A 70,679-nucleotide genomic window follows, 5' to 3' on the forward strand; every position below is an offset into this window, starting at 1 on the left:
CCCAACGCGATGGGGAGAAACGCTGGGCCCCGAGTTAGGATCTGGCGACGGGCGCCAAGGCTCAGACGCCGAGGTGTGGATGGGAGCGTTTCCCCCTGGTGGGCGGCCCTAGGGGCCGAGGAGGACCCAAGGGGAGGTGCCGGGCGGAAAGAACCAGAAACTGAGGCCGGATCCTCCGCCAGGGAGCGCGCACAGGCCTGCCCTCTGCGGGTCCGCGCGCGCAGGGCCTCGTCTCCTTGGGGAAAGCGGTTGGGTGGCATCTGCTAAACCCACGATGCCATGGAGCACTAGCCTTGAACCTCGCTTTAGGCGAGTCGTCTGGGAAGTAAGAGGAATTGTGACCAAAGGTATCCGGGTTACTATGCTAACGAGTGTCGGGGGGCGGACAGGTGTTGGAGCAGGTCTGGCTGCTACTGCCGTGTGTTCCCTGCGGGACCGTTCCCGTGGGTTAGGGAATGTGCCCGTGGTAGTGGCCAGATTGCGTCACGGCATAAGTAGTCTCTCTTTTGGTAAAAAATGGCTGTATGTATGCGTAGTCAGATTTTTATAAAAAAAAACTCATAAAGCCCTCAGATCCAACATGCCATAGCTTACCTCTATGTGTGCGGGGGGGATGGGCAGTGCAGAGTGGATGGACCAGGCATAGGGTGGCCCAGAAAATGGTTCATTCTTCTGTATGTATTTTTTGAAAGTGCGGGATTAGGGCAGTCTTTAAAATTTTGTGTTTTTCAAATATGTTTGTTTATTTTCAAGATCATAATAGTCAAAAGCAGATGGTGCTAGTCCTGCTCCGGTGGGCCCTGGGGCTCCTCTTTGTAGGAATGTCAGCAACGTCTGCCAAGCCCTTAGCTCAGGGTCACCCCCACTGCTCTGAGAGGACTTGGCATCCGTGGGCTGGGTGCTGGGGAAATCTAATGACCCCAATACACAGGATCGCTGGCCTGATGGAGCCCAGAGGAGTGAAACACGACACGATTATCTTGTACGTGTAAGACCGGGGCAAACAGAGAGGAGGAGACATGGGAGGACCAGGCTGGGACCCGTGGATGGGGCACAGACGAAAGGGTCCCAGGAATGAGATGAACCATTGCAGTGACAGCACCGGGCACACACATGAGGATTGGAAAGGGAAACTGTCGCAGGCACCAGTGCCCCTCTGCCTGTTCTCAGAGCGCTCCTGCCACCGTGTTACCAATGCCTGTGGCAAGAGGGGCCTTGCCCAGGTGTGGATGGGCATGTAGTCAGGCCGCAGGCAGTGCCGGCCACTGGCACGGCTGATGTCTTGATCGCAGAGGCCCGGAGCCCGACACAGGATGCAGAGTTTCCTGAGGCTGCTGAGGGAGAGCCGGGGCCCCGGGCCCCCCTTGGAGGGGCTGGTGACTCTTGCAGGCAGACTGTGCCGGGACCTCCAGGATGACCCAGCCCAGGTGCAGCCCTTGGTCACTGCCGTGTTGGACAGTCCCCTCCGCCTGCACCTCCTGGACAATGCGGATGTGGCCCTCGTGTGTGCCCGAGCGCTGGCCCAGCAGGACCAGCACCAGGCTGCTTGCCGCGTCCTGGAGGTAAGACCCATCTCGGGGCAGGGGTGGGGGGGGGGAGCCACAGCAGCCACCACCGTCCCCAACCCAATGGAAGCACCTACAGGTCGGCAAGAACCTGGGGAGACATTCTAGAAACCAAGCCAGGATGGTCCACTCTCTGTACAGAGTTCTGACTACCTTAGTAATTGGAGGCCAAACTGTCTGTCTGTGAGCTCCATTTTGAGCGGCGGTCCTGGCTTGGAGAGTTGGGATCCCAGTGGGTAAGACAGTCACACAGACCCGTGACCTCAGTCCCTTAGCTGCAGGCCCGTAGCTGGGCACGCAGACCGAAAGTACGGTCGTCACTCATCGGGTGACACTTGGGCGCACAACTCCTCTGACAGCGACGTGACGTGAAGCCGTTACGGTCTCTCGCCACTTAATGTGACCACAGGACGTTCTGCTACCTGAACACTGGTATGTCGGATTACAGCATGCTATCACATAGGACATGCCGGCATTATTTCCTAAACTCTGAGAAGTTCTGAATTCCAAAATACGGCTGGCTCAAAGGGTTTCAAAGAAGGGGTGCGAGGGCCTGTTTTTCCCTCTTTCACCCCATCATACAGCTGATGCGGAAGTCATGCTGAGTTTATTTTTAATTTTTTTTTTTGAGTTTATTTTTGAGATAGTTCTTTTTTTTTTAAATTTTTTTTATTTTTCTTTATTTTTCAAGATTTTATTTATTTATTTGAGAGGGAGCATGAGCAGGGGGAGGAGCAGAGGGAGAGGGAGAAGCAGACTCCCCGCTGAGCAGGGAGCCCCACGTGGGGCTCGATCCCAGGACGCCGGGGTCATGACCTGAGCCGAAGGCAGACTCTTCACGGATGGAGCCGCCCTGGCACCCCGAGATACTCTGTTCTTTCCAGTTCTTTCCGTTTCCACGCCCTCCGCCCCAGGCTGCATAGTGCCCTCGTGTCCCCTTGGTTTGTTCTTCACGTAGCCGCCGGAGGGCTTGCGGGCGCCGCTGAGCCACGGTGAGCCCCGAGCCCGCGTCTGCGCTTGCCCGCGGCCCGCTCTCCCCGCCGGCCGCTCCCCGAGCTTCCTCGGCAGTCGGCAGTCGTCACGGTGCTTCTGTGCTGTTGCGACAGTCCCGAGGCCTCAGGACCTCAGCACGTGCTGCTCCCTCTGCCGGCGGCTGGAGCCCGGCTGCCTGCGGGCTGCTGCCTTTCCCCCTCGCTGCTTTCTGCTGCAGACGTCTCCCCGGCTCGGCGGTGCCCCCTTTATCGAGCAGCGTAGAGCCTGGTTCCCCCTGCGGCTCCCTCCTCCGGTCTTTGTTCCGTCGGCCTCCCCGGCACTACGGCCCCTGAGGGAGGCCCCCCTCGGTTGTGCCCACGTAGCAGCGGGGAGTCAGCGGGGCTCCGTGTTTCACGTCCGTCAAAGCGAACGACCAGGGGAGACACGGGTTGTGGTGCCCCGTCGAGGCACTCGGTGGTGAAACGTGTGAATGACACCCGTGACGGAAACCCCCCGGAGAGGGGATGTAAACTCGGGCTGGACGGCCCTCAGCGTCTCTGAGGAGCTGACGTGTCGGGGAGACCTGAGAGAGCCGGCGGGGGCGGCGCACCAAGGAGGGGCACTTCCTGCCCAGGGCCACGTCCTGCAGGGGACACGTCTCCCTGACAGCTGTGCCCCAGGCTGATGGCTGCATCGTGGCAGCCGACTGGAAGTCACAGCCTCGCAAAATGGGCTTTTTCCGCTCTGTGGAGAGAAGGCTGAATGATTGTCGGCACCTCCCCTGCCGAGATGATGCTCCGAGAACATTGGAGTTAAAAGCGGCAACCACACGCCGGCCACAGGGCTGTGTCGAGGGGAGGCCAGCGCTGGGCACCCTTGGCCATCTCCCCAGTCTGGTCGTGTGAACGGGTCACGCTGGATTGGTGAGCTTGGTGGGGCGCAGACCAGAACCACTTCATTCCTCTCGGCTCAGGACGCGCTCCCCGAGCATTCGAGGGGCAGCCCCGCTGGGCGGGAGAGGAAGGTCTTTCGTGCAAGGTGGGGGTCAGCCCTCGGACCCTCAAGTCTGACCAGGTGCCTCTGACTGTGGCTCTGCCTCTCGTGTGTCGTGTGGCCCCGGGCCCATCGTTTGCCTTCCCCTCGCCTCGTGCTCCCCGTGTGGAAGGAGCGGCGGAGAGCTGCTTCGTGTGTGGGGGGGGCTGACGGGACCTCGCCCGGGCCCTCAGCCAGCAGCTCCTCCCGCAGGTCGGGTCGGGTCGGGGGGCAGTGCTCCGGGGGCAGCCGGGCCTCAGCAGGCTTTTCTTGGCAGGGGTGCCAGGTGCCTGGAGGCAGCCAGGAGCTGGTCCAGCTCTGGAACGACCTTCACTACCGTCTGGTCATGAAGCGGCTGGGCGTGGCCACGCTCACCCCAGTGCAGAAGTTCCGCTGCAGAAAGAGGTACGCCGCTGGCCTTTCTTTGTGCGGGCTCCCCAGGACTCCTGGGGGTGTTTCATCTAAAAGCACAGAGGGGCTGAGGTGAAGCAGAGACAGGGAGGTAAATGCAGGAAAAGTCACAAGAAGCGGTAACCGTCGAAAGGTAACAGGCTCTGGGACAGCCAGTGTGCCCAGCACTGAGCCACCCTCTCCAGCTGCTCAGCCGGCCGTGGAGCGCACCCCTCCTTACGCCTGCAGGGCGAGGAGGGCCACTGCCTTCCTGTGAGGGCTCTGAAGGCTCTGCAGGGAAGGAGGCAGCCGGTGGACATCCCGACCTCACTCTCTTCCTCTTGTCTTCTCCTCCCGTGGGAGATGCCCAGCACATGTGCCTTTGGTCATCTGATTCCCACAGACAGGCTCCGCAGGTGCCACGGGCCGGGGTCTTCAGCACCTCCCCTCAGGGCTGCGGGACCTTTCAAAGAGAGGTAAAGATGAGAGTGATGGACGCGTCGGGCAAGATGCATGGGGTGCTTAGGAGATTGCCCGGCACATGGGGGATGCTGGGTCCGTCTTAAGAGTAATTACCACCACGGCCGTTATCAGCACTAAGGAAACATTACAACTTCTAATTACTATTATTCCTTCATTACCACTTATGGATGAGGAAACTGAGGCACAGAAAGGTCAGAACTTGCCCAAGCCGTCACAGGAGAGACATGTAAAGCTGGGACTCCAGGCTAGACAATGAGACCGTAAAGCCTTTCTTCATCCTGGGTGTTGCCCCCTGACCAGGAAGGGCTGATGTCCTCTGAGTTCCCGGCAGCCCAAGTAATGGGATTTTTGCACCAGGGGCCTGGTAACCAGAAGCAGCAACGGATTCCTTCTGGATCAGAGAGAAATTTTTCCATGGTGTCTGTCAAAGAATGAGATATGTCCCCAAAGCCCAGTAGTTCATCAGCCTTATGGTTTTCGGGAATGGGATCCTTTCCCTCCATATAGTTGCCGATGGCCTGCCAGAGTACAGTTCAGTAAATGATTTGGGGATCAGTATGCGCTGTTTGTAAAGAGGCCCCTGATTGCTGGGTGCTGTCGGAGTTGCTGGGGATACAGCCTGAGCCCTACTCTCCCGGACCTGACACTCGGTGCAGACAAGGGACAGTAGAGAGGACACAAAGTAGATTCCATCGTTCAGAGCGGGAGTACTAGGCACAGAATGTGCTTAGTAGAGGACTGTACCACCTTCGTCCTTTGTTCTGGGGTGGAGGGTGCTGGACAGGCTCCTCTAAGCCTTGGCAGAGGAGGCCTGAATGTGGGGATGGCAGCCCTCGGAGGTGTAAGCACGGGGTGATAGTGGAGTTAGAGCGATGGTTGGTCCACCGGCTGAGGGTGGTGGTTTCTCCCGGAGGGGTGTCACCCACGGGTGGGTCGGCGTAGGAGCAGAGGCAGGAGGCCCTCGGGAGTCTCTGGGTGTGTCAGGACAGATTTTGGAGGATTTGCTGAGGAGCTGGAGGTGTTGGAGGTAAAGAGAGAATAAAGGCAGCCTGCGGGGCGCTTGGCCTGACTGGCTGGAACATGGTGGTTTCTCACTGAGATGCACAGAATTGGGGCCTGGGGGGAGATGGGGAGAGTGAAGGATCAAGCTCCATTTGGATGTGGCGTGTGTGGGACGCCATTTTTGACATCCACAGTGGTTTGCTTAGTTGGCGTTGGAGTATCTCGGGTGTTCCCCGCTGGTACCATTTGTTTCCTTTTGGAAAAATCCATGTGTCTACACAGGAGAGTGAGTCGCGTGACCGACCTCAGTCTCCTCGTCGTCCGCTCTCTAGAGCTCCGGGCCACTGGTCGGGGAGCGGTCCCGGAGAGCCCGGTGACGCCCGAGGGTGTGCAGGTGAACACGGGCGGATGCGGGGCCCTCGGTCCTTGCGAGGAGGGACTCGGCAGCACGAGCCTGGAGAGGAGCAGCCGCCGGCGAGAGGAGAGGACGCGTGGGGGGGGCGCGCAGTGTTTGCGAGCCCGCGAGGAAGCAGGAGCAGCGTCTGTGACCGCGTCCGCACTGTCCTTATCCAGGAACCCACCACCGCCCTCCCTCTGCCCCGACGGCCCGAAGAGCCGGAACTTTCCCAGAGAGGTTCGCCAGAAGCTGCACGACTTCGCCTCTGCCGTGAGCACCAACCCCAGCAAGGCCGAGAGGGTAAGAGCCGAGGAGGCGGCGGGGGCCGCCCTCCGCTTCGCTGCCCCCCGACCTCAGGTGACCCCCACCCTTGTGGCTCCCCCGCCCCCGGGCCTTCCGCGGGGCCCTCTGCTGGGGCGCCGGTGGCTTCTGGGCCTCTGAGCCTCCCTGGGCGACCGGAGCTCGCTGGCCGGCAGCTCCGGACCGTCCCGCCTGCGCACGTGGAGGGTCCGTGCCCTCCCGCCGCGCGGCCGGGCAGGGGTGCGGGGGTGAGGAGGCGGCGGTGGCGGAGCTTCCGGCGCCGGGCAGGCGGGTGTTCGCAGAGCTCCCCGCCCGTGGGGGCCGGCGGGCGCCCTCGGCAGCGCGGCCCCGGAAGCTGGAGGCACGGGCGAGCCGCCGCCCGAGCGAGTTAGTTTCCGGCTGCTTTGAAGTCGGGGCCAGTTCTCTTCCCCCGCTACTCTGCTCTGTCCAATCGGCGGGGGCGCCCCTGTGTTAGCTCCACCTACTGGTCGCCCTCATCCAATCGGCAGGGCGTTCCCGAGTGGGGGCTTGCCCAGTCAGCGGGGCGTTCCCCGTGCCTGCCCCGCCCGCCGCGTTCCCTGTCCAATCGGCAGGGCTCTCCCAGCGGTACCCGCGCCGGCGCCGCGGGCTGGCTTCCGGCGCTCGGCGACCTGCGGCGCGGGCGACGGCCTGCGGCGCGCGCCGGCTCCCTGCGTCGGTCCCGGGCCCCCGCTGCCTCCCGCCGGGCCGCGGCGCCGCTCGGGCGCTCCCCGTGTCTGGGCTCGCGTCCGGCTGCGGCTCCGCGAAGGAGCCAGGGCGGGGTGGAGGGCGTCCCGCCTCGGAGGCCGCGCGGGGCGGGAGGCGGGACCCGGCCCCTCGGGTCGCCCTGGGCCCGGGGGCGGCGCTGGAGGCTCTGCTGTTTGGGGGCAGGAGAACCTGGCCGTGGAGATGAGCCTGAGCGCAGAGCAGGTGTACAACTGGTTCGCCAACTACCGGCGGCGCAGAAGGGCCCTTCTCCAGCGTCGTCCGCCAGCCCCGGAGGACGCGGCGGTGGACCTCCGCGTGAGGGAGACGGCTCCGGAGCCCCCGCAGCCCCCGGGCCGGCCCCGCCTTGGCCCCGGAGGTGCGGCCCGGCCTCAGTGGCCAGGTGAGAGGCTCCCGCGCTCCACGCTCGGCCCGGCACGCTTTTCCAGGGCTAGGCCTAGTGAGCGCCACACTGCTAAGGGACGGGCCCCCCACGGCCAGTCGGCACGTTGAGGACGTCCTCTTGTGTGAGCGAGACCCCCGAAGCCGGGGGTCGGGGTGGGCTCGCAGTGGGCGTGAGTGAGGCTGCAGCAGCTGTTCTGCATGTAGAGGTTACTGTGTCCGGGCCGGGCGCCCGCGAGCAGACCTGGGAAGCGAGCCAGCCGGCATGGTGGCGGGTTCTCGGGGTTCTAGAGACGCGCTGGCTTCAGACAGGAGAGCTGTGAGCGGCGCACGAAGGATACTGTAATGTTGCGGTAGTAGCACCCTTTGCCCGCAGGCAGGGCTGCTCTTAACCCGCTGGGAAGGAGGCTGGGACGCAGAGCTCCAGCAAGCCTCCCCACCACCTGATTGACTTTCAGCAGGACCGGAGGAAGATGGGCCTGCACAGTCCAGGGAGACCACTCAAGGGCCGTGGGAGTCGCTGGCTCTGGCCCCAGACTTTTCTGGAGACGAGACTCTGCCGAAGCCATTGCCTCCCAGGTACTGCCATCCGCACAGCCCGTGGGACCATCTCCGTGTTTACTTTCCCCATCCTGAGTGGGTGACCGGGCCTGGAGCGCACATGTGGATGTTGGGGCTGACGGTGGGACCACGTCAGTGATTGCTGAGAGCAGAGAGACCTCTGTGATTCTGGGGTGGGGAAGCCGCTGGGAAGGAGGCCATGTCAGGGAACTCCCACTTGCTCTTTGGAGCCTGGCTCGTAGCCTGACTTCATGTATGTGCTGGAGAAGGGGGAAAACAGAGTGGGAAGGAACACATGCTGGCTTACTTCGCAAAGCCAAACCCTAGCTTTTGCTTCTTTCTTACTGTATTTTGTAGTGTTTGTATGTTGTTGAGTCCGTGACAGGTAATAGTTCTTGAATTCCTGATTATGCACCAGGCACTGTCCAAGCCTGGTCCCTCACCTGGGATGAGGCATGAACCTGGTGTAAGGGCAAGGAGAGTGCTGGCCATCGGCAGGACTAGGTCTGAGAGAGGGGCCAGGTTCCCCGTTGTGTAACCATCAAGCTGTGGACACTTTTTCCGCCTACCATCGTGCCATCGGCATCTCTCATGACACTCCCTGTCTGCCCTTCCCGTGAAGGCTGGCACTGCCTAGGTGTGTGAACTTAGGCAGGTTCCTGTGAGCTCTCAGTGCCGTGCGTGTCTCATCTGCGAGATGGGGAGGGGTATGATGCAGGTGGTTGCAGAGATGACAGGGCTAGGGGAGGGGATCGCAGAAGCCCAGGGGCACCATCTGAGACACACCGAGTGGGCAGTATCGAGTCTTTAAATTATTATCAACTGCTGCCTGGTGTTCCTGTAGGTCAGCCATCGTCACTCACTCCACTGCTAGGGTCTTGCTCATCGTTTCCTGCTGTCGGTATTGTGGAACAGTGCTTCGTTGAAGGTCCTTTTAAATCAGCAGCTGATGAGTCTTAGTATTTTTTTAACTGTTGTGGAGCCCTTGCTCCACAGGTAGAACAGCGAAAGCAGTGTGATTCGGGTCACGGTGGGCCAGAAAGCCGTCCGTGGCTGAGTTGAGTTGGGAGCCTGGATTCCCAAACGGGACTGGAGTTTCCTCCCGGTCCTCTCTTCCCTGGCCTGAGGGAGTCTCTGCCCTCCAAGGGACGGTGTTTGCTGTCTTTCCCAGGTCTCTGCAGGGCAGTGAGATGTACCAGGAGGGGCCTGGCCAAAGCCCTGCCACTCTCCCCCACATCTGCCCAGGCCCTGGCCTCTGCCCTCTGACTGCTGGCAGTGACATGCTGGACTCTTCTCTGGCTGCCCCTGAGTCATGGCTGATGTCCCTCGCACTGGCATCCTCCAAGGAAGTTTCCTTCCAGACTGGGCAGCTGGTCCATGGGCATGGGCTGGACCTCACGATGCGCCCTGCAGATGCCACTGTGGCTGTGTCCATCACTGCCCTCGGTGAGCCCAGCTCCACAGGTGGGTCCATGGCACAAGATGCCACAACTAGTCGGGTCTCATTTGAGGGGGTGTGGGAAGGGGAAGCACTCTCCTGCTTTTCTAGTTTGCAAAGTGAAATGTGCATATGACTAAAAGTAGGACGGTGAGGAAAGGGTTAAAATGAAATGAGACAGCTGCCACCCTGCACTCCCATTGCAGTCCACCTGACTTATCTGTCACCACGTGCTGCAACAGAGGACAGGTCACCGCATCTCATCATCTAAGTATCATTTCCTTAGTTTCATGTTAGTTATCGTTGTAGCTATAACTACCTGTAGAGAGTATGTATTTAGATACATGTTTGTCTACCAAATTGAAAAGCATCTTGTGACACTTCACCTTATATGGAGGCTGTTGGCACCGTCAGTTTACCCATCACCTAAATTTCTTAGTCTTCTGTGTTTATATCTTCACTTTCTTGGGGTTTCTAATTGTCTTCCTTTTTTTTAGATTACCTGTTTTTGTCACACCTGTAACTTCTCCCGTTTTTCCAAGTGTCTCCTCTGAAGACTAGTGGCTGGGAGGTCTCCTTTCTGTTTCCACCCAAGTGATGTTTCCCTAGACCTGGGGTGGAGTCACCACCCCAAGAACACTCCTTTCATTGCCTCCCGGGTTTGGGTCAGTGTTTTCTGAGTTGTAGGTCTTGTCCCGTCTTCACTGACTTTCTTGTTATGTTTGAGAACGTCTTCACTGAGCAAGAAAGGGGGCTTGTGAGATAAATTTTCTGATTCTTTACATGCTGTGAAATTATCCTTAACCTGCTCTCACATTTGATGAATAAATTAGCAGGGACAGAATTTTGATGTTAAATTAAATACTCTCCCGTAGATATCTGCAGATATATTTATATCATTGTTTGTAGCATCTGATGTTCATGTCATCTTGTTGGCTTTTTTGCAGATCACATATTGTTACTTTCTTGGAATTTTTGTTTGTTTGCTTGCTTTAAGTCTGGGTGTTCTGAAATTTCACGGTGATGGTTCGAGGTGTGAGTCTCTTTAATTCACTTTCCTATTAAGCCTTTTGATTTAAAGAACATGTAACAATGTATTCTCTAAGGTTTGGGTATTTTTTGGATAATATTCCTTGATAATTTTCCTCCTCCATGTTCTTCATTCTGTTTAGAACACAAATCTTGCCGGGGTTTTGGAAATCCTGGGCCTGTCTCCCCAAGTGCTTACCTTTTTCTTACGTTTCTTTTCTTTTTCATTGTATATGCTTGGGGGTGTTAGTGTCTGTCTTTCAAAACTCCTAATTTGATAGTTATACTTTAAGAGAATTCCAGGCTCTTTTTTTATTTGAACTTTCCTTTAGTCAGGGGTTGTGTTACTTTTTATAGGTGCGGTATCCTTTTTTCCCCTGAGTGTTCAAAATAAAAAGTTTCAAAATTAGGCTTTGTTGTGTGAAGGCGGGAATATTGGGGCTGTGGATTCTGGCCCTACCTTGAGTAGAGAAAGGTGAGGGGCCGGAAGGAGGAAGAGCCCTGGAGACTCATTGCTCTGGAGGCAGCTTTTCAGTTGGATCATATCGGTCCTTCATTTGCCCCCGTCTTCCCCTGTGAGAGACCTGCGTTTGCCCATCCCGTATTTACCGCCAAGGCTGGGGTGGGGTGGTCGCTGGCCGCATTCACATGGGGGCGAGGGGAGCTGGTGTTCACACCAGGTCCAGCACAGGTGAGAGGTGACGTTCTGTATGGATTGGTGAGCCTCCCTGCCCACTGACCGCCTGAGCACCAGGATGTTGCCCTGCTCTCCCTTTCCCTAACTTTCTTCACCCTCCCTCCCACTTTAAGATTCCCAGGACTTGATCTGTATCCCACCTTGCTTTCAGGCGCCCTACCAACAAAGGGTGGTACTTGCGTCCTGGGTCTGCAGAACGGGGGGGTCTCCCCCCACTTACTGCTCCTCTCCTTACGCTGCTTTTGTTCTGGGCTTTTGGCTTCTTGTCTTCCTTTTGGGGGAAGAAGATGTAATCTAGTGATCTTTTAAGTCTGAACCAGCAATGCTCAGATTAGCCCTTCAGTTGTATTTGACATACCTCAGAGTATTTCTAGAGTTCTGCAGAAGAGAGGAAACAGCAGAAAGTGGGGATAGAATCACGTAGTGAATGGTCGGGAAAGTTCCTTTGGTCTGAGATCGGGCTGCAGGCTGAACGTTCGGTGGTCACTCTGGCAGACAGTGGGGGGTGGAGGCGGGACAGTGCATGCCCAGCCCAGCTGGCCTGTTGTTTTGTCTGAGGTCAGGGAGTCTGACGCTAGGCTTACCACCTGGTAGACTCCTTACCTTCCCTCGCACTGAAGTGTCTGCTGGCCCAGAACTGATCCGATCTACCGTGGCTTATGTGTAAGAGTGAGAGACATACGGGGATGACCTCGGCAACATTTTCTATAGAAGGGGGAGCAGGGTAAGGTAGTGCCACGTCGCATCTCTGTGAAATCGTGGTGCGGCGTGAGATGGAAGGTGGCAGTGGATGTGGCCCAGTCTTTGAAGAGCCAGCACGAGGCAGACTGAGAAGTTCCACACGGCAGCAGTGGCCCTGGAGGCCCGCCTAAAGTCTGGGTGGATGAAGCAAAATTTGAAGTCTGCAAAACTGGACTTTGCTTTTGTTTCCGGAAGCCTAAAAAGGCTATTGAGATCAATAGCTGTGACTCTTCCTCAGTAAGGGAGGTTGAGGCTTGGGACCGGCCAGGCTGGACGCTGCTTCTCTGTGGAGGTCTCGGTCTTGGTGCTTGTGGGCCGTGTTCTGTCCTCCCAGCACTGGGGTGTGGAATTTGCTTCTGTGTAGGATTCGCTGACCCACCTGCTGGCAACCCCCTGAGCATGTACCTGGAGGAAGGTGCAGGCACCAGCGGCGGCCGGGCAGAACAGCAGGCGGGCGGCTTCCTGGTGACGCAGCCTCCCGAATTCCTCCCAGCCCAGAGGTGAGCCACACAGAGCCATGGGTGGGGTGTTCCGGGTTTATAGACTTGGCACCTCAGATGTGCAGATCGAGTCCTTTCCTTACGGGTTTCTGGAAAATACATCATCATCCCCACCCTGCCTCTACCAGAAGAGGGTGGTTTTTTCCTGAGACAGAAGAGCACCCAGAAATGTCAGAGGAGACCCAGGTGTTGGTGTTGTGGACTGTGCTCCCACTTTGCCTGGATCCCCAAGATCACCCTGGATCCCAGAAGCTGCTTTTTGGCATTTTGTTTTCACCAGGTGGAGGTTGAGTTTTTATCCTGATTTTATATTCCAAACTGTAGTTTGAAAGGTGCGTGAGAGAGCTGTGCGTAGCCTAGGTGCAGCAGGCTCTGGGTGTGGGGGCCAGGACGACAGGCCAGGAGAATCCGGGGGCTGGGAAGAGGGATTAGAGGAGCGTGAGAAGTCAGGGGTCCTCTGTCGGACAGGGAAGCTGCAGTAGGCGTTGCCGGGACTAGGTTCCCAACGTGCATAGTCTCCCCAGTCTGGGAGCTGAAGGCCAGGTGCCCAGCACAAGCAGAATTACAGGGCAGCGTGGGGGAGAGAAGGGGAGCGGTCGGTCAGGTCACAAGTTCTTGCTGAAACAGCCGGAGCGTGAGCAAATGCAGACTTTGCAGATGGACTCACTTTTCTATTCATGTCCAGGAACCTGGATGGAGAAAATGCCACTGTCAGGTCCCCTCGTGGCCGCTCACCCTTGCACTCTGGTGGCCCAGCCCATCCTTGCTCTGATGTGATGACCTTGAGTCATTCTCTAACAGTAGAGTCGTTGGTGTCGTTAGCCTTCAGTAAAGCACCGTGTTTAGACGATACAGATGCTAGTTTTCTGAGAGTGACTTCTGTATCTACCACGTGCTGAGCCGTGTAGATCAGCCCCTCCTGCTGCCACCTGCAGGACCATGGATCTGCTTTCTTTAGCTGCATTTTTAAAAATCTCACGTGAATGGAATACAGAAGTGTTAAATTTTGTGGAGGGGAGAGAGGGTCTAGCTTCTCTGACTCTGCTTGAGTGTTTGGGGATTTTACCCTGTCGCTCCGTGTATCAGTCCATTCGTCTCTGTGAGTTCTGTCCGTTGATGCGGACGGACCGTGGTGTTTGGATCCATCGCCTCTTGGTAGCCATCTCTGGGTTCCGAGTTTGGGGTCGCTGTGAGCGCTCCTGGGTGTGTGTGGGTCTGCCCGTGTGCCTTCATGTCTCTGGGGTGTGTACGTGCCTGGGGGGGAATGGCCATAGGTGCGTGTTTGTGTTTTGGGGGACTGCCAGGCTACTGCTGTCCTGAGTGGCTACACCTGGTACCTTCCCTGCTGTCCCGGCTGCTCGATTTGATTCTGATGGCTCCCCAGGGTTGCCCCTTGACCGCATCTTCCTTCAGGTTTCTCTTTGTTGGCCATCTCTGTGAGCCTCCTCAAGTGCTCTCTGCCTCACCCAAGCCACTTGCCTGGGGTGTCACACGGGTCCCTCTAGCACCGGAGGGCCCTGCGGGAGGACACTTCCTAAAGTGTGTCTTACCCCTGGAAGGGCTGCTTATATGCAGAGAGCTGTCAGGTCATGTTGCTCGCAGGGTGGACCATGACCTGGTGCCCCTCGATATGGAGCTTGTCCTGACGTCTCTTTTCCAGTCCGCTGGAGTTGGCACCGGGCCCTTCCTTCTCCAGCCCTGTTTCTGCTGTGCACCTGAGCCAACCCGTGCCCTCCAGCCAGGTGAGACCCTACCACCAGGGACTCTGGGTGTCCCTCTTAACTTTTGGATCCTCGGGTCATACCTTTGGAGTGAGTAAACCAGGCACGTGTCACAAGGGAAGGGATGCTTCAAGCCCGGACATCAGTGAATGGGGCCCGGGAGGTGGGTGCTGTGGGCTCGTGTTTCTTACTAAGTCCGGAGACGGGGTGTCCCGGAGTGGGGGTGGCAGGTGGGAAGGTGGAGCCGGGCAGAAGGTGTTTCCATGTGTAACGCTGTGTTGGCTTTCCAGGTGCAGCGGCCCGACGGCCCGGCCTCCAGCGATGCCTTCTGGGGGGCCAGAATGCTCCTTGAGCTGTCGGGGGGCAGCCTGGGCTGAGATGTCCCTTCGGGGTATCCAGCCAGTGCCCCCAGGGGAGCAGGTGTGGACATCGAGCCTTTCAACACATGTTACGTAGAGCTTTATTCCGACTGAAGAGAGGCCCCAGGGTTCCTTGGGGGGGGGCTGGTTTCCAGTGAGAAGCACTGAGGCTGCATAGCCCCTTGCCGTGTTTGCATAGTTTGGCCGCTCACTGTGTCAGAGGAAGCATTTGAGAAACGCTCTTAGCTCAGAAGTGCAAGGGGTCTGTTTCACTCAGGCAGTGGGAGAGTGTGGATTCGAGCTCCTGGGCATGTAGGTTATGGGCAGGGAAGGCCTTTCTGGAGATAGAGGAGAATGTTCCACTGCTGTCTGCGCTCCCTGCCCTATGACAAGGCCGAACTTCACCCGGTTAAGTTGGCGAGTGGGGCATGGGCAGTGTTGTGACACTTCTGTGTCTTGGGGGTGATGTGGTTGGGACGGCTCAGGCAGGGTGGGCCAGGGCGCCTTTTCCCTGCAGGTTGGAGTGCCCTGTGTTTGTAAAACAGATGTTCTGTTCAATTAAATTACAGTTCGATGTTCTGAACTCTCCCCTTTTACTGACCTGACCACATCTTGGACACCTGTCCCTGTCAGTCCTTGCCTTTCTGTCCCTGGCTGGCATTTTGTGGCCTGAGTGTTCATTGAGTGATGTACCAGTACCCTATTGATTTGATTGTTTCTAGTGTTTCTGGTTTATAAGCAGCACCACAGTGGGCATCTCTGCCCTGTGCCCTTCACCTGACTATTTTGTTGTGGGAAAAGGAATTGCCCTGGTGCTAGATGCCACCATGTCCAAGCGCGCAGGGCCCCAGGGGCTGAGTGTGATGTGACTCCTGATGCAGATGACTTTCTTTTTACAGGGGTGACTTTGACACTCAGGACTGTCACTGGCAGGAATAAGTCCTTGGTCCTTGCCTCACCCATTGTATCAGTTGAAAGTTGTATGCTGAGCAGTTCCTCTGATACATCAGGGAGCAAAGGCCATTTTGTGCTTGCAGGTGGCTCACAGGATGGACAGGAATAAACCGGCAGTCATGGGTGGTTGCTGAGAGGGTGGTGTGGAGCGAGGGATGGCTGAGAGCCCGGGATATGTGGTGCCTGAATGACAAGACACTGAGAGCTTCCTGAAGGAGGGGCAGCTGAGCTGAGACACCTGTGCTCCCCAACCACAGCCCCCCAGGCTCTCAGCTGTACTCCTCTCCCCTCACCTTTACTCTGTAGACCCTGGACCCATCACATCCCTTCCTCATCACCACATTGGTGCTGCCGAAGCACCAGCAGTAGTATGTACTTCCTTTCAGGGACACTCACTCTCATCCTGTTCCCTAGAATCAGGAATCTTTTAGTTGTCAAATATTTCTTTATTCTGAAACAGTCACAAACTTACAAAAAGTGAAAAATAGAGCACAAATTACTGAGCTGATGCCTGTACTCCATTTGTGTGTTTCCTTTAGATAAGGAATTCTGCATTGCTCTAGGAAGTCAGTGCTGGCCCTTCACTGCCTTCGTCCAGACCCCATGAAAGTCACTTGTCCCAGCAACACCCTAAGTGACAGATCACATCACATAGCCCATGCTGTGTGCTCTTGACTGTCTTACTGCCATTCAGGCCACAGCAGTGGACTTGAATGACCTTGACACTTTGGAAGAGTACAAGCCAGTTACTCTGTAGGATGTCCCCCAGAATGGCCATGTCGGGCATTTTCATGTTATTCGGGAAATTCCTTTTTGGATGGACTATCACGGAAGTGACACGAGGCACTTACCGTGTATTACAGATGGCACATGATTTTGGTTGTCCCATTATTATTGGTGCTCATTTGATCCCTTCATTAGGGTATTTCCTACCAACCTTCTCCACTATAGTTACTCTGCTTGTATATTTTGGGAGGTCGTGCTTTGCAGCTGTGCAAACATGCTGTTCTTCAAGCTTTCCGTTGACTCACGAATTTCTCTGGTGTGCTCCCATTTTCATAATCTGTGAACACATGACTAACCTAGTTCTGGCATCAGAATAGCACCAGCTTCCCTCATGTACCGTCACAAAGTCTACGCCTGTGAAGATTCGCTCTTCAGCCTTATGGGCCAGTCAGCCAGGTGGTGATTTGTTTTAATCACTGGGGTATGTAACTCATCGTGCATTACCTGTCACCATGGGAAGCACGGCTCAAATTCCTCCTGACCTCAGTCGTTCACAGTCTGCGTCAAATATCTGCACGGTTGATAAACCCTTTAGAGAGGGTTAGGGATTAACCCTGGGTTGCGAAGGCCCTTTGGCCTTCCATGGGAATGTGCGGAGCTCTGGGCCCGTCCCAGTCTTAGCCTTTCCTGAGCCACAGGGAGGAACCTATGTGTGAGGCAAGAGCCTCCTGAACAGGTTGTGCGAACACCTCCTGGGTAACTTCCTCCCCCTACCCTTTACAGACACCAGACTCGATCCTGAAAGTTCCAGAGCACAGACTCAGCCAGCTGGATTGTCTCCATTTTGTTGCAGATGGACTAAGGTCTCTGGAGCTGACTGTTAACTGGGACCCGAGCTCCTCTGGAGGGCCTCCTCTGCAGAGGTCAGATGTCCTGTGGGGCTGGAGGCCTCTCCCCCTCCCGCATGCCCAGCGCCTGTGGGAGTGGCCACTCCTCTCAGTGTCCTGCCACCCAGCTGCCACCCTGAGGTCCACCACTTCCATTTCTGCTGTCTTGACCCCAGGCCCCTTTGAGAGGAGGAATGTTGGCCCTACAGACTGTTCTGCCCTTACCCGCTTAGATCCTATGTCCACTAGCCAGCCTGGGTCTGGTGGGCGTAGGTGAGGTGCTGTGACCAGGTCGAGGGGCCTCTTTTTGTGCCTTGCTGAGGCACTTGCCCTCCTGAGATGACAAGGTTACGGTGGCTGTTTCAGATGGCTGACGGCTCTCAGAGGGGCCCAGAGGGGATGTCAGAGAGGCTTTCTGGGCTCTAGTAATGGCAGGGGGGATGTTCAGCGACCAGCTCCAGGGAGGCCAACTTCTCCGCCTCTCCTTGTCTACATAGTTGTGTGGGCCCCAGGAGGTTGAGAGCTGTGGCCAGACCTCCCTCACAATCAGGCCCAGAAATGATCACCCAGCAGTGGCCCCAGTGTATGAAGGGTCCTGCCTTCACCCCCACTGTCCATGTTGTGGAGACTGATGGAGAGGGCAGAGGGTGCCTGTATTGGTATCTTAGGTCAAGCTGTGTGGCTCAGAATAACAGATTTGGAGGTGTTGGGGCGCCTGGGTGGCTCAGTGGGTTAAAGCCTCTGCCTTCTGCTCGGGTCATGATCCCAGGGTCCAGGGATCGAGCCCTGGATGGGGCTCTCTGCTCGGCGGGGAGCCTGCTTCCCTCTCTCTCTCTGCCTACTTGTGATCTCTGTCTGTCAAATAAATAAATAAAAATCTTAAAAAAAAAAAAACAGATTTGGAGGTGTGATGTGCGTGATGTCATTGTCGTGAAGGCTCAAGGGAAGCTTTGTCCAGGTTCCGGTACTTCCTTGATTTGGGACTGCAGTGCTCCAGTCTTTTTTTTTTTTTTAAGATTTTATTTATTTATTTGCCAGACAGAGATCACAAGTAGGCAGAGATGCAGGCAGAGAGAGAGGAGGAAGCAGGCTCCTTGCTGAACAGAGAGCCCGATGCGGGGCTTGATCCCAGGACCAGGATCATGACCTGAGCCGAAGGCAGAGGCTTTGACCCACTGAGTCACCCAGGCGCCCCGAGCTCCAGTCTTCTTCTTCTTTTTTTCTTTTTCTTTTTCTTTTTTTTTAAAGATTCTGTTTAAAAAAGATTTTATGTATTCATTTGAAAGAGAGAGAGAGTGAGTGAGAGGGGAGAAGAAAGGGGGTCTCAGGGATGTTGGGGATTAGGATTTCTACATATGGGAGGGGTATAAAGATGGTGGAGGAGTAGGGGACCCTATTTCAACTGGTCCCCTGAATTGAGCTGGATATCTGCCAGACCATTCTGAACCCATGAAATCAACCTGAGATGTAAGAAAATATGTCTGGAGCTTTACAAACAGAATATCTCTGGCAGTTGGTCTTGAGGTATGAAGCGGGGAGCTGTGATTCTGCGGGCAAATAAGGAAGATAAACAGAAGGGGAAGGGATCCTCCGTGAACTTGTGCCAGGAAGTTGAGGTAACAAAAGTCTCCTGCCTGGGGACCGGGCACAGACTTGCAGACCAGTAGTGGCAGGGAAAGGACTTCGGGGCAGCCCCCCAAACAAACCTGGAGCGCTGGGTGCGCGCTTATGAACTGGGGGTGGTTTGCAGCTTTAGAAGCACAAAGGGCAGAGACATGCCTGGTCCTGGGAGTGACGGCTGGGGGAGCCGCTGTGGGGTGCACAACCCAGAACGCTGCGGTTTTTAGCAGCGGAGAAGTGAAGACAGTGTGGCCTGGAGAGCTCAGTGAAGAGCAGACTGTGATCTCTCTGCTTTGAGACAGAGGTTTGTATGTGGTCACTTGTCTGACACTCAGAAGGGATGTGGAAAGCTCTAGGGAAAGTCGCCAGAGAACAAAAGCCCCAGAAAACCTATGTTCACTGAGCCCACCTCCCCCCCCCCCCCCGCCCCCCGGGGGCAGGGCAACTCTGCCTAAGCCGTAGTTAACAGTGGGCCGAGTAACAGCACGGCAGGCCCCTCCCCCGGAAGACAGGCTGGAAGAACAAGACGCCGACAATCCCAAGGTCCCTATGAAACAGGTGTATCTTGCTTGGGTTGTGGTCAATACTTAGGACTCTGTACGTTCCTTCAACCACGCCTCAACAGAATGACTAAAAGGAGGAACCCCCAACAAAGAAAAGAATCAGAGACTGTGGCCTCTGCCACTGAACTAATGGATATGGATATAACCAGGATGTCATAAATTTACTTCAGAGTAACAATTATGAAGGTGATATCTAGACTTGAGAAAAATATTGACAGTATAGAATCTCTAAGGACAGAAATGAGGTCTAATCGGGCCAAACTTAAAAATGGTATGAATGAAATGCAGTCTAACCTGGATACTCTGACTCTCAGGGAAAATGAGGCAGAAGAATGAATTGGTGAGCTAGAAGATAAGATGATAGAAAAGAAGGAAACTGAGGTGGCATGGGAAAAAGAGTAAAGCCTGAGGGATCAAATGGAGAGATTAATGACTCAATGAAACATTCCAATATCAGAATTATTGGGATCTTTGGGGTGGAGAGAGAGAAAGAGAGAGAGATACATTTGAGCAAGTTGTATCTGAGGACTTCCCTAATTTGGGGAAGGAAACGAGTATTCATGTCCAAGAGGTAAAGACGACCCTTCCCAAGATCGATGAGAACAGACTGATGCCATGACATATAATAGTACAATTGGCAAATCTTAGATCCAAGGAAATGATCTTGAAAGTGTTGAGGGGGAAGAGATTTCTTATGTTAAGAGGGAGGAACATCAGAATAAGGTCATACCTGTCTACAGAGACCTGGCAAGCCAGAAAGGGTTGGTGAGACATATGCAGGATACTAAATGAGAAGAACGTGCAGCCAGGGTTACTTTATCCAGCAAGGTTGTCATTCAGAATGGATGGAGAGACAAGGATCTTGCAAGACTGGGGAAACTGAAAGAATATGTGACCACCAAGCCAACCCTGCAAGAAATATTAAGGGGGGTTCTATAAAGGAAAAAAGACCCCAAGATGATACAGAAGAGAAATTTACAGAGACAGTCTATAGAAACAAGGACTTCACAGGCCACATGACAAAATGATATCTTTCAATAGTCTCTCTTAATGTGAATGGCCTAAATGCTCCCATGAAATGGCACAGAGTTGCAGATTGGTTAAAAAGACCCATCCCTATGCTGTCTACAAGAGACTCATTTTGAACCAAAGATACATCCAGACCGAAAGTGAGGGGATAGAAAACCATTTTTAATGTCAATGGATCTTAAAAGAAAGCTGAGGTAGCAATTCTGCTATCAGACAAATTAGATTTTAAGCTAAAGACTGTAGTAAGAGATACAGAAGGACACTATATCATTCTTAAAAGGCCTATCCAACAAGAGCATCTAACAGTTGTATATATCTATGCCCCCCAAGTGGGAGCAGCCAACTACATAAACCAACAGTTAACCAAAATAAACATTGCTAATAATATGTTAATAGCAGGAGACCCCAAAACTCCACTCTCTGCCATAGATGGGTCATCTAGGCAGAAAATCAACAAAGAAACAAGAGCTTTGAGTGACACACTGGACCAGATGGACTTCGTATATACAGAACATTGCACCCTAAAACAGCGGACTACTCGTTCTTCTCAAACTCACATTGAGCTTTCTCCAAAATAGACTACATACTGGATCACAAATCAGGTCTCAATTGGTACCAAAAGATTGAGATTATTCCCTGCATATTCTCAGATCACAATGCTTTGAAATGAACTCAATCACAAGAACATTTTTGGAAGAAATTCAAACACTTGGAAGCTAAAGACCATCCTGCTTAAGAATGTTTGGGTCTGGGGCGCCTGGGTGGCTCAGTGGGTTAAAGCCTCTGCCTTTGGCTCAGGTCATGGTCTCAGGGTTTTGGGATCGAGCCCTGCATCGGGCTCTCTGCTCAGCAGGGAGCCTGCTTCCCCCTTTCTCTGTCTGCCTCTCTGCCTACTTGTGATCTCTCTCTCTGTCAAATAAATAAATAAAATTAAAAAAAATGTTTGGGTCAGGGGCGCCTGGGTGGCTCAGTGGATTAAGCCTCTGCCTTCAGCTCAGGTCATGATCTCAGGGTCCTGGGATCGAGCCCCACATTGGGCTCTCTGCTCAGCGGGGAGCCTGCTTCCTCCTCTCTCTCTGCCTGCCTCTCTGTGTACTTGTGATCTCTCTCTGTGTCAAATAATAAAATCTTAAAAAAAAAAACAAACCAGAAATATGGTAGAGCAGCTCAAGGAAACTAGAAGCTGGTTCTTTGAAAGAATAAGATCGATAAGCCATTGGCCAGATTTATCCAAAAGAAAAAAAGCAAGGACCCAAATTCATAAAATTATAAATGGAAGGGGAAAGATCACAACTAACACCAAGGGAATAGAAATTATTATCAACAACTATATGCCAATAAGTGAAGCAACCTGGAGGAAAAGGATGCCTTCCTGGAAACCTATAAACTACCAAGACTGAAACAGGAAGAAAGAGACAATCTTAAGAGATCAATAATCAGTTATGAAATTGAAGCAGTGATCAAAAACCTCCCAGAGGAGCGCCTGGGTGGCTCAGTTGGTTAGGCGAATGCCTTCAGCTCAAGTCATGATCCTGGAATCCCTAGATTGAATCCCACATCGGGCTCCCTGCCCGGCAGGGAGTCTGCTTCTTCCGCTGACCTCTCTCCTCTCATGCTCTCTCTGCCTCTAATAAATAAATTAAACAAACAAACAAACAAACAAACAAACCTCCCAGAAAACAAGAGTCTAGGACCTAATGGATTCCCAGAGGAATTCTGCCAAACATTTAAAAAATAACACCAATTCTCCTGAAGGTGTTTGAAAAAAAAGATAGAAGGAAAATTCCTAAACTCATTCTATGAGGCCAGCATTACCTAGATCCCAAAACCAGATAAAGACCCCATCAAAAAGGATAATTGCAATATCCCTGATGAATGAATATGGATGCCAAAATTCTCAACAAGATCCTAGCTAATAGGATCCAACAGTACATTAGAAGGATTATCCGGGCACCTGGGTGGCTCAGTAATTAAGGGTCTGCCTTTGGCTCAGGTTGTATCCCAGAGTCCTGGGGTCAAGCACCATATCGAGCTCCCTTCTCCACAGGGAGTCTGCTTCTCCTGCCTGTCCGCCTGCTTGTGTTCCCTCTCACTCTCTCTCTCTTTCAAATAAAATACCCCCCCGCCAAAAGGATTACCCATCACAACCAGGTGGAATTTATTCCTGGGATACAAGGTGGTTCAACATTCATAAATCAATGTGATAGAACACATTAATAAGAAAAGAGACAAGAACTATATGATCCTCTCAATGCAGAAAAAGCATTTGACAAAATACAGCCTTTCTGGATTAAAACTCCTCAGAGTGTAGGGATAGAGGGAACATTCCTCGATTTCATAAAAACCATCTATGAAAAGCTCACAGCGAATATCATTCTCAATGGGAAAAAGCTGAGAGCTTTTTCCTTATCAGTAATAAGACAAGGATGTCTACTCTCACCACTGTTGTTCAACATAATACTAGAAGTCCTAGCATCAGCAGTCAGACAAAAAAAAAAAAAGGTATTCAAATTGGTAAAAAAGTCAAACACTCTTCACAGATGACATACTTTATGTGGAAAACCTAAAAGACCTCACCCCCAAATTACTAGAACTCATACAGCAATTCAGTAATGTGGCAGAATAAAAATAATGCACAGAAATCATTTGCTTTCTTATACACTAACAATGTAACTGTAGAAAGAGAAATTAAGGAATTGATTCCATTTACAATAGCACTAAAACCCATAAGCTACCTTGGAATAAATCTAACCAAAGAGGTAAAGGATCTATACTCTAGATAGTGCAGAACACTTACCAAAGAAATTGAAGAAGACACAAAAAGATGGAAAACAATTCCATGCTCATGGATTGGAAACATAAACATTGTTTAAAATGTCTGTGCCATTCAGAGTAATCTATATTGTCAACGCCTTCCTGATCAAAATACCAATGGTATTTTTCAAAGCACTGGAACAAAACCAATCCTAAAATTTGTATGGAACCAAAAAAGACCCTGAATCACCAGGGAATTGATGAAAAACTAGGGGCGTCACGTTGCCTGATTTCAACTTGTAGTACAAAGCTGTGATCACCAAGACAGCATGGTACTGGCACAAAAACAGACACATAGATCAGTGGAACAGAACAGAGAGCCCAAAAATGGACCCTCAACTCTGTGGTCAACTAATCTTTGACAAAGCAGGAAAAAATGCCCAATGGAAAAAAGACAGTCTCTTCGATAAGTGTTGCTAGGAAAATTGGGCAGCTATATACAAAAGAATGAAACTCAACCATTCTCTTAAACCACACACAAAGATAAACTCTAAATGGATGAAAGACCTCCATGTGAGACAGGAATCTATCAAAATCCTAGAGGAGAGGAGAACATAGGCAGTAACCTCTTCAACATCGGCTACGGCAACTTCTTTCAAGACATGTCTCCAAAGGCAAGGGTAACAAAAGAACAAACAAAAGAACAAACAAAAGAACAAAAGAACTTTTGGGACTTCATCAGGATAAAAAGCTTCTGGACAGCAAAGGAAACAGTCAACAAAACAGAGGTAACCCACAGAATGGGAGAAGATACTTGCAAATCATGTTAAAGATATAAGGCTGCTATCCAAGATCTATAAAGAACTTCTCAAACTCAACACCCCCAAAAATACAATAAGTCAAAAAATGGAAAAAAAAATGGGCAGAAGACATGAACAGACACCTCTCCAAAGAAGACATATGAATGGCTAACAGACACATGAAAAAATGTTCAACATCATTAGCCATCAGGGAAATGAAAATCAAAACCATATTAAGATACCACCTTACACCAGTTAGAATGGCAAAAATTGACAAGGCAGGAAACAACAAATGTTAATGAGGATGTGGAGAAAGGGGAACGCTCTTATACTGTTGGTGGGAATGGAAGTTTGTACTGCCACTTTGGAAAACAGCATGGAAGTTCCTCAAAAAGTTAAATATAGAGCTACCCTATGACCCAGCAATTGCACTACTCGAAATTTACCCCAAAGGTACAGATGTAGTGAAAAGAAGGGGTACATGCACCCCAATATTGCATTGTCCACAGTAGCCAAACTGTGGAAGGACCCGAGATGACCTGAAACAGATGAATGGATAAAAAGGATGTGGTCCATATATACAGTGGAATATTACTCAGCCATCAGAAGGGGTGAATACCCTTCATTTACATCGACATGGGTGGAACTGGAGGGGATGAGTGAATGCTGAGTGAAATAAGTCAATCAGAGAAAGACAGTTATCATATGGTTTGACTTATATGTGGAACATAAGGAATAGCATGGAGGACATTAGGAGAAGGAATGGAAAGATGAAAGGGGGAAACCAGAGGGGGAGACAAACCATGAGAGACTCTGGACTACGGGAAACCACCTGAGGGTTTCAGAGGGGAGAGGGTTGGGGGGACGGGGTAGCTCGCTGATGGGTATTAAGGAAGGCATGTATTGCATGGAGCACTGGGTGTTAGACTCAAACAATGAATCATGGAACCCTACATCAAAAACTAGTGATGTACTCTATGGTGACCAACATAACATAAAAGAAAAACAAAAACACCTAACATACAACTGTTAAAAAAAAAAAAGGGACTTCGACATACGAAATTTTGTAGAACACAGTTCAACCTGTAACGGTTTCCATGCCTCTTGCCAGTGATCACCTCCCAAGGAGCCCAAGGCACTGTGGTGTCTCCAGTGTACCCCCCGGTGCGTGCCTTGGGCAGAAGACTATATCCTGCCTAGCCACTGGCTGCTGGGGCTGGGGTGGTACTGGATCGCCCACCCAGTGAGGGCTGGGATGAAATTGTTCTGACTTGGAGGTGCTGAAGTTTTGAAGGTAGGATGAAATGGAGGCCTCTCTCTGGGTGCTAAACCAGAGGGGACACCTCTTGGGGTGTGGTTATAGTGCCCACTGTGACCTGGGCAGACAAAGCACTCATAGCTCCAAGTTCCCAGATACAAAAGCCTCTTTGGCTCAGATATCCTCCCTTCCACTTGCCTGTGGAGCCTCAAGGTTTTGTGGGGAGCCAGATGCTGGTCAGCAAGACAGGCAGAACCCAGAAGCTATCTTTAGCATCGAGAGCAGGAGCCATGTGGACAGAAGTGCGATGGAGGCGCCCCCTGCTGCCACGAAGTCTGAAAAAAGAGAAGTCTCAATACCCCACGTGAGTGTAGGTCCTGGAGTCCCACCACGGGGACCCCCAGGTGGTGTGGAGCAGCCTCTGTGTGTAACAGCACGTGCTGCTTTGTTTTTCAAGGAGGTGAAATTCACATAAACTGAGCCTTTTTAAAGCATAGTACATGTATAATACTGTGCAACCATCATCTTTTTTTCCAAAGCCTGTTCATCACTCCAAAAGGAAATCCCATATCCCACAAATCACTGGCTCCCCCCCTTCCCTTTGACCTCTGGCAACCAGTAGTTTCTGTGTCTGTACCTTTACCTATTCTGGATGTTTTATATAAATGAATCACATAAGCTGTGACTTTTTGTGTTCAACTTTTTTCTTTTAGTGAAATATGTGTAAGGTTCGTACACATTGTACCTCACTCATTCCTATGGCTGACTCTTACTCTGCTATGTGGATTTGTCCATTAGCTGTTGGACATTTGTTTTGTTTTTACCTTTTCATCATTGTGAATACTGCTTCTATGAACATCCATGTGCAAGTTTTGGTTTGAATACCTGTGTTCATTTGTTTGTGTGCATATTCCTAGGAGTGGTATTGCTAAATCATATGCTAATTCTGTGTTTAGCTTTTTGAGATACTGCTAAACTGTTTTCCACATTGACTGTAATGTTTTATGTTATCATCATTAGTGTACTAGGGTTCTTTGTTTTCTGGTTTGGGATTGGATTTTATTAAATAAAAAATCAAAGAACGAGAAGGAAGCCTCCCTCTACCCCACCCCTGTGTAGTAGAGTTCTAATTTCTCCATATGCTCATCAACTCATGTCAATGTCTTTTTTTTTTTTTTTTTTAACAAATTACCATGTGTCTATTAGCATTGGATTTGGCAATCATTTCTTGGGTATGATTATCAAAAGCACAGGTAATAACAGAAAAAAATAAGTGGACTTGATCAAAATTATAAACTTAGGGTATAAAAGGACACTATCAAGAAACTAAAAAGATGACCTATGGAATGGGAGAAAATATTCGCAAATCATACAGGTGATATGGGTTCAGTATGTAGAATATTTAAGGAACTCTTACAACGCAACAACAACAGTGCGCAGGAGGGAGATTTGCTATGGCTTCCCTGAGACATTTTGTCTTCCATAGTGAACATAATCTGCTTCTGACTTTCTCAGTGGTTTATCTGTATTTTGTCATGTAGTAGTTCAGCACAACGTATCATACAAACTAGTTCTTTTCATCAGCGTTTTAGCAGCTCACTGTCATGGCACACCATAGTACTTCTCAGATTAGCGTTGTTTCTGGGAAAAGGCTCCAGCAGAGAAAGGAGAAACACCGAGACCATCTTGGCTGCCAGTGCTTGGAGGGACGGGCCAGTCCCTTGGGCACCCCAAGGCCAACTGTCCATAGGTTCTTGCCCTCATGAGAATTGTGCAGGTCCTTTTGTTGTTTCAGTGTTGTTTTTTCAGTTGAAAAAATATATTGACAACTGGAAAACATGTATGAAGACATCGAAGTTTAAATTTATGAGTACCCCAAAACAAAATTTATTAAAAATTTAGTTTTCTGGATTTAAGGGAACTAAGCTAATCTGTCATGGTTTTCTTCCGTTGAGAAATTCAGTTTATGTGGCAGTATATTTATAGTGGTACATAAGGTGTTTGTTTTGTAAATATTGACATCCTACATTAGATGAGATATGTAGACATATACCAAACTTTGATATTAAAATCAAAATTTGTTAAAGCTCAGGTAACTGTCCACGGTGAACTGTATGCCCATATGGCCCTGGGGTATTTTCCAAAGGGAGTTTAAGCAGCACTTCAAGCTTTTCTATCATAATTGTTCAGTTTCCATTTTCTTTATTTTCAGGTCTATTTTTTAAATGAGTACTTTTATTAAGAAATCACCCATTTCCTCTGGGTTACCGGTTTGATGGAGCATGCTCTCAAGGCAACTTACTCAGTTAATATTAACTCCGGTCACTGGCTGAGGTAGGGCTGGTTAGGTTTTAACCTGAAGTTCCTCTTGTCCCACATCCTTACTGTGTGTCCAACACAGGAGGAAGTCACTCTGTAGAGCCCACAGTTGAGGAGAGTGGGGCTAGTTTCACCTCTGTTCTAGATGACTGAGTAGTTTACCTGAATTATTTGGAAATCTTCAGCAGAGATTTGTAGTCATTAAAAAAAAAATTCTTTGTAGGGGCACCTGGGTAGCTCAGCGGGTTAAAGCCTCTGCCTTTGGCTCAGGTCCTGATCCCAGGGTTCTGGGATTGAGCCCCGAGTTGGGCTCTCTGCTCAGCGGGGAGCCTGCTTCCCCCCGCCCCTGCCCCACCTGCCTCTCTGCCTACTTGTGATCTCTCTCTGTAAAATAAATAAATACAATCTTAAAAAAATATTTAAAAATATTCTATGTAATCATTTATTTTTACCAGTGGGGACAAGTGGCTGGTTATCTTAGGCTCTTGGCTATACTTCGGGTCTGCCATGTTGGCTTGGTCAGCTGATTGCTGTTGTGATTATTGAGAGTTGTTTCCATTGGCTCCTGTTTGCCTGTGACATAATTCCATTTTTGTAGATTTTTTCTTTTTGGTACTTTGTTGCTTTCTGATACTTCAGGATTATCCTGGCTGCTATATTTACTGTTATAGTCATAGTGATGAGAGCGCAGGCGAGAAAAAATGTAGTTTGAATTAAATCTCCTTACAGCTTGCAACCCACTGACAGATGCCTGAGATGTGCAGGGGGTGCCACTCCTCAAGGAGTTCCGGGCTGCCTTAATGCCTTCGTGTTTATATTTCATTAAAGACTAAAAGGAAGTTTATCTTGACAATAGCTAAATCTTCAAGGCCCCGGTAAGATCCTCCTTTCAGCATGCAAAAATTCCTTAGAAACCTATATTATCTTCACCTCTCCTCCCTCCACAAAACTCAAAATATGTCATCAGTCGTCCCTCAGTCTTGCAGGCACAGCTCTTTCTGCCCACAGGTCCTGTTCCTGTGCTACAATAAAAAACACCTTTTTTCACAAAAAAAGTCTCAAGAATTCTTTCTTAGCAGTTCACTCATGAACCCAAAACTTCAAACTTTCACCAGTAGTAACAACTATTTCTTTAGAGAGCCCTGGCCCCTTTATTAGGGAATGGTATTCAGAACTTCAGTGTGGGGGCTAAAAGTGCTCAGCTCACAATGCAAGGAAATACACGCATGTGTTCCAGCCTATACAAAACTATAAAGATTTGTGAAAATAAACCTCATATATTTTTACAAAGTTTTTATTTAAATTCTGGCTACTCAACGTACAATGTAATATTAGTTTCAGGTGTACAACCCAGTGGTTCAACACTTGCCTACAATACCCAGTGACCATCACAAGTGCACTTCCCAATCCCTATCTCCCATCCAGTCCACCCCTCCCAACTTCCCCTCCAGCAACCATCAGTTCTCTACAGTTAAGAGTCTGTTTCCTGGTTTGCCTCTCTCTCTTCTTTCCCTTTGCTTATTTGTTTTGTTTCTTAAATTCCACATATAAGTGAAATCATATGGTACTTGTCTTTCTCTGCCTTATTTCACTTAGCATAATACTCTAGCACCATCCATGTCATTGCAAATGGCAAGATTTCATTCTTTTTTTGTGGCCAAGAAATAAATATATATATACATATATCACATCATCTTTTAAAAAAATTTTTTTATTTCTTTTCAGCGTAACAGTATTCATTGTTTTTTCACCACACCCAGTGTTCCATGCAATCCGTGTCACATCATCTTTATCCTTGGTCAGTCGATGGACACGGGCTGTTTCCATACTTTGGCTGTTGTAGATGCTGCTGCTATAGACATTGGGGTGCATGTATCCTTTGAATTACTATTTTTGTATTTGGTAAATACCTAGTAGTGCAATTGCTGGATTGTGGGGTAGTTGTATTTATACTTTCTGGGGAATGTCCATACTGCTTTCCACACTGACTGCATCTGTTTGCCTTCCCCAACAGTGCAAGAGGATTCCCCTTTCTCCACATCCTTGCCAACACCTGTTTGTTTCTTTTCTTATTGATTTTAGCCATTCTGACAAGTGTGAGGTGATAATCTTATTGTAGCTTTGATTTGCATTTTTCTGATGATGAGAAATGTTGATCATCTTTTCATGTGTCTGTTGGCCATCCACGTGTCTTCTTGGGAGAAATGTCTGTTCGTGTCCTCTCTTCCCTTCCCCTGATACCTTTTTAAAGTAGGATCCATGCAAGGCTTGAACTCGTGACCTGAGATCAAGACCTGAGCTGCGATCAAGAATCAGATGCTTGGGGCGCCTGGGTGGCTGCCAGGCCTACTTGTGCTATCTCTCTCTGTCAAATAAATAGATAAATAAATAATTAAAAAAAGAATCAGATGCTTAACCGGCTGAGCCACCCAGGCATACCTTCTGCCCATTTTTAAATTGGATTATTTGTTTTTTGGGTGTTGAGTTTTATAAATTCTTTATATATTTTGGATACTAAGCCTTCACCAGATAGGTCATTTGCAAATATCTTCTCCCATTCTCTAAGTTGCCTTTTAGTTTTGGTGATTGTTCACTTTGCTGTGCAGAAGCTTTTTGTTCTGATGAAGTCCCAATAGCTTATTTTTGCTTTTGTTTCCCTTGCCTCAGAGGGAAGGGAAGTGTCTAGAAGGAAGTTGCTATAGCCAATGTCAAAGAGGTCACTGTCTGTGTTCTCAAGGATTTGGATGGTTTCCTGTCTCACATTTAGGTTTTTCATGCATTTTGAATTTATTTTTGCGTGTCGTGTAGGAAAGTGGTCAAGTTTCATTCTTCTGCATGTTCCTGTCCAAATTTTCCCAGCACCATTTGTGGAAGAGACATCTTTCCATTGGATATTCTTTCGTCCTTTGTGGAAGATTAGTTGACGATATCGTTGTGGGTCCATTTGTGGTTTTTGGTTCTGCTCCATTGATCTCCACTGACAGGTAGTTGGGCCGCCCTGAAGGGGGAGTTTACTTGCACGTGGCACCCATTGTAGCCTGCATAACCAGTGGAAGGATTGTTTGCTCCCCTCTGTGTTCCATCCCGTGACACTCCCACACAGTAAATGATTGAATCTGGATAGATTATGATTTACTCACGTGTTGTAAAAATCCACAGGTTTGGAAAAATGCATAATGACAGATATCCATCGTTAAATATCCTATGAAACATTTCCAACCCATCACTCTGTGACCTGTTAACAATCTTTCTAGTTTTGCCTTTTCAAGAATGTCTTATAAATGGGGCACAGTGTGTAGCCTGTTCAGACTGGATTTTTTTCACTTAGTACAATACATGTAAGATTCATCCGTGTTTGTATAGGGTGATGGTTCATTCCTTTTATTGCTGAGTGGTATCATACAGAAAGTATAAGGGAGGAAAAACAGTGTTTTTTTCAACCCTCCTAGGTTCCTGGCTGAGATCCCTTCCTGTAATAAAAAATTAACAGAGAAAAACTATTTTATTTTATTTTTAAAAGATTTTTATTTATTAGAGAGAGAGTGAGAGAGGAGTGAGGGACAGAGGGAGTAGCAGACTCCCTGCTGAGCTGGAAGCCTGATGCAGGGCTCCATCCCAGGACCTTGGGATCATGACCTGAGCAGAAGGTCATGATCAATCAGATGCTTAACTGACTGAGCCACCCAGGGGTCCCGAAAAACAGTTTTTTAAAAAAGATTATTTATTTATTTGACAGACAGAGATCACAAGTAGGCAGAGACACAGGCAGAGACAGAGGGATGGGGAAGCAGGCTCCCTACTGAGCAGAGAGCCCAATGCGGGACTCGATCCCAGGACCCTGGGATCACGACCTGAGCCAAAGGCAGAGGCTTTAACCTACTGAACCACTCAGGCTCCCCCCGAAAAACAGTTTTAATAGCATATATACATCTTACATACATGGGAGATGTTCAGGAAAATGAAATAACTCCCCAAAATGGTCGAAGCCATGCCCTAAATGCCATCTTCAGCTAAAGGCAAAAGAAAGATTTTGGGTGGCAGGGAGGCCAGTTATAGGGGTTTATCGGGCCAGGCACAGGGCATGCGGGTGTAGTTATTATGCAGATTCAAGTCTGCGCCTTCTTCCATTGAAGTGTCTTGAGCTCTTTAGTCCTGCTTCTGTTCCCAGTACACGGAGGATGTCATTATAAATGGAGCTTTCCTTTATAAGTGTAAAGGTTGCTCACCAAATAGCAACTTCTACTAGGTTTTCAGAGATTTTCCCCTGTCTGCTCTTTCTTTAAATTTTTTTTTTTTTTAGATTTAAAGAAAAAAATTGACAGAGAGAGAGAGAGAGAGAGAGAGAGAGATCACACATAGGCAGGCAGAGAGAGGGGGAAGCAGGCTCCCCACTGAGCAGAGAGCCTGATGCGGGGCTCGATTCCAGGACGCTGAGATCATGACCTGAGACGAAGGCAGAGGCTTAACCCACTGAGACACCCAGGTGCCCCTCTTTCTTAAGATTTTTTATTTATTATTTTTTAAATAAGTTTAATTCATTTCTTTTTTGTGTTTATTTATTTATTTATTTTAAGATTTTATTTATTTATTTGTCAGAGAGTGAGTGAGCGAGCACAGGCAGACAGAGTGACAGGCAGAGACAGAGAGAGAAGCAGGCTCCCTGCCGAGCAAGGAGCCCAATGTGGGACTCAATCCCAGGACTCTGGGATCACGACCTGAGCTGAAGGCAGCCGTCCAACCAACTGAGCCACCCAGGCGTCCCATTTTTTATGTTTTTATTATTATTTATTCATTTGACAAAGAGAGAGGGATCACAAGTAGGCAGAGAGGCAGGCAGAGAGAGAGGAGGAAGCAGGCTCCCCGCTGAGCAGAGAGCCCGATGCAGGGCTCGATCCCAGGACCCTGAGATCATGACCTGAGCCGAAGGCAGAGGCTTAATCCACTGAGCCACCCAGGTGCCCCTCTTAAAAATTTTTAAGAAGATTTATTTATTTCTTGTAGAGGTGGGGGGCAGGGGCACAGGGAGAGAGAATCTCAAACAGACTGCACTAAGTGCAGAGCCTGGTGGGGGGCTTGATCCCCCAACCTGATACTGTGACCTGAGATGGTGACCTGAGATCATGACCTGAGCTGAAACCAAGAGTCAGAGGCTTAACCAGCTGTGCCCCCCAGGCGCCCCTGCTAGTTCCCAAACTTAATCAGCCCAAGTCCATCCTGGGGCCGGAGAGGTGTGTTCGGCTTTCTTCACGTGGAGGCATCCCCGTTTGCCCATGGATTCCTCTCTTGAAAGATTTCCTGGAAGGGATTATGCTAAGCAAAATAATTTAAGTAACAAGACAGAGGAGCGTAGAGCAAGGGAGGGAAAAATAAGACAAGATGAAATCAGAGAGTGACAAACCACAAGAGACTCTTAATCATAGGAAACAAACTGAGTGTTGCTGGAGGAGAAGGTGGGGGGCTGGAGTAACTGGGTGTGGGACATGAAGGCGGGCACGTGCTGCAGTGAGCATTCGGTGTTATGCACAACTGATGAATCACTGATCTCTACCTCTGAAACTACTAATGCATAATATGCTAATTGAATTTAAATAAAGTCCAGGAAAAAATTAAAGAAACAAAATTTGCAATTATGAGCGTTTCTCTGGAAGCCAAAATTGTGTAATAAATTGTATAGTAAATAAAGAGTTATTGTTGAGATTAAGCTGGATTGGATTAGCAGTGAATGTCAGCGCTAATATATCCAATGGCTCCTTAGGGTGCTGTCAAAATGGAAAGTTGAAAATACGAGGGATTTAATCTCCTTTTACTTTTGGGTAGACTATGGTGGGACTTCTGTGTTCAGTTCAGTGTTCAGCCCATTTCAAGAGGGCCCTTAACAAACTAAAATGTAACCACTGTTAGGAGTTAGTTGGACAATTAGGGACTCAAGGCCAGAGTCTCCAGCAAGAAGGTGCGGAGGCAGGACGGCTAACGTAAAGTGGCACCGACGTTCTGTCTCTCGGCTTAGACAGGACCACACTGATGTTCTGCTTTGTAGCCTTTGGAGATCTGACTTCTGTAAATTGTCCTAAAAGAAGACAATTAACCACAAAAACATTTGTCAATATCATGGGAAGGGGGCAGTTAAGACCTAAGCCCCCAGATGTAAAAAAAAAAAAAAAGACCCTCAGTTCGTGGACATGAACCAAATAGGTAGATAGACACGTGACCACACCCCTGACAGGCATGACTCAGCACACCCTGCTTGCTTAAGAAAGTTCTGCAAAAGAGCTCATAAAAACCCCTAAACTTAGAGACTTGGAGAGCAGCCCGCTCAGGCCCCCCTCGCTCCCCCGGAGCTTTGTACTCTTGGGCTTTCTTTGTACTCTTGACTCTTCGTAAACTGGGCCTTGCCACCCACCACTCTCCGTTTGATCTACCTCTTCATTCTTTGAAGCAGCATGACCCAGAACCCGGGCACCGAGGGGACACAAGTCCTGTAACACCGTGATGGTGAACATTCAAGACCATGAAGGGATCTGTAGATCCATCGGAGGTTGTAGGTTTCAACATGGACTAGACAGTCGTTTAGCGGTGCCGTTACCTCATTCAACAAGCGTTCACTGAGGACTGAAGTTGGACTAGCTTCTTTTTTTTAAAGATTTTATTTATTTATTTGTCAGAGAGAGAGGGAGAGAGAGAGCGAGAGCGAGCACAGGCAGACAGAGTGGCAGGCTGAGGCAGAGGGAGAAGCAGGCTCCCTGCCGAGCAAGGAGCCCGATGTGGGACTCGATCCCAGGACTCCAGGATCACGACCTAAGCCGAAGGCAGCCGCCCAACCAGTTGAGCCACCCAGGTGTCCCTGGACTAGCTGCTAAGACTATGTAAAACCAATGTACTGGGTTTTTTCCCAGTCATAGACATACAAATGACAGTGGTGTGATGTATAATACAATGTTCATTAGATATATTCATATCTGTGTTGGTGTGACCAAGAAAATCTAAATAAATATATTTCCCTGAAAAAAAATAATGAAAAAGTGAAGGGTCAATATATTGACACCCTTGTTAGGGAACCTGGAAAGAGCCTCAGAGGGCCTCTATCCAAATCCATATATTTCTCTTCCCTCTGATGATGACTTTGTTAAAATCAGCGTTTTGATATCATTTTTAGCTGTGACTGTAATTTTTGACTGTGACTCTAGCCTCACCACCCATATGTGAGTTCCTAAATAGCCATTTGTTTGATCTGTGTTTGAACTCCTGTAGAAGGATCTAGTCCTTTGTAACTTGTGTCATGTCCTCAGCCCTTTTGTGTGAGAAACATTGTTTCAATTTGTTTAGCGTTAGTTTCATTCCTATTGTTGTCGAGTGCTCTTTTCTATGAATAGGCCACACTTGACTCACTTTGCTGTTGATGGGCATTTGGATTTTTCTAGGTTTTGGTTAATACCAACAACACCGCTGCGGAGCACTGGTCTGTGCGTGTCTTGCCGGGTGACTGAGTGTTACCCTAGATAAAATCACTTCTAGGAATGTGAGCACGAGTCAGCGTCACTAGGCAGTGCCACACTATTGTGAAAGCGATTGGAGCGTGAAAGGCGGCAGCAGAGCGCGTGGCCTGGGGCGCAAAGCGTTGACAGCAGGTCTGTCATTCCCTCCCACTTCAGGACACCCAGTGTCTGCCAGTTCTCCCTCTAATTCTCAGGATGGAATTGAACTGGTATGGGAATAACGGGGAGGATGCAAATGTAGGAAGTTTTGTAGCAGGAAGGACTTAATCTCTGTAGGCTAAATATGGGAAGCGAAGCCAGAACTTACTGGTCTGTGAGAAACGGCCTCTTTCGGTTTTTCTGTAGTGATGATTTAAACCATGTGGAACTTAGGTGCAAAGACTAGTTGACTTTTAGTAAGCCATGTATGTTTTACCAAAAAGAGATAACTTCTTAAACTTGTTTGAGTACATCATCAAAACCTATGGATATCACCAGAAGAGTGTTTTTAGAGAATTTGAGATTTTTGTTACCCTTCACCACTTTAGAAGTTTGGTAGAATTTGGTTGCCTTCCTTTGTATTCATGCTAAAGATTAGAATGTGCGTAATTCATAGCTCTGTGATCCCATAGAAGTTAGTTTTGAATGAGATTAAATTAAGAATTTATTGGGTTGACTGGGTGGTGTAGTCAGTTAAGCATCCCACTCCTGGTTTCACCTGAGGTCGTGATCTCAGGGTCAGGAGATCGAGCCCAGTGCAGTCGGCTTGAGATTCTCTCTCCCTCTTCCTGCCCTTCCCATGTATGATCTCCCTCTCTCCTCTCTAAAATAAAGAAATAAATCTTTTTTAAAAAATAAGAATTGGGCACCTGGGTGGCTCAGTGGGTTAAAGCCTCTGCCTTCGGCTCAGGTCATGATCCCAGGGTCCTGGGATCGAGCCCCGCATCGGGCTCTCTGCTTGGCAGGGAGCCTGTTTCCTTCTCTCTCTCTCTGCCTGCCTCTCTGCCTACTTGTGATCTCTGTCAAATAAATAAATAAAATATTAAAAACAATAAAAATAAGAATTTATTCACATATTTACATTTATCATTAAGGAACGGATTGCACTCTTACTTATCTATTTATATGTGAATATTTGGGCAATTGTGAGTACAAAACCCTAAGTGTTTTGTAAAACCTCCAGGTCATTCACAGATGAGACTAAAGTACCTGGGGAGTCCTAGGCAATTACTTGTCTGCTATCAAAAATATGAAATGACAAAAGAGACAGATGAGATCTCCTTTGACATTGTCCTTGATTGTCATTCTCCCTGAGGATGGCCATCTCTGGACAGCTTAGTGACAGGGGCTTATTAACAGTGTAGGGTTTCTGTTCCCCAGAGGCATCATCCAGGGAAATGGATTTGGTTCTCTTGCCTGACAGCCACAGCCGACTGTCACAGCACCCTCTCGTGGGCTCACAACGGTCTCACAGTCACCAGGCAGGTCAATGTATTTGGGGAAACCACCATGAGAGTTTGCAATTGCCTTCGTCTCCCAACTCCTAGAGGCAAAGTGGGGATCTCTGGTATCATGTGAAGTGATCGTGAAAACGTATCCTTTTGCTTAAGGAGCATCTGTGGGTGGGGAACCTGGGTGGCTCAGTTGGTTAAGCATCCTGGGATCGAGCCCCAGGTCAGGTTCCTCGCTAAAGAAGGAGGCTGCTGCTCCCTCTGCCTCCCGCTCACCTTGCTGTGCGCGCTCTCTCTCAGACAAATAAAATCTTATTTTTTAAAAAAATTTTATCTGTTTTTTCAGTGTTCCAATATTCACTGTTCGTGTATAACAGCCAGTTCTTCATGCAGTCCGTGCCCTCCTTAATACCCACCACCAGGCTCACCCATCCCCCACCCCTCTCCCTTCCAAAACGCTCAGTTTGTTGCTCAGAGTCCACAGTCTCCCATGGTTCGTCTCCCCCCCACGCCCGGTTTCCCCCATCTCACTTCTTTCCTTCTCCTAATGACCTCCATGTTATTCCTTATGCTCCACAAGTAATTGAAATCATATGATAAAATCTTAAAAAAAAAAAAGAAATATAGATTCAGTATGTGTTCTTTCTTCTGGAAAAAAAAAAAAATAGACCCAAATAGTCATCATGGCTTCCTGAGTACCTGTCTTGAGAGTCATCACACCGGCTCTTTGTGGAATTCTCCCTCTTAAATGTCCGAATTATGATGTAGATATTATCAGTCACATTTTCTAGATGGTTAGACAGGGGCTCAGAGACGATTCGAGTCACAGAGGATTTTGATGTCAGAAACCTAAGTGGGATCCCCAGACTGACTTCAAGTCCCTTGGTATCTCTTACACGGTGCTGTTTCCCTCTTACCTCTGGTCTTCTCAATCTGGAAACATCTCGAGTCTCAGGATTTTCTTGTGTGGTCAACTGGAATGAACTCAGCTGGCCTGTTTACCTCTGCCCATCATGGTCGGTGGAGGACCTTACCTCTGAGTAAGATACTAAAAAATCCCTAAGAATAGAGACACTATAGTATTTTTCTGATATTAAAGTTACTGAAAGTACTATCTTTTTAAAATTGATTCAGGCTCTGGTATGTTCAGAATGTGCTGTAAGACAGGTCTGAGATGGTATTTAAAACCCCTCAGCTCAGCCTCTTCTACAAAGTGAGACAGTGCTCAGAAACACCGCTAACTATTCCCTTATCCACGACTCCTTACCTTGCAACCTTCGTAATGTTTATGTGGCATGACTATGACTTACATTAGTCAAAATCTCCAGGGAATTTATACAGTGAGTCCAAGGGGGCACTTCATGTTTAAATTAGTGTTGTGACAATGAGCTACTCTGTTTTATTCTGTAGTCCAAGGGAATGGTGCCAGACATCACTAAGATGTTGGGAGGTTCTAAAATTGTGACTTTAAATTATCTGTGTGCTTCAGAGATTTGGGCAGAAGAAAGGGAGGAGCTCAGCTTCTGTGAACACCTCTGTTACCTGTGTTGACCATGGAACAGGTAACCTTCTGTAGGCATCATTTTGATTTCTTGGTAGGTTTGTTTACTACATGGGGGCCTTTTTTGGGGTATTGGTGGTAGAGGTTCACTGACTGACCTTGGACTGTCACCATGCGATGGGGGTCGACCTGGCCAATGGGATGGAGGCCGTGTGGCATGACAAGAGCCACCTGAGCAGGTACCTGCTGGACCACAAACTCACCAAGATCCTATCCCCAGAAGACCCATTTTTCTCCCCATCACCATTTTCTCCCCTGAACCAGCTTCTGGACAGCTAACCAAAGGGGTCAGCCTCACCCTGCAAGAAATAATCAGTGGCGTGAATGCCTCAGATCCAGACCTGTGTTTCCAGGCCACCCAGGCAGTCAGGAAAATGGTTTCCCAAGAAAAGAACCCTCCTCTAAAACTGATTGTTGAAGCAGGGCTCATCCCCAGGCTCGTGGAGTTCCTGAAGTTGTCACCTCACCCCTGCTTGCAGTTTGAGGCAGCCTGGGCTCTGACCAACATCGCTTCCGGGACTTCAGAGCAGACTCAAGCTCTTGTGGAAGGTGGGGTCATCCCACCTTTGGTTGAGCTCCTGTCTTCCCCCCACATGATTGTGTGCAAACAGGCGGTGTGGGCTCTCGGTAGTATTGCAGGTGATGGCCCAGAATTCAGAGACCTCGTTATCTCGAGTAATGCCATTCCATATCTACTGGCCCTCGTTTCATCAACCATACCAATCCCGTTTTGCGGAACATCACGTGGACCTCGTCCAACTTGTGCTGGAACAAGAACCCTTACCCTTCTGTGAAAGCCGCGAAGCAGATGTTGCCTGTCCTGTCCCACCTCCTGCAGCACCAAGATAGTGAAGTTCTTTCAGACACCTGCTGGGCCCTGTCCTACCTCACCGATGGCTCCAACGAGCGCATCGGCCAAGTGGTCAACACGGGGGTCCTGCCCAGGCTGGTCCAGCTCATGAGCAGCTCAGAGCTCAGTGTCTTGACCCCCTCCCTCTGCACCATGGGGAGCGTCGTCACGGGAACAGATCACCAGACCCCGGGGGCCATCGACGCGGGCATGCTGAACGTGATGCACCCCGAGTCCTCCATCCAGAAGGAGGCAGCTTGGGCCTTGAGCAACGTGGCCGCGGGGCCTCGCCAGCGCATCCAGCGGCTGATTGCTTGCGCCATGCTGCCTCCATAGTGGCTCCGCTAAAAAATGGAGAATTTAAAGTCCAGAAAGAGGCTGTTTGGACCGTGGCTAACTTCACAACTGGAGGCACCAGAGACCAGTTGATCCAGCTGGTCCACTCCGGCGTCCTGGAACCCCTGGTGAATCTGCTTACCATCCAAGCCACCGAAATTGTTCAAATCATTCTTGACGTCCTCTCTTTTATCCTCCAGGCAGCGGAGCAGCTTTCAGAGAAGGAAAACCTGTGTCTTCTGATGGAAGAAATGGGTGGCATTGATAAAATTGAGGCTTTGCAACTTCATAAGAACCGCTTTCAACATTATCGAGAACCATTTTTCTGAGGGAGAAGAAAGTGGCACAATATTACCAGCCCTGGACCAAGATCATGAATTCTTAAACGCTTAACAAAAAAAATATTCTTAAAGCTTAACAAGAAAATACCAAGGCCCCCCGATTCCAAAACCAAGGAGCAAACCCTAACAAGGAACTTAAGAACCTCCTAGGTCTTGGCATGGCACAGGTGTAAAGCATTTTAAACTAAATGTTAACAAAATTTCCCACACATTCACCTCCATCTATCAAAACTGCCGTTAAACTGCTTATTAAAAAACAACAACAACACAGGAGCAGGTGTAGGGGCAGGGGTTGGGATCGGGGCGGGGACAGGGTCAGCAATAGTGGCCAGTGCAGGATCCAGAGCAGGAGCTGGGTCCGAGACAGGAACAGGAGCACAGGCAAGGGCAGGGACAGGAGTAGGAGCAAGGGAAAGGGGCTGGGTCTGGGGCGGGAACAGGGGCATAGGCAGGGGCAGGGGAAGGGGGAGTGGTCGTGGCAGGGCCAGGGGAGGGGACGGGGGCAGTTGAAGGGGAAGAAGTAGGGGCAGGGTCTGGGTCTTGGGCAGGAAGAGGGGCACAGGTAGGGGAAGGGGAAGCAGTCCTGTCAGGGGCAGGGGAAGGGGCAAGGGAAGCGGCAGGACCAGGGGTAGGACCTGGGTCTGGGGCAGGTGCAGGGGCAGGGGAAGAGGCAGCAGGCCTGTCGGGGAAAGGAGAAGGGTCAGGGACAGTAGTAGGAGCTGGGGCAAGTGCAGGGGTGATGGCCGGCGCAGGGTCAAGGGCAGGAGCTGTGTCTGTGGCAGGAACAGGGGCCCAGGGAAGGGCCGGAGAAGGGGTGGGCCCAAGGAAAGATCTGGGTCAGAGACAAGAACAGGAGCCCAGGCAGGGGCAGGGGAAGTGCGAGTAGCTCTGGCAGGGGCAGGGCAAGTGCGAGTAGCTCTGGCAGGGGCAGGGCAAGGGGGAGCGGCAGGAGCGGGGGTGGGGGCAGGAGCCGGAGCCAGCTCTTCCTGGACAGCATCAGTGTCTCTGTGGTCAGGTGCCCGGTCACCCGTTGGCTCCTGGTCTCCGAAGTCTCTGCAGTCACCATCTCCCCCTCCGGAGCTACTGAATTTGGACTGGGTCTAGCTCCTCCGCTGGAGTATCTGGGAGAGGAGAGAAGCTCACCCTTGGGCCTGCCTCTCCCTATGCTTTTGCAGAGACAGGGCACAGCCCAGGGCCTCCCAGAGAAGCCGCAGCCACGAAGGAACCCTCCCCGGGACGTCTCCCCGACTGCAGTCCCCCCCCCGGGCGCTCCAAGCCAAGTCGTCGCTCCTGGCCCCACACCAGCCTGTGGGGGCTTCTCCCTGTGGGGCCCGGCACCGACCCCTCCCCACACAGCCACAGGCACCCCTTCCCAGCCTTCTCACCCTCGGCCTTGGCCTCCGTGGGCTCCGTGTCCAGGACCGTGGGCCAGTGGAGTACCGGGGGCCGTGGTCTGGGAGGGACCGGAGACCTTCCCAGGACCGGGGACTCCTGGGTCAGGGAGGAGCGCGTGTCTTCCCGCCTCCTTCCGATGTCATCCGTGGCCTGCAAAGACAGAGACGGGGAGTGTACAAGAGGCGTCAGAGCCCTGCCCGGCCATACCCACCATCCTCCTGCCCAGTCCCCCTGCTGTTCCCAGATCACACACAGGCTTGTGTGTGCACAGCCCCGCACCTGGGTCGGTGACCCATCCCTACAGGGTTCTCAGGAGAAACTCTGGGCAGAAGGGTGCAGCCCCCACAGCCCGACACACCAAGCCAGCCTTCACCTGGGGTGTGAACGTGACCTGCCCACCAGCAGGCATCTGACCCTTCATCAGCCTGCTCCTGCTCGGGGCATCACCATCCTCCATGAGCTCTCTTTACACACACACACACACACACACACACACACACACACACACACATGGGGAGGAGACCCGGGGCTACACAGGTCGATCAGAAGGTGTGGGGCTGGCTGACGCTGAGCCTCCCGGTGTCACCTTTTGGTTCTTCCTTCCAAATGCCCAGAGGCGATGGGGAGCCCTGACACGACCTCCGGGGCGAGGGGAAGTGTTTGCCGGGCGTGCTGTCCCTTGCCTGCATCCTCTGGAATTTGATATTCAACACAAGAACATCTTGTTTGTTTGAGGATCTCCAAAGAAATGAGCTGGGCAGGGGGCTGTCTCCGGAATGTGGGTGCCTGGATACGTGGGTTCCAAATTCTGTTGGGCTCTGTTGTCAGGGAAGTGAGGTCACCACTGCCTGGGGGCTCCTGACCCGACTTCCTCCTCACACCAGAGCTCCCTGAGGGCCCCCCTCCCCCAGATTCTCAATGTTCACCCTCCATCCATGCCCCTTCTATACAGTGACACCCACACAGCCTACCCACAGCCCCTGGGAGGCTTGGGTGCAGCTGTTGTCCCCGCTGTGAGGACACAGAGCTGGGTTCAGACCGGGCTCCTGCTCCTGCCCAGGACTGTGTCCCCAGACACACCCTGGGGCTCTCAGGGCCTCCCCACTCTCCCCCTCTGCACATTGGGGGTGTTCTGGCTTCTACTTCTTGGGATGCCATCAGGGGTAGGACCTCTACATATATTCCATACCTGCTCTCCCAGGAGGCTGGTGCACACACTTGGCAATGCAAGGGTGAGCCAGGGGCTGGGCAGGGCATGGAACACAGCCCAGAGGGGCCTGGACCTGCTCTGGGATCCAGGCAAAGCGACCCTCCTTCTGCCTGTGTCCCATCACCCGTGGGAAGGTTGCAGTGAACAGATTCTGACCTTGGTGACACAGACTTCCAGGGACTTCCATTAGGTTTCAGTCCAAGTGCGTCCTCTGTGCCCATGTGCTGGGCAGTCTCCACAGTGGTTTCCGGGCATTCCCGAATCCTGGTCACACATCCCTGTGGAGTCCCTCCCCTCAGGGTGGATGGCCTGTGTGACTGTGAGAATGGGACAAAATGTTTAGATGTAATTTCCAAGCTGATTGAGGAAAGTCTGTGACTTCTCCTAGTTCTCTCTCTCCTGTGTTCAGTGTCTGTCTCTGTCCTTGTCTCTGTCTCTGCTTTTGTGGGTCTCCCAGGAACAGGATCTGTGGGCTCCGGGGGTGATGGGAGAAAGATCAGAAGCGTCCCTTGTCCCTGTTTCCCTCTCCTGGGCTGGTGCTCGGTTCCTTGCTAAGGCCTCCTCACCCCGAGCAGAGCACTGACTCTGGAACCTCTTCCCAATGGGGACCCTGAGGCTGCAACAAGGAGGGTCCGGACCTTGGTCCTCAGACCAGGGGTCTCGTGCTCTGCCACATCACGCAGGCCCACCTCGTCAGCCCCCCACGCCTCCAGGCCGTCCTCTGCTCGGAAGGACCTCGAGGGAGTGCAAAGCATTTTCCCAAGCCTGGGAGCACGGTGGGTCAGGGCTGGAGATTCACGGTCAACAGGCTCTTCTACAAGCCTGTGGGAGCCTAGGGACACCCTGTCTCTGTGGCCCCATTGATAGAAGAGTAAGGGGAGGCCTTTGGTGTTGTAGCCCTGTCCACACTGAGGGGGGGTACCTCTTCCTACTTCCAGTAGTCCAGGGTGGTGATGGACACCAGACCCCAGACCCTGTCCTCACCCAGTGCCCTGGCAAACCCCTGGGCCCCTTGCAGACCCCTTGACCATCAGCCCGTCCTGTCTCCCCTCCCCATGCTATGGATCTCGGTCCTTGCCAGGAGTCCTGATGCCCCTGACCCCATGGCCCAGCTTTCTCCAACCTCTTTCTTCTTTCCCCCTTGTCATCCACCTTTTTCCCAGGGTGTACTCCCCTTCTGACCCCTAGCTTGGCAGTCAGAGTGGTGTGTGTGTGTGTGTGTGTGTGTGTGTGTGTGTGTGTGCAAGCACGTATGCTTCTACCTGTCTGGGGATGCCTGAGGTCCTGTCCCCACATGGGACGGGGTGGGTAGCTCTCCCCGAGGATCTGAGGGGCTCTCCCCCTCAAAGAAAACCTCATGGGAGGGTCGGGGCTGGCCTAGGACTGGAGGGAAGCTCTGCTCCTCGGACTCTGTACCCGTCTTTTGTCTTGGGCCAGTCCCTGCCTCTCTTGACCCCAGGTTCCCAACTGTCCCTGAGGATTGGACATGGAAATGCTTGAACTTGGCCTTTCCTCCAGGGGGAGGTGGAGGTGGAGGAAAGGTGCACCAGGCACACAGACCTCCATTCTGAGAGGGCAGCTGTGCACAGGAGACCTGCACACGGCACCTGTTCCATGACCCAGCCTTGCGGCGGACGTGTACGCGACCCGTAGCTCCGTAGTTGACCGGTCCCCCATGTTCCCTCACCGCTGCCAACTGCTCTGTGGCCCCAAAGTCCGCTGAGCGCCAGAACCATGCCTACCCTGGGAAGCGAGGCTCAGGGTACAAGGCCAGGTGGGTTGGACATCTGGGGATGCAAAGGTCACCGAGTACCCCCCACCCAGCTGGTCTGGAATTCAGACTCCCTCCCAGGGTCCCGCTAAATGCGGGGTTGAGCCAGAGGCCTTGGAGCCACCAGTGGAGGCCGCCTCAGGGCAGGGAGATCAGTCCGCCCCTTCCAGTTCTCTTCTCCTCCTTCTGCTTTGTCTTCCTGGTTGTACCCTGGGACAGAGGTCTAGCCTGTCCCTGGATTCAGCCCTGGCTAGAGTCAGAGGGGTGGGAAGGAGGACAGGGAGGAGGGGGCCACCACCAGGATGCCCGAGGGTGAGGGTGTTGTTACCGTAACGAGGGAACCTGTGGACACTCATGGATTTCAGCCCTTTTTAGACATAAGCAGTGGCCCCAGGACTCGGCCCCTGCCCCCTCCTTCACCAACCCAGAGGGCCCGCATTTCCCCCAGCCCAGTCCTTGTCTGCAGCCGGTCCTCCCTCCAGCCCCAGGAAATTCAGCTGCTCCAGGAGGCATCAAACTCATTACAAGTTGGAGCCGAGCCAGCCCTACGGGGCCTGGTTTCAGGTCCTGGAGCCCCGCAGTGAGGAGAGGTGATATGGGGCAGGAGCAGGGAGAGGGCAGAATGGACTCTCCCTGGGGGCCACGGCTCCCTGGTCTGCATAGACCCTGTTGTGTGCCGGCCCCTGGGCGCCCAGAATCCAGCCCCCAGGCAGGCTCTGGGAGGGAGACCACAATGTGGCTCGTGCTAGCTCAGACTGTCACTCTGTCCTGTAGCTACAGCCTGTCCCACCAGAGGGACTCCCTCTCCTAGTTGGTCAGCAACACCCTCAGAGCCAAGAAGAACAGCCCGTCATCCAGCTCAGGGGCCAGTGTGTGGCCGGGCAGGCGGGGGAGGGCTCGCTCTGGGCTCAGGGAGTCGCTGGCTGGGCTGGCGGTGGCTCGGGAGGGCTGGCGTCCCGGCCCCTCTGCTGAGCAGCCCTGGGACTGGGGTCGTTCGCCTCCCCTCGCTGGGCCTCGCTCTCTGCCTCTGGGCAATGCGGTGACCCCGAATGATCAGTCCGGTGGCAGGAACATATGCGATGCTGGTGACTGACCTGTGGTGGGCACAGAGCCCGGGCTGCAGAGTGCAGCGGGGGGTGGCGCACGGTGCTGCCAGTGAGCGGCCTCCCCCCAAAGCCATTCAGCCCTTCCGCGCGGCCGCCAGGCCCCTGGGAGGCCACACTCCCGACACCAGGTCCCTATGTGTGGCTCTTCTTCAGCAGTGGGACGGGGTGGGGACCCTGGGACATGGGATCAGCTCCTCACTCTGAGGGCAGGAGAGCAAGGAAGACTTTTCCTGGGGTCCCCCAAGGCCATGTAAGAGGGGAGGTGGCTGCCCCCAAGCAGTACGTTTGAAATTCTGTTTCTGCTAGAACCTGAGAACTGGGGTTTGGTTCTTTCACTTGCTGGGCTGACAGGACACACGCGCTCTCCACGAGTCCTCCTCGAATGAAGAGCTCGCGCAGGGTCCCGGGCGTCCTGGACTTGGGAAGGGGGCGGGGCCGGCCCCCTCTCTGGCTCCTGAAGGAGACCCGTCCTCTCAAAGACAGGATTGATTCTAGTCGTGATCCTGGGCCAGGATGGGAGGCGGCCCCTTACGGCTCCTGACTCTGGGGCTGAGGGGGCCCTTCTCAGGCGCAGCGACGCCCACTGAGAGTGGGGGCTTCAGAAAGAACACACGCCCGGACCAGGCCTTGCCCCAGGGGGGTGGCTGCCTTCCCCAGCTCTGGAGGAAGAGGGACATCCGCTGCTCCTGTGGGCGTGGGGTCCTCTGACCCACGAGCAGGCACTGGAGGTTTCTAGTCTGACTCTGGAAGTGCACCAGTGGGTCAGTCACTATCCACACACGAACACGGACGACATGCTAAGGAAGTGCCGAAGGTGATCCTGTGCCAATGGCCTGTGGCCGGCGGGGCTGGCAGCTTCAGAGCCCTCCAGCGGGCCCCCTTTCCCTGGACGGGAATCCCCCCGGAGTCTCTGTCTTCAGCGCTCTCTTCCTGCTGGTTTCAGGACCAAGGGAGAGACTGTGGTGTGGCTTAGAAGGCTCCAGCCTGGCCTCCCTCCTTTTGCACACATCACTGCTGCCCAAGAAGCGGGGGCTGCTGCTCCCCTACTGCCCCACACAAGGCTGGTTTAAGGCACTCATTCCCTCCATGCCCAGCTGCTCTGGCTCTGTCACATACACAGCGGGCACAGCTGCCTAACTCGGCCAGGGGTCCCAGCAGAGCTCTCCTCTCCTGGGATCAAGGTTCATATTCTTAGCCAGAGAAGGAAGCCCCATCTGTCCTCTGCTAGGGAAGGTGAATTCCTGGGCCAGGTGGATCTCAGATGCCAAAGGACAGGGGGAATCTCCTGCATTTCCCCCGGGAGAGAAGGGTGATGGACACCCCTGTCTGGGAGAATGGTGAGCAGCAACCATCCTAGGCCACAGGGGCACCCATCACTTAGCAGCGCTTATACTCGGACTCACCCCTGGAAACTGGCACAGGTTTTCATAGATGTATTTTCAACAGAGTTCAACACAGCAGTGGTGGAGATAGCAGCGGATGAAACAACGCTAATGCCTATGGAGGTGGATGGTGGCTCAGTTAAGCCACTGAGTCTTGACTTTGGCCCAGGATGTGATCTCATGGTGTGGGATCGAGCCCAGTGTCGGGTCTGTGTTCAGTGCAGAGTGGGTTCATGATTCTCTCTTCCCCCTCCTGCCTCTCCCACCACTCTCATGCCACACACACTCTCTCTAAAATAAATGAGTAAAATATAAAAATGGAATCATACAGAATGTACTTTTAAAAATTGTAAGGAATTGGGGGCGCCTGTGTGGGTCAGTGGGTTGAGCCTCTGCCTTTGGCTCAGGTCGTGGTCTCCGGGTCCTGGGATCGAGCCCCGTGTTGGGCTTTCTGCTCGACGGGGAGCCTGCTTCCCCCGCACCCCTCCCGCCTCTGCCCGCCTCTTTGCCTGCTTGTGGTCTCTGTCTGTCAAATAAATAAATAAAAGCTTAGAAAAAAATTGTAAAGAATTGAACATCGATTTTTCCATTTTAAGCATTTTCAGTATGAAGTCCGGTAGTGTTAAGTGTATTGACACTGCTGTGAAACAGATCTTGAGGACATTTCATCTTACAAATCTGAACTTCTGTTCCCATTATTTGTTTTTCATGTAGAATGCACATTTATTTATTTATTATGTTCAGTTAGCCACATAGGGTACAACATTAGTTTTCGAGGTAGTGTTCAATGATTCATTAGTTGTGTGTAACACCCAGTGCTCATCACAACACGTGCCCTTCTTAATACCCATCACCCTGTTACCCCATTTCCCTTCCCTTCTGTAACCCTCAGTTTGGTTCCCAGAGTCCAGAGTCTCTCATGGCTTGTTTCCCTCTCTGATTTCTTCCCATTCAGTTTTCCCTCTCTTGCCCTGTGGTCCTCCATGTTATTCCTTATATTCCTCACATGAGTAACACCGTATGATAATTGTCTTTCTCTGGCTGACTTATTTCACTCAGCATAATCCCCTCCAGTTCTATCCATGTTGATGCAAATGGCGGGTATTCACCCTTTCTGACGGCTGGGTGATGTTCCATTGTATGTATGGACCATATCTTCTTTATCCGTTTGTCTGTTGAAGGGCATCTCGACTCCTTCCACAGTTTGGCTATTGTGGACGTTGCCGCTATAGGCTATGCTGTGTCCCTTCTTTTCATTACGTATGTATCTTTCAGGTGAACACCCAGTAGTGCAATTGGCGGCCGTACCAGCTTGCACTCCCACCGGGAGTGTAAGAGGGTTCCCCTTTCTCCACATCCTTCCCAACATCTGTTGTTTCCTGTCTTGTTAATTGCTGCCATTCTAACTGGTATAAGGTGGCATCTCAGTGTGGTTTTGACTTGAACTTGCCTGATGGCTCATGCTGTGGAGCACTTTTTCACGTGTCTTTTGGCCGTTTGTATGTCTTCTTTGGAGCAGTGTCTGTTCATGTCTTCTGTCCATTTCTTGACTTGATTATTTGTTTTTTTGGGGTGTTGAGTTTGATAAGTTTGATAAGTTCTTTATAGATCTTGGATACCGGCCCTTTATCTGTAGTGCCATTTGCAAATATCTTCACCCATTCCATGGGTTGTCTCTTAGTTTTGTTGACTCTTTCCTTTGTTGTGCAGAAGCTTTTCATCTTGATGAAGTCCCAAAAGTTTATTTCTGTTTTTGTTTCCCTTGACTTTAGAGACATGTCTTTTTCTTTAATATTTTTATTTATTTATTTGACAGAGAAAGACACAGGGAGAGAGGGAACACAAGCAGGGGGAGTGGGAAAGGGAGAGGCTGGACCTCCTGCTGAGCAAGGAATCTGATTTGGGGCTTGATCCCAGGACCCTGGGATCATGACCTGAGCTGAAGGCAGACGTTTAATGACTGAGCCACCCAGGTGCCCCTAGAGATGTGTCTTGAAAGAAGTTGCTGTGGCCAAGGTCAAAGAGGTTACTGCCTATGTTCTCCTCTAGGATTTTGATGGATTTCTGTCTCACATTGTGGTCTTTCATCCATTTTGAGTTTATCTTTGTGTATGGTATAAAAGAATGGCCCAGTTTCGTTCTTCTGCATGTGGATGTCCAATTTTCTCAGCACCATTTATTAAAGAGACTGTTCTTTTTCCACTGGATATTCATTCCTGATTTACCAAAGATGGGTTGACCATAGAGTTGAGAATCCATTTTTGGGTTCTCTGTTCTGTCCCACTGATTCATGTGTCTGTTTTTGTACCAATACCATGCCGACTTGATGCTCACAGCTTTGTAGTATAGCTTGAAGTCGGGCATCGTGATGTGATGATCCCAGTTTTGGGTTTCTTTTTCAACTTTTCCCTTGCTATATGGAGTCTTTTCTGGTTCCTGTTTGTTCCAGCTCTTTGAAAAATGCCAGTGATATTTTGATAGGGGTGACATTGAACGTGTAGATTGCCCCGGGCAGCATAGATATTTTGACAATGTTTATTCTTCCAACCCATGAACATGGAATATTTTTCCATCTCTTTGTGTCTTCCTCAATTCCTTTCATAAGTGTTCTGTAGTTTCTAGAGTATACAGCCTTTACCTCTTTGGTTAGGTTTATTCCTAGGTATCTTATGGTTTTTGGCACTGTTGTAAATGGAATTGATTCCCTAACTTCTCTTTCTACAGTTACATTGTTAGTGTATAGAAAAGCAACTGATTTCTGTGCATTGATTTTGTATCCTGCCACATGACTGAGTTGCTGTATGAGTTCTAGTAATACGGGGGTGGAGTCTTTTGGGTTTTCTACATATAGTGTCATGTCATCTGTGAAGAGAGAGAGTTTGACTTCTGTATCAATTTGAATGCTCTCTATTTCTTGTTGTTTTCTGATTGCTGATGCTAGGACTTCTAGTACTATGTTGAAAAATAGTGGTGAGAGTGGGCATCTTGGTTGTGTTCCTGAGCTTAAGGGAAAAGCTCTCAGCTTTTCCCCATTGAGAATGACATTCGCCATGGGCTTTTCATGGGTGGTTTTTATGAAATTGAGGAATGTTCCTCTATCCCTACACTCTTAAGAGTTTTAATCGGGAAAGGATGCTGTATCTTGTCAAATGATTTTTGTGCATTAGTTGAGAGGATCACATGGTTCTTGCCTTTTTTTTTAAATTAACGTGCTCTATCATGTAATTGATTTGCAAATATTGCAAACATTGAACCAGTCTTACATCCCAGGAATAAATCTGGCCGTGATGGATAATCCTATTAATGTACTATGGGATCCTTTTGGCTAGGATCTTGTTGAGTATTTTGGTATCCATTTTCATCAGGGATATTGGTCTGTTATTCTCCTTTTTGATGGGGTCTTTGTCTGGTTTTGGGATCAAGGTAATGCTGGCCTCACAGAATGGGTTTGGAAGTTTTCCTTCTGTATGTGTATATATATATATATATACAGGAAGAAATAAGACCTATGCTTCTGAAGCTGTTTCAATATATATATTGAAATATATATATATATTTCAATATATATATTATATATATATTTCAATATATATATTATATATATATTTCAATATATATATAGAAACAGCTTCAGAAGCATAGGTCTTATTTCTTCTGTAAATGTTCAGTAGATTTCCTGTGGGAATCCATTTGGCCCTGGGCGCTTGTTTTTTGGGAGGTTTTTGATTACTGCTTCAATTTTGTCAGTGATTTTTGGTCTCTACAGATTGTCTACTTCTTCTGTTTCGGTCTTGGTAGTTTATAAGTTTCCAGGAAGGCATCCATTTCTTCTAGGTTGCTTAATTTGTTGGCATGTAATTGCTGATAATAATTTCTAATAATTCTTTCTCTTTCCTTGGTGTTAGTTGTGATCTCTTCCCTTTCATTCATGATTTTACTAATTTGGGTCCTTTCTCTTTTCTTTTGGATAAGTCTGGCCAGAGGTTTATCGATCTTATGAATTCTTTCAAAGAACCAGCTTCTAGTTTCTTTGATCTGCTCTACTGTTTTTCCGGTTTCTATTTCATGGATCTCTGCTCTAATCTTTATTATGTGTCTTCTCCTGCCTGGGTTGGGTTTGATTTGCTGTTCTTTCTCCAGTTCCTTAGGTGTAAGGTTAGCTTGTGCATTTAGGATTTTTCTACCTTTCTGAGTGAGGCTTGGATGGGTAAGTGTTTCCCCCTTAGGACTACCTTTGCAGTATCCCATAGGTTTTGAACCAATGTGTTCTCATTCTCACTGGTTTCCATGAATTGTTTAAGTTCCTCTTTAATTTCCTGGTTCACCCAAACACTTTCAGCAGGACGGTCTCTATCTTCCAGTGTTTGAATTTCTTCCAAAATTTTTCTTGTGATTCAGTTCCAGTTTCAAAGCCTTGTGGTCTGAAAATATGCAGGGAATAATTTTGATCTTTCAGTATCCGTTGAGACCTGATTTGTGACTGAGTATGTGGTCTATTCTGGAGAACGTTCCGTGTGCATTTGAGAAGAATGAGCATTCTGTTGTTTCAGTTTCTGAGTTTCTGTTGTTTCTGCTTCGATGATCTGTCTATTGCTGAGAATGGCGTGGTGAGGTCTTTTACTGTTAATGTCTGATTATCAATATGATTATTTTGGTTAACAGTTGACTCATGTAGTTGGCTGCTTCCACATTGGGGGCACAGATATTTCCAATGGTTAGATCTTCTTGTCGGATAAACCCTTTAAGTAGGATACAGTGTCTCTCTGCATCTCTTACGATAGTCTTTAGCTTAAAATATCATTTGTCTGATATAAGAATTGCTACCCCCATTTTCTTTTGAGGTCTCTTGGCATGAAAAGTGGTTCTCCATCCCCCCACTTTCAGTCTGGATGGATCTTTAGGTTTGAAATGAGTCTTTCATAGACAGCATACGGATGGGTCATAACTTTTTATCTAATCTGCAACCCTGTGCCATTTTATGGGAGCATTTAGGCCATTCATGTTGAAAGTGAGTATTAAAAGTTATGATTTTGGTGCCATCATATTGCCTGTGAAGTTGTTTCTACAGATTGTCTGTAAATTCCTTGTCTATATTACTCTTGGGGGTCTTTCTTTTATAGAATCCCCCTTAATATTTTTTGCAGTGCTGGCTTGGTGGTAACAAATTTTTTTCAGTTTCTGCTGGTCCTGGAAGGTCCTTGTCTCCATCCATTCTGAATGACAGCTTTGCTGGATAAAGTATCCTTGGCTGCATGTTCTTAGTACCTGGATATGTCTTATCTGCCCTTTCTGACTTCCCATGTCTCTGCGGACAGGTCTGACATTATTCTGACGTCCCTCCCTCCATACATAAGACATCTCTCTCCCTGGCTGCTTTCTGGATTGCCTCCTTGGTTCTAAGATTGGCAAGTTTTCCATTTTTAATTTTAATAGTGTATTTATAGACGATTTTGGGGTTTTTTTGTACACCATCATATTATCTGTGAAATGTCACTATTATCCCCTCAATTCTTATTATTTTTGTTTCTCTTGTCTTATAACATTTGGTAGATTCTCCAATGCAACATTGTCTAGAGTAGCATTGTTAGAAGATTTTAATATACCTTTCTCAATATTGATAGAAAAAGCAGACAAGGGGCGCCTGGGTGGCTCAGTTGGTTAAGCAGCTGCCTTCGGCTCAGGTCATGATCCCAGAGTCCTGGGATCGAGTCCCACATCAGGCTCCCTGCTCCTTGGAGAGTCTGCTTCTCCCTCTGACTTTCTCCCCTCTCATGCTCTCTCTCACTGTCTCTCTTTCAAATAAATAAATAAAATCTTAAAAAAAAAAAAGAAAAAGCGGACAAAACATTGGAAACAAATGTGACCTAATTGACATATATGGAACATTACATAATAAATGCAGAATACATTATTTTCCAGTGGTCCTAGAAGATTTACCCAAAGAGACAATATGTTGGGCCATGAATCAAGTCTACACATTCTAAAGCCTGAAATTAACTAGATTATATTCTTAGACCACAGGGGAATTGAGCCATAGTCATAATGAAAAGAAAACCGGGAAGTCCCTCAATGTTTAAAAATCAAATGTAACTTTGCTACATATCCTAAGGGTCAGAGAGGGAATTGCCGTGGAAATTCTCAACCTTTCCTACATCGGAGCTTGCAGACAATGACATTCTATCTGTGACAAGCACTATAAATAAGGTAGACCGGTGTTGAACCTTAAGTCAGAGTTCTGCCTGCCCCAGCCTCACCTGGGAGCCTTGGCCTGTGGCCCCTCCAGCTGCCCTTTCTGGTGGCCCTGAGCTAAGAGGGACAGCATGGCCATATGGAGATGGGAAGCTGCACAGGCCTAGCGATGGTGGCGTTATTGTGTTGTCCTCACCAGTCCCACAACATGATTTGTGAGTGAAGTATGACACAAGAGCAGCTTCTTGACCTTCCTGAACATTTGAAAATAATATTGTGAGTCATCTATTAGAAATATGGTTTCTTGGGGTGCCTGGGTGGCTCAGTGGGTTAAGCCTCTGCCTTCGGCTCAGGTGGTGATCTCAGGGTCCTGGGATCGAGTCCCGCATCGGGCTCTCTGCTCAGTAGGAAGCCTGATTACCCCTCTGCCTCTGCCTGCCCCTCTGCCTACTTGTGATTTCTGTCTGTCAAATAAATAAATAAAATCTTAAAAAAAAAGAAATACGGTTTCTTTTTCCTGGAAAAGAATTTTCCACAAATAAAATATATTTTATCTGTTAGAAACATGTGCTCTTTTTTCTGGACAAGAAATAGACCCAAATAGTAATCACGGATTCCTGAGCACCTGCTCTTAAGAACCATCACACTGGCTCTTTGTGGAATTCTCCCTCATAAGCCTCTAAATTATGATGTAGATATCATTAGGCACACTTTCTAGATGGTTAGACAGGAGCTCAGAAATGACTCAAGTCGCAGAGGATTTTAATGTCAGAAATCTAAGTGGCATCCCTAAATTGACTCTGAATCCCTTGTTACTCCATACACGGTACCATTTCCCTCGTATCTCTGGTCTTCTTGATCTGGAAACATGTCAAGTCTCAGGATTTCTTGTCGTGTGGCTCACTGAAACAGATTCAGCTGGCTTTTAAGCTCTGCCCATGATGATCATTAAGATAATTATCTCAGTGGAGGACCTCTGAGTGAGATACTTAAAATCCTTAAGAATAGAAACATTATCATATTTTTCTGATATTAAAGTCACTGAAAGAACTACCTTTTTAAAATTAATTCAGGCTCTGGTATGTTCAGAATATGCTGTAAGATAGATCTGAGATAGTACTTAAAAACACTCAGCTCAGCCTCTTTACAAAGGAAAACAGTGCTTGTAAACAGAGCTAAACTATCCCCTTACCCACAATGACTTATTTTGCAGCCATCGGAATGTTTATGTGCTATGACTATGACTTACATTAGTCAAAATCTGCACGGAAAGAACTAAGACAGTGCATTCAAGCTTTAGGGGGGCTTCATGTTGAAGTTAGTGTTGTGACAATGAGCTACTCTGTTTTATTCTGTAGTCCAAGGGAATGGTGCCAGACATCTCTGAGCTGTCAGGAGGTTCTAAAATTCTGACTTCTGTAGGCATCATTTTAATTTCTTCTAAATGCTTTTGTCTCAAGTTTCTCTCTTTAGTAGTAGTTAGAATGATAATGGAAATTTTTGTCTTTTTCCATCAATGTGCCCTGATCCCAGGGTCCTAGGGAAGCTAACCTTTGACATTTTACCAAGCTCAAAATGACTGGGCAAAACCTCAGAGCGTGGGCCCAGAGCGTGGGATGTTATACATCTGCTTGGAGAAGAAAAAGGTAACCAAAAAATGCCATTGCAAACATAAAGATAAGAAAAACAAAAGAACTGTAAGGACCTATTTCATATTTTTATTTTAGCCAGAGGCTTCCATTGAAGTTAAACAATAACTTTGTTGTTTAACCCTTAAACTGTCCCTGCTCCCCTTCCCCCAGGGGACTTAAAAACAAGTCCCGGAAACCAGTTCCAGGTAACAAAGCCCAGGTACAAGGGTGGGTCAGGCCAGGTGGAGACACCCGAGCAGTGGGGGCGCATACTGTCTCCTAGCTACCAAGGTGATGGGCTAGTTTCCATGGCTACGGTGGGGTGCATTGTAATTCAATTAGCCACCGGTGTGTGGCCAGGCCCAACCGCATGGCCTTTGCTCTATAAAAGTTAGTCTGGAAAGCAGGGAGGGGTCGTCCTCTCTGCAGGGGCGTCCCCGACCGGTCTGTATGAATGTCGGTCTGATTCTTTTTTTTTTTTTTTTATAAAGATTTTATTTATTTATTTGTCAGAGAGAGAGAGAGAGAGAGAGCGAGCGAGCACTGGCAGACAGAGGCAGAGAGAGAAGCAGGCTTCCTGCCGAGCAAGGAGCCCGATGTGGGACTCGATCCCAGGATACTGGGATCATGACCTGAGCCGAAGGCAGCTGCTTAACCAACTGAGCCACCCAGGCGTCCCAACGTCGGTCTGATTCTTGATGCTTGGCGTGAAATAAAGCTTTGCTTGACCTCCGCTTTGTATCAGTCTCGCTCCTTTAATCACAGACCCATTATTGGGGTACCCATTTTTGGGGGGACCTAACAAGAACCTCTCCTGCTCCAGTAAGATGAAAGACATACTGACTTGCACATACTGAAAACGTAAGAAAAAGTCTGTAACTTTCTGGAATGTTCTTCCTCATGATGATGTGTAACTCTGTATGTAAAACAAGATAGAATGAATGTAGAAACCTGTCCCAGATGTTCCTCCCCCAGAGCTCTCCCTTCCTTGTGAAGATCGTGTCTCCCAGGCAGCTGACCTGACTTGGGTTTGAATAAAACTCTCTTCCTTTCTCTCTAAAATGTTTAAAAGAGTTTGTTCCTTTAGTGTCAACAATAATAGTATGTTTTCTTTTTAAGTGAAAAACCAATGTTCCTCGTCCACACCTCCAACAGCACAGAAGGAGGGTTGTTCTTGTTCATCCTGGAGCTTCCCTGCAGACCGAGCACATGTGTGTATTTTCCAGCACAAATGGGCTCATCCTAGAAGGATGCTCGGAAGGTCTGAGACGCACTCTCCACTCCGTAGGTGAGACCAGAAGGTGAAGTTTCTCCCACTTAGAGCATTATTTATTGGGTCTTAAAACTGCCTTGGAAATGTAGGAAACCATTGCATTTCCTTTTAAAAAAATATTTTATTTATTTATTTGACAGAGATCACAAGTAGGCAGAGAGGCAGGCAGAGAGAGAGGAGGAAGCAGGGTCTCTGCTGAGCAAAGAGCCCGATGGGGGGGCGGGGGTGTGTGCTGGACCCTGGGATCATGACCAGAGCTGAAGGCAGATGCTTTAGCCCACTGAGCCACCCAGGCACCCCATGCATTTCCCTTTTTTTTTTTTTTTAAGCTTTTATTTATTGTTTGACAGAGAAACAGTGAGAGAGGGAACACAAGCAGGGGGAACGTGAGAGGGAGAAGCAGGCATCCCGCTGAAGGATGATGAGCATCTGAGTCAGATGCGGGGCTTGATAGGAGGACCCTGAGATCATGACCTGAGCTGAAGGCAGACGCTTAAGGACTGGGCCACCCAGGCGCCCCAACCGTTGCATTTCCTAAAGCCCAAGCCTGGGAAGGTCCGAGAGCAGCTGACCTTGCCAGGAGCCAGGAACAGCTCTGCAGGCAGGGCTGGTGCAGGAAGGGATGGGGCAGGCGTCTGAGGGTGGTCTGCAGCAGGGGGTCTCCAGAAGGGGCCGGTCGTACGGGGGTACAGGGCCCTGCCCACGATCCGCCCATGCCTGCCCCGCGCAGCCGGGTGTGTGAGGGAGGAGGCCCCGCCTCCGCGAGTCTGTGCAGAAGAAGGGCGGCGTGGGTGTAAGGGCGGGTCTCCCGGTACATGGAGGTGCGGCATCCGGTGGGCTCGGGGCACCACCCTCCTCGACTGACGACCACGTGAGGGTGGAGCTAAGTCTTCTGCGGGCAGATCCAGAGCTGCCTTAGGAGGCAGAGGAGTGGCAGGCAAGGGGGCGCTGGGAGAGTTCCTGGGCAGGGGTCCTGGCTCCGCGAATGTGGGCTGTGTGCTGGGGTGGGGGTCCTGGGGGTAGGGTCCTCGAAGGGCACATGAAGCAAGTCCATCATGGGGACTCAGATGGGTTTTCCTTTTCCCTTGAAATTCTCTTCTGCCCGATGTCCATCAACTGGCCCTCTCCCCTAGCCCCTGAACTCCAGGGCGCTCACTCACCCAAGCTTTTGTGGGATGGGTTACAGACATTTCAGGGTTTTCCGTGTTCCCCAGGAAGAGTGCATGTAAAGACAGCCCACAGTCCCCAACTTCAGTGGGGCGCCTCCTGTCCCCTGGCACAGTGCGGGCAATGGACCTTGAGCAGCGCTCCGAGGTCAGCAGGGTGTCCCCTGTTCGCTAGCCCCCATAGGCGTGGCACTAACAAGCCCCAGAACAGTTCCCCACCTTCAGCATTTTGTGCCCTGTCTGTGGGGGTGGTGGTAACGGGCTGTCAGGGTTGTGCACGAGGGTCCTCCAGAGGTCTGCCCCCCGGCACAGGTGCGGTGCTAACAAGCCCCAGAGCCAACCCCCCAGCTTCAGCATGGTGGCCCGTGTTCCCCGGGTTTGGTGGTAATGGGCTGTCAGGATCCCACTGGACGGTCCTCCAGGTTTCTGTCCCCCCAGATACATGTGTGGTAGTAACGGCCCCGAGCCATCCCCCAATTTTCGCATTGTGCCCTGTGTCCCAGGGGATGGTGGTAATGGGGTGTCAGGATCCCGCAAGAACGTCCTCGAGTTGGGGGCCTGGAAGCTGGAGGAAACCAGACCCCACTCAAGTTGCATGAGGAACAGGTGAGTTGAGGTGTTCCTTTGGAAGGATAATTTCATTTTTCCAAAAAAGACAAAGTCATTGGTCTACTTTGGAATGTTAATAATTACTACTTAAGAAACAAGTATGTGTTCCCAAAAAAAGGAAGGAAAAAGAAAGAAAAAGAAAAGGAAAGAAAGAAAAAAGCGGAGAAACAAGTATGAGTTTTCTCCTCTCCCAGGAACAGAAGCAGGGGTGGCGGCCTTAGGTCAGAGGCGCCTTCTTATCCCCAGCTGACAGCACTCTCCGATCTGACTCCACGAGACCCGAAGGTTTGAACAACAGCGTCGGAGTCAGGCAGGCGGCTCGTCACAGGACGCCAGCGTTCCGAGAAAGCGGCAGGTACATTGGGCGCAATGTCACTTACATGTCAGGACTGGAGGTAAAACTTCTTTTTAACCGAAAACCTTCTGGGCTTTTCTCTTTTCTCTAGTTGAGCCACGATGTCCAACTGAAGCAGCCGTCCGCAGTTCCGGATTCGGTGCAAGGGTTCCTTAGTGTCCTTGCGGGTAGAACAGCGCAGGGAATGCCATTTGCTCGTTCATTTACTGCGTACAGAATGTCACCTGCACATCTGCTTCCTAGGAAATCACTTGTATCAGAGAAGGAAGATGAGATTTGCTCCTAGTGTGTTTTTAGCATATAATTGGATCCTTCATCTAACAGCGTTTATTCCCTTGGCCGGGGGGATGGTCGAATGCCACCATCTAGAGTTCGGTGGCTTTCTGAGGCCAGATAGAGACTTGGATGATGTCTTGTCATTTGGCAAAGGTGAAGTTTCATAACTGATTCGTGTTTTCATCTAAAGAGTTCCAATTAAGGTAGAGGAAAATTAAAAATGATTCAAAGTAGGCTTTTACTGTTTAAAAGGAAAGCTTGACTTTGTAGTTGGACTCAATGTATCGTCTAGGTATCTTTTTTTTTTTTTAAAGATTTTATTTATTTATTTGACAGACAGAGATCACAAGTAGGCAGAGAGGCAGGCAGAGAGAGAGAGAAGGAAGCAGACTCCCTGCTGAGCAGAAAGCCCGACGTGGGGCTCGATCCCAGGACCCTAGGATCATGACCCGAGCTGAAGGCAGCGGCTTAACCCACTGAGCCACCCAGGTGCCCCTCGTCTAGGTATCTTGACGTGCCGCACTTTCTCTGTAGTTCCTTTGGTGGTGGAGTCAGAAGGAGAGTCTTTGGGAATTCTCCTGGATAGAGGCACGCTGGGGGCGTCAAGGGGCTTGGTGGGCTCCAGGAGCCCTGGGCTGAGTTCTGGAACTGCTTGCCTGATGCTGGGTGAGTCAGCTTATCCCCCAGAGTTTGTTTCTCATGAAGTTGCTGGAAGGTAACCTCTGTGGAAAGGCTTTTTACACAGAAACTTTCGGCCTAATGAAGAACAACTCACAACGAGGTGATTTGGGCTGTATTCTGTAAATAATAGTTTCATGACCCCCGTCACGGGCGATGATATTTCCCGCCCGAGGAGTGCTCAGAGGGCTGCAGCGAAAGACCGAGATCTCAGGACATGTTCGTGCTCCGTCGATCCGTGACTGACAGTGCGCCCAGGTAGGAAGGTGAGCGGAGAGAAATACGACACATTTATGAAAGCCTTGGGCCAGTGTCACTCTGACGAGAGGGGGGAGACCTGGAGCTCGGCAGCAGACGGGGCAGCTGCAGGGCTGGGGAGAGCCGCCAGGGATCCCGGAGGAGAGCGGAGCGCGCTCCGCAGGAGGGTGTGGGCAGGGCTGGCCCCAGGGGTGGCCGTGTGTCCTCCGTGTGACAGTGTGACAGGTCAGGGCTGTGAGCAGGTTCCTGGCTGAGGACAGGGGAGGCCCGGGTGGAGAGCTGGCAGGGCCCCTTTTTGTGTGCCACCGGCCTCAGCCAACGCACACGAGATCTCCGTCTGTCCCTGTCACTGCAGTTCCGACTGCCCCGCATTGCCGGGCCAAGACGCTGGGTTGGACTTCTGTCTTTGAGTGTGTGTGGTTTCAAAACTTAGATGATGGAAAAGACGGGTCGTCAGAACCTCTGTTCCTCTTGTGTTTCCTGCTCTCCTTTAAGTCACCGCCGTGAATCGTATGTGCCAGTGGAAGGGGCGATCTGTGCAGTTTTATTTCCTGTTTTATTCAGACAGTGGAAAACAAATCTTCTGAAATATTAAAAGAATGCTTTGTGGGTGTTCATGTTTTTCTCTTCCGTGAACCATATTCCAGTATTAGAAAATATTTCTTAAACTAAAACAGAGCCGCGGAGCTCTAATAGGGTGAGGAGGGCAAATGGAGACGGAGTGTAGGTTGTTGAGTAGCTCAGGGAGTGGCTCGTTGTGCTCCCAGAGAAAATCTCCTCTCCCTGGGGGAGGGGGGGTAGCTGTTCCCCTGGTGGCCCATCCTGGGCTCTGAAACCAGACCCGGTGAGTCCCCTGTGACCTGACCTGGGGAACTGATGAAGAAAACAGAATGAGCCCTGGAGGGCGCCTGCTTCCTTTGCACTCGGACAACTCCATTGGAGCAAAGGAACCCATCACCCTTGAGGTGTGTCAGGATCCCTGAGGGCGTGGGCTTTACTTTCTGTGAAGAGATTGTATCTTCATCCTTATCTGAACGAGAACCGTGTTGTCTGGTTATGGAGACCCCGGCCTTTATGTGACCACATCATCATTATTCTTGTTATTTTAAGCAATATAGACATTGACTTCGAGACCCAAATATCAAAAGAAAAAACACAAGGTCAGCTATATATATGAGGACTGAACTCGTGGCCCCTCTCATTAGCATGGGCGGTGTAGGGCTGCCCAGATGAGAAAGAACACGGGGTTCCATTTGTATAGAAGCGTGCTGTGCACACAGAGGGCTTTATTCTCTCCTTTCCCTTACTTCTCTGAAGGGAAAAGGAGTGGCGCCTGGAGCTTGGTTTCTGATCTGAAGGAATGGGAGACAAGAGATTTGAAAGGCCAGTGTTCATGCTGACGTGGTGCTCCGTGCCCAGGGAGTGAAGGTTTGAAGCCCGGACTTGGAAGCGCTGGTGTTCAGGGAGGATGTGGTCCGAGTTTTCCGTACAGAGTCACTTGGCTGGTTTGCCTCATTGGACCAGTTCCTGCCTTTTGAAGGGCAGCTTGAAGGTGGCTCGAAACCCGAGGGCACCGGAGGAATGATCTGGAAGGGACCCCTGGGTGGGCCAGTGTAGACAAACCCAGGGAGTTCCAGAGCTAACGATGGACACGTTTCTGGGGCTGGAGATGGCTTCTCTGTGAGCAGCATTGCGCTGGGGGGGAAAGCAGTCTCCGGGTCTTAGCAGTCGCCGTGTCAGCAGGTGTGGGCCTGGCCGGGGGGTCAGATCAGAGCCGGGAGGTTGTGAGCCGTGGCGGCGGCCTTCGCTCTGGACGCACAGGCCAGGTTGCTCCCGGGACGGGGCTCCGCTCCCAGCCAGCCCTCCCGCTGCGGATGTGATAGGAAACTGGCTTCCTGTCGGGTTCTCAGGCCCTCGTCTCAGCAGGGGGCTTGGTGGGAAGCAGCCCCCAGGCAGCGTTCTGGATTCTTGTCCAGCGGGCCCCTGGCTTCCTCGGACGAGGCACCGCAGGCGTCCTCTCCTGGCGTCTGTGAATTCCGAGGGCAGAAGCTCTTCCAGAGCCACACCCCGGAGAAACCCTGCGCTCTCCCGTGCTGGGTGGAAGAGGCCAGTTTTCCTTTCATTTCGGTTCCAGACCGAAACCTCAGCTCCTGCCATTAGGTTCCAAGGCCACACAACACACCCGTCTCCTTCAAGGTCTAGTTCCACACGGGGCCCTCACGTGTGAGACCGAGACTGAGTCTGGGTGGCTGCGGCAGGTTCTTCCCTGAAAACTGCAGCAAAGCCTGGTTTGTGACGACGTCCCCGGGAAGAGGACAGGTGCACCCCTCTGCCCCAGCACAGGGGGAGGCCGGACCTCAGTCACAGGTGGCTGGTGCAGGGGGGAGAGCTGTCTGTTTCCCAGGACCTTGGCCAGAGGGAGATGTGGCCGCTGGGAGGCTTCTCTGCTCAGTTTTCCCAGATGAGCACATCAGGCCAGGGGAGGACGTGTGTGTGCTCCCTGGAATCGAGGAAGGGGTCTGGTTCCAGGTTTCATGGGCAAGTGGCTTCCTCTTGAGGCTCGTTTTCCTGATGGCCTTCAGGGTGCCACAGGGGCACCCATTGTCCTGGGTCCCCGGCCGGGCAAGAGCTCTGGTCACCTCTTCCCCCGGGGCTCTGGACTACGAAATTGGAGCGAGTCCGTGGTGAAACCACCCGAGCAGTTCTCCATTTCCCCCTTGCCGAGACGGCCCGGTGACGGTGATAACTCCTCTGGAAACAGAAAGGGGACAGGGCTGGGGTGCTGAAGGGGAGGGGCGGTGGTGCTTGCTGGTCACATAGCGGCCAGGTGGGTCTTCGCTAGGAAGGTGGTGCTTGAGTCAAGTTTGAAAGAAGGTGAGTGACAGCACACCAAGAGCCTTATAAGGGAAAAGCATATGCAGAGCTGCTGGGGCAGGAGCATACCAGGCATGTCCAGGAGCAGCAGAAGGCCCCGTAGGCACAGGAGACAGCTTAGGAGGTGACCTCAGGGAGGTGACATTAGGGTGACAGAAAGCCATTACAGGGCTGTGACCCCATGGGACCCCGTTTCACTGGGCCATCCTGGCTACAGTGTTGAGAACAGATGACAGCGTTGAGGATGGACAAGGGAGGTCAGTGATGAAGGTTTTCCAGGAACTCAGGCAAGAGATGGGCTCCGGGGTGGACCAGAGAGGTGGCTGGGAGGGCTTAGTGCTATTCTGGGTACGTACTGAAGCCGGAGCTCACAGGGCTTGCCGGTGGGCTCGATGTTGGGAACGGGAGAAAGGAGGGTCTGAGGTAAGTCTGAGCTCTTGTGGGCTTTCCCGAGCGAGGCGAAGGAGGAGGTTTCTGGGGGAAGGAGGTCGTCTGTGTCCCACCCGCTGAGGAAGGTGCCGCTCACGGTGGACCTGCTGATGTTTGTGTCCGGGAGAACCCTGAACTTCTACCCCCTCAGCAACTTTCAAGCACAAGTCTCCCCCACTTTTCTCAATGTTCATGGTAAGACACTCGGCTTTTTGGAAAGACCTACATTATTACTCAGCTCCAGTTTCAGGAAGAAACCTAAAGAGGATTTCTCTCTTACAAAAAAAGTCAAAAAGTGGGCATTGCGTTTAGCATCTGTTTGGTGAGGAACCCCAACAGAGGCGGCATGCACCCCAACCGGCTCCTTCCTGGGCACTGCTCTCCACGTCCCGCTCCTGGCACTTTGAATTGTGTCTGGGAGCATCTGCTGTGCTTTCTCTCCAGTTAGTTTAGGCATCGGTAGGATGTTGTGTCCTGAGGCCCGGGAAGAGCCAAAGAGAAGGCACTTTTGGTGTCTGAGCACGCTCACTCACTTTTCTGTAGAAGTGAATGGTCATTCCTTTTTGCGTTTACACCATTTCTGTTGTGAAAGGTTTCCTAGGAACACTGTACTTTCTAGTGGGGGAGACCGTACCCCATCCTGCAGGGTTAGCTTTCATCTCCATGCTACAGAACATTCCATGACTTGGGGATTTTAGCACTCAAACATGGCACCTTTGGCTACCTTCACCTGTTTGCCCCCACCACCCCGCATCTGGCAACCACCCATCCGTTCTCATTATCGATGCGTTCCGTATTTTTTTTCCATGTGGAATGCCCTTGAGAGCTTCTGGTGTGTGTCTTTCTGTGTCTGAGTTACTTAGCATAAGGCTCCCAAGGTCGATGTTTCCATGTCCGGTTATTGTGAATAATGCCGCCACAAACATGGGAGTGTATCTCTCTTTTGGAAGGAGTGTTTTCTTTCCTTTCCTTCCCTTCCTCTCTCTCTCTCTCTCTCTCTCTCTCTTTCTTTCTCTTCCTTCTCTCCCTTCCTTCCTTCCGCTCTTACAGTTTATTTGTTGGGAAAATATTTTTCCTATCAGAATATATGCATTGTGGACTTCATTGGCGACATCTTCATACTCGTCGTTAGGACTTTTTTCTGACATCGGTGTTTTGTAAATGAGTAGCTAGATCTATAGCTTTCACCAGGTTGAACATTTGGGCAGAACCATGTGAGTAGTATTCTGTTCTACAGTCAGACACCAGGTTGTGTCTGATTGTCTCCTTTTGTGATGTTCTCAGTTTAATGATGGGTATCTATGTTTCCTTTGCTGTGGTAGGGTTCTTAAAGTGAATTTTATTTTTCCTAAAAGTGTGGATTCTAAACAGTCCTTTTATAATATATATTTATCTAAAACAGCTGTTGGGATCCGTTATCAAAGGAACGAGACTGAGACAAAGTGAAAGTTATGCAAAGCCTTATTCTGTGCCAAGCATTAGAAGTCAGACTGACCGGCCAGGGCCACCTCCGGAGAGAGCGACCCCCTCCCGATCTCACAGGCTGGTTTTATAGGGCATAACCGCAGACCCAAGGTACATGGCTTCTATTGCTAAGGCGTTTACTCCTGGAATCATAGCTGGAACCATACCAGGAACTACGGGGACGTTTATTCCTGGAATGAAGGCCGTGGATGTAAACAACAATACGGCTACCTCGGCAATGTGGAGTTGCTCTGGCTAAGCAGGCCCTAATGGTTAAACAGGTTTTAACATTAAATTGGCCCTAACACAGCATGTTTAAGAATGCATTTATTGGAAGCAAACATTGGAATGGGACAAAAATATTATTAATTCCCATTCAGAGTTAATAATTCTATCAGTGCTAAGTTGAAATATCCCTTTAATATATGAATGAATAAAGTGTGCCAAAAGTACTATGATAATCAGTTTCCGAGCTTTGTGTTGTGGTCCATGGACCTGTGTGTCTGCTTTTATGCCAGTCCCATACTGTTTTGATGACCATGGCTTTGTAATCTACCTTGAAATTGGAGTGTGGTGACTCGAGGTCACTTAGTCGCTTGTTTGCTTGCTTGCTTTGTTGCTTGCTTGTGTTCTATCAGTGAGATTATCTACTTATTTACCTTTACTTAGTTTGCATTTGTATTCTAAATGTTTTTCTTTCACTTTTTAATTTTGATCATATAATGTGTTATTTGTTTCAGGGGTCCCGGTTTGAGATTCTTCTGTTTTACACAGCACAGTGCTCGCCACAGCAACACCCTCCCCATGCCCAACACCAGCCACCCCGTTCCCCTACCCTCCGCCCCTTCAGGGGCCATGAAGGTTTCTCTCGTCTGAGGGTTTTCCCCAGCTCCGAAAGGCATGGTTTGCTCCTGGGTGGCAGGGGGACTCACGGGGTGTGACTCAGGGTTCCCCGGTTGGAGAGCTCAAGGGACAGGCCCCTGGGGAAGGAACACTGAAAACACAACTGGGGGTTCGATCCAGTGCCGAGGGAAATAACAGGCCTGAACCACCAGCGCTGGGGCGGGGACACTAGAGGGTGAGAAGCAGGAAGCCTTGGCATCGCGTGTGGGTGACTCGTGGAGGGCGTTCTCGCAGGGTTCGGGCCGCAACCATTTGGGTCCCCGGGCCAGGCCAGGCGCTGCAGTTGGCGAGCTCGCTGGGGATTTTCCAGCCAATTCTCACGAGCTTTCTGCCCAAATCGAAATCGGTTTGGGCAGAAAGCTCGTGAGAATTGGCTGGCGTTGGGCGGCGATTCAGGCCACACTGTCACCTGTGGTCTAGAGCCCTTTCTGGCTCGGTGCGTGTCGATACCCTGGGAAATGGGCCGTGACCACGTGGCTCTGTTGAAGGCCCCACGCAGGGGAGCTTTCCGGGGGCAGAGTTGAGGAAGGGGTTCGGGCTTGAGTCAGTCTCCCAGATTTCTGCTCAGTGTGGCTCTGCTGGTGGGGGACGGCCTGGGGGGGGGCTTGCAGGTGTCTCCCACTCTGAGGGTTTTCTGCAGCTCTGAATGGCAGGGTTTCCTCTCAGGTGGCGGGGGGACTCATGGGGTGTGACTCAGGGTTCCCCCAGTGGAGGGCTTGAGGGACAGGATCCTGGGGAAGGAAGACTAAAAAACCAAGGGAGGGTTAGGGCCCAGGCCTGGGGGGATGGCAGGCTCCATCTGCCGGCACCAGGGACGGTACCCCAGGAGGCTGAGTGGCAGGAGGAGTTGGTCTCACGTGACCTTGACTCACTGAGGACTTTCTCACAGGGTCTGAGCTACGACAACTTGGGATCCCAGGCCAGGCCCAGGCGGAGGCCCTGCAGACATGTGTCACAGGAAGCGAGTTCGCTGGGGGTTTTCTGGCCAATTCTCATGAGTGTTCCGCCCAAATCGATATCAGTTTGGGCGGAAAGCTCGTGAGAATTGGCCGGCGTTGGGTGGTGACTTGGAACGCACTATCACCCGTGGACTAGACTGATTTCTTGCTCGGTGCGTGTCGCTGCCATCCGGAAAACCGGCCGTGACTACGCTGCCCACCCGAGGGCTCCTGGGCAGGGGAGCTTTCCGGGAGCAGAGCTGAGGGAGGGCTCGTGGCTGGGCGTCAGTCTCCGACTTTTTGGCCTGGTGTGGCGCCAAATGTTGGGGATGGCCTCAGTGGGGGCATGAAGGTTTCTCTCGCTCTGAGCGTTTTCCGCAGCTCTGAAAGGCCCCGCTTCCCCCTGGGTGGCGGGCGGACTCATGGGGTGTGACTCAGGGTTCCCCAGTCGGAGGGCTCGGGGGACGGGCCCCTGGGGAAGGAACACTGAAAACACAACTGAGGGTTAGGTGCAGCGCCTAGGGGCACAGCGTGGCCGAACCGCCAGCACTGGGGTGGGAGCACTAGAGGGTGAGAGGCAGGAGGCCTTGTCCCCGAGCATGCACGACCCGTCGAGGGCGTTCTCGCAGTGCTCGAGGTACAGGGCCCCGGGGAAAGACATCTGAAAACCCAGCTCAGGGTTAGGTACAGCACCTAGGGTCATATTCTGCGTGATCTGCTGGCGCTGAGGCGGGCTCCCCTCAGGGCTGAGTGGAGGGCATCTGTCCGGCACTGCGGCAGAATCCGGCTCTATGGCCGGGGGCCGCCGGCGGTTGGGGTGGCTTTAGGGGGGCATGCACGTTTCTCCTGCTCTGAGGGTTTTTGCTCAGCTCCGATGGGCACGGGTTCCTCCTGGGTGGCAGCCAGAGTCCTGGGGTGTGGCTCAGGTGTCCCCAGTCTGGAGGGCTTGGGGGCCAGTTGTCTGGGAATGGAAGCTGGAAAAGCCAACATAGGGTTAGGTTTAGGGCCTAGGGGCATGGTAGACCCAATCCGCCAGTGCTGAGGTGGGTTCCCTGATGGGCTGAGTTGAGAATGGGGGCCAAGCGGCACGTCAGGGTCTGGGTTTTGATGTCGTGTGAGCCATCTGCGGTAATAGTGGCCTCAGGAATGCATGTGGGTCTCTCGCGCTCTGAGGGTTCTGGGCAGCTCTGAACCGAAGGGTTTCCTCCTGGATGGCAGGCGGAGTCCTCAGGTGTGGCTCAGGGGGTCCCAATCTGGAGGCATTGTTGGCCAGGTCTCTGGGCGTGGAAGCCTGAAAACACAACCTAGCGTTTGGGTTAGGGCTTAGGGGTATCCAGGCCCGATCTGCCGGCGCTGAGGCAAGAGCCCTGGGGCCTGAGGGGTACACAGGGGTCAGGAAGCACGTCAGGCTGTGAGTTTGTGACTGGGGAGGCCGTTGAGGTTGGGGTGTCCTCAGGGAGGCATGTGGGTTGTTCCATTCCTAGGGTTCTGCATAGCTTCGAATGGCGCGGTTTCCTCCTGGTGGCAGGCGGACTCGTGGGGTGTGGCCCAGAGGTCCCCAATCTGGAGGGACCGTGCCAGTGTGGCTTCAGACCTGTGGAGGGTGAGGGAGCTGCCTTAGGAGTCTGTGGAAAGCCCCGCAGTGCCAGTTCACGCCACTGGAGGGCGTGGTGAGCCGTGGCTCGAGAGAGCATGGTAGGGTGCAATGCTGCTTGCCGCCACTGGAGGCAGTGGCGAGCTGCCCTGGGAAACACCCTGGAAGAGGAGTCCGTGCAGCCTGCTGGCTCTGGGGGCCGTGGGGAGGTGCCGGGTGAGAGACCCTGGATCGTGAGGCACTGAGCTTGTTTTGACAGGACGGAGTGTTGAACTGAGGACTCTGTTTCCCCAGGCTCAAGACTGGCGGTGACAACCACTGGAGCCGGGCCCACACTCAGCACTGTGCCCCGTTGCCCGAGGTTCGATGGGAACGTGCTGTCAGGAGGGTTCCTCCCAGTGGGGGTCTGGAGCCGGGGAACCAAACTCGACACATGGTGCCTTTGGAAATGAGGACTTGAGTGTCTGTTTGGAAGAGTCTGTTTGCTTCTCCAAAAAGGACAAGGGCATTGGTTGGCTTTAGAAGGAAGTGAATGACCGCTTAAGAAACAAGCATGTGGGGGCGCCTGGGTGGCTCAGTGGGTTAAAACCTCTGCCTTCGGCTCAGGTCGTGATCTCAGGGTCCTGGGATCGAGCCCCACATGGGGCTCTGCTCAGCAGGGAGCCTGCTTCCTTCCTGTCTCTCTCCCTGCCTCTCTCCTTACTTGTGATCTCTGTCAAATAAATAAATTAAAAAAACAAAAGAAACAAGCATGTATCTCTTCTTCTCCCAGGAATCGGAGCAGGTGTGCAGGCTTTAGGTGGGAGGCACCTGCTTATGCCCACCTGACAACCCTTCTTCACTCTGGCTCCATGGGAGACCTGAAGTTTGGAAATCAGCGTCTGAGTCCGTCTGCAGCTTGTCCCAGGACGTCAGCCTTCAGAGAAAACAGCAGGCCCGTGGGGCACAGTGACACATCTATGCCAGGATGGGAGGTAAAAGTTCTCTTTCACCCCAGACATCCTGGGTGTTCTCTAATCTCCAGTGGAGCCCAAAAGTCACACAAACACAGCTGTCAGCAATGGAGAGTGGGTGCGAGGGTTCCTGAGTTTCCCTGCAGGGAGCACCTGGCAGGGATCTCATTTTCTCTGCTTATTTCTGGCTCCCAGAGGTATTTGGAACATCTCTTTGCTAGGCAATCCCTTGGATTGGAAAGGGAAGATGGGATGGACTCGGTGTGTGTTTGGGACCTAGAATGCGTTCCTTCACGTAACGGTGTTGATTCCGTGGGCCCTCGGCTGTGGTGGGATGGCCGGCGTCTAGAGTGAGGTGGCTGTTTGTGGTCTGGTAGAGGCTTGGAGGATGGCTTCTCCTTTGTCCAAGGTGATGTGTCCTAATGGATTTGTCCTTTGTATCCAAAGAGTTCAGATGAGAGCAGAGGGAACATTCAAAAGGATTCCAAGGAAACTTGGACGATTGAAAAGGGAAGCTTGACTTTCTAGTTTCACTCAGGGGACCATCTAGAGAGTTGGACATGTCAGCCTTTCTCTGCAGATTCACGGGTGGTGACGTCAGGAGGAGAGTCTTTGGGAATTCCACTGGATAGAGGCATTCTGATGGCTTCCCAGGGCATGGCGTCAGGAACCCTGGGGTGGATTTCTGGGACTGCTTCCCGGATGCTGGGTGACTCATGTTATCCCCCAGGTTTTCTCCTTCCTCCTTAGGAAATCGCTGGCAGGGAATGTTCGGCTTCCAGCGGACCCTCCTGCACTGTCGGGAGGCATGCGGGCTGTTGCAGCCACTCTGAAAAGAGCATCGTGGTTCCTCCAAAAGCTAAGAACTGAGCAACCCTAGGATCCAGCAGTTGCCTTTCTAGGTATTTCCATAAAGGGCACAAAAATGCACATTCATTGGGGTACAAGCACCATGATATTCACACCAGCATTATCAATCATAGCAAAACAATGGAGGGAGTCCCAGTGTCCATTCACTGATGAGTGACACACACACACACACACACATATATATATATGAATGTAGATATCTAATTTCCCACATATTCTTAAAGAAATAGGATCCAGGTTCAGAAAGAATGAAATCTTACCATTTGCAAGGATGTGGTTGGATCTAGAGTGGATTTAGCTAAGCAAAATCAGTAAGAAAAGATGAATAGCCTATAATTTGACTTCTATGGAATTTCAGAAAGGAAACATAGTGAGGGGAGAAGGAAGGTCTATGAGGAAAGAGACTCAAACTTAGAGCACCAACCGAGGGCAGAGAGAGAGGAGGGTTGTGGAGGAGAAGGGTTCAATGGGTGATGGCTATTAGGGAGGGCACTTGTTGTGATGAGCTCTGGGTGTTCTATGCAGGCAAGGAGTCAGGAAATCCTACCCCTGAAGCAAAGGAAATAACACTGCATGGAAATGAAATGGAACTGAAATCACAGATGGAAAGAAGAAGACCATGTTCTACTTCATGAAGAGTGAGGTAACAATGGAGTGATTTTTCACTCTCCCGTTCTGTCGATGATAATTTTCAAACACACTGTAGTACGATACACTAGTTTGTTTTCATAAGGAGCCCTCAGAAAGCTGCCAGGAAAGATTCAGATGTCGGAGTATGTCCGTGTTCCATGGATATGTTCCTTCCAGTTTGCCCAGGTACAAAGGTAAGTGGAGAGAAATAGGGCAGAAGAGGAAAGGAGGTGTGAAGCATTCAGGAGGTAGCCTTCCCCCTTTCTCAAGAAAGCCTTAGGCCAGTGTCATTTGAGAAGAAGGAGAGGGGATCCCAGAGCTTTGTGGCAGGCAGGGAAGTTCCAGGTCTATCTAGAGCTGACAGGGGTCCCTGAGGAGAGCTGAGCTAGGGGTGTGGCGGGCCCGAACTGCTGCTGCGGAGGTGGGTTCCCCACGGAGCTGAGTTGAGGATGGGGGTCAGGCGCCCCATCAGGCTCCAGGGGGCTGCAGAACATTGGGGCGTACTCATGGGGCCACGCAGATTTCTCCACCTCTGACAGCTCCGAGCAGCTCCAAATGGACTGGTTTCCTGCTGGGTGTCAGGCGGATTCTTACGGTGTGACAAAAGGGTTCCCAAGCCAGACGGCTTGGGGGACAAGCCCATGTTGAAGCCAGACGCCAGAAAACGCAACTTAGGGATAGGGTTATGGCCTTGGGGAATGGCAGCTCCAATCAGCTGGCACCGAGGCAGATTCACCTTGGAGTTGAGTTGAGGAAAAAGTCCTGCAGTGCGTCAGAATCGGGGCTTCTGGCCAGGGGGATCCCAGATGGTGGGGTGGTTTAGAAGAGTGAGAAGGTTTCTTCCTCTCCAAAATTGATACCGTTATGGGCAGAACGCTCCTGAGACTGGCTGGCGTTGGGTGGCCCTTCGGACCACCCTGTAACCCATGGACGAGGGCCCTTTCTCTCTCAGGGCGTGTCGCGGCCACCCGGAAAATGCGCCGAGGCTACACGTTCCACCCGGGGCCACTGGTGCAAGGGAGCTTTCCCAGAGCAGAGTTGAGGGAGGGGTTGTGGCCGGGTGCCGCTTCTGAATTTTCGGGCCGCTAGGGCCCCCAAGGATGGGGCCGGCCTCAGTGGGGGCACGGAGGTTTCTCTCACTCCGACGGTTGTCCGCAGCGGTGAAAGGCACCATTTCCGCCGGTGTGGCAGGGGGATGCATGGCGCGGTACTCAGGGTTACCCAGTTGGAGGGCCCCAGGGACAGGACCTTGGAAACGGAAGGCTGAGAAAGCAGGCGAGGGTCCTTGCCTGGGCCTTGGGGCAGGCTGGGCCCCATCGGCCAGTGCCAGGGAGGGGACCCCCGGAGGCTGAGGCGCGGGAGGCATCGGTCTTGCTGCACCTGACTCCTGGAGGGCTTTCTGGTAGGGTTGGGACAGGACCACTTGGGATCACAGGCCAGGCCCAGGGGGCGGCGGCCCTGCAGACGAGCGGCGCCCGAAGTGAGTTCGCTG

The 70,679-nt window shown here is 50.8% G+C and overlaps 1 protein-coding gene and 1 pseudogene across 2 annotated transcripts; both read left to right on the top strand.

Moving 5' to 3' along the window:
• Positions 1–1,313: 1,313 nt before the first annotated feature.
• Positions 1,314–14,330, top strand: ANHX (anomalous homeobox; the record flags this gene model as incomplete). Its single annotated transcript, XM_080821642.1, has 9 exons — positions 1,314–1,562; positions 3,847–3,974; positions 6,018–6,141; positions 7,051–7,267; positions 7,725–7,845; positions 8,999–9,291; positions 12,097–12,232; positions 13,893–13,974; positions 14,244–14,330. The coding sequence occupies 9 exons, from the start codon at positions 1,314–1,316 to the stop codon at positions 14,328–14,330; spliced, it is 1,437 nt and encodes a 478-aa protein (XP_080677768.1).
• A 23,493-nt stretch (positions 14,331–37,823) lies between these two features.
• Positions 37,824–39,285, top strand: LOC308354315 (importin subunit alpha-8-like; annotated as a pseudogene). Its single transcript has 2 exons — positions 37,824–37,881; positions 37,971–39,285. The product of its transcript is annotated as an importin subunit alpha-8-like (transcript).
• Positions 39,286–70,679: the final 31,394 nt, after the last annotated feature.

Source organism: Martes martes, assembly GCF_963455335.1.
Source record: "Martes martes genome assembly, chromosome: 13".
Taxonomy (NCBI): Eukaryota; Metazoa; Chordata; class Mammalia; order Carnivora; family Mustelidae; genus Martes; species Martes martes.